This window comes from Leopardus geoffroyi, chromosome A2 (genome assembly GCF_018350155.1).
Source record: "Leopardus geoffroyi isolate Oge1 chromosome A2, O.geoffroyi_Oge1_pat1.0, whole genome shotgun sequence".
In the NCBI taxonomy this organism is placed as follows: Eukaryota; Metazoa; Chordata; class Mammalia; order Carnivora; family Felidae; genus Leopardus; species Leopardus geoffroyi.
This window is the reverse complement of record NC_059331.1, coordinates 77,376,826-77,438,534: the sequence shown is the minus strand read 5'-3', so window position 1 is coordinate 77,438,534 and position 61,709 is coordinate 77,376,826. Positions and strand designations below refer to the sequence as shown.

Sequence of the window (61,709 nt, the reverse complement as noted above, 5' to 3'; positions counted from 1 at the left end):
ACTTGATAGTGATACTAATAAAAACATTTGGATTTTCAAGCATTTTTTGTTTTGATTCATGCCCCTTCAGTTTTCTACCATTGAGGGGAAAAGTGCTAAGACAATTCCGAGGGCAAGATTTTAGTGTTAAAAGCTTAATTTTCCCATCTTCCTATCTTTAAGAATTAAGACTTTTAGGCAGTACAGAATCCCACAGCTGAAATGAACAATGCTAGGTCATGGGTTTAGGTCTCACACTTGGGCAGGACCATGTCTTAAAAAATTTGGTATTTTGAAATGTTAATCGATTCTGGTACTCCAAACACTCCGTTTCTATTCCAAGTAGTTGTAAGTACCAACTTCATGTTGCATTAAGCCCATTTCTATTAATCTTCCTTTAAAATTGTTCTCCTTTTGCCTTCAGAGTGAAAGATTCTGCTCCCTTTTACTTTTCTTCCCAAGTGTTAACTTTGAAAACTTAAAATCTTTTGTTTTAAAATTGGCACTTCAGTTACGTAAGTAATAAATCTCTTGGGGGAAGCGTAATACGTTAATGCTACGAATAAAGCTATAGATCCCCTTGCAATGAATATTTCCCTTCCAGAAATAAGTAGTTATAATTTTGGTGTATGTTATCAGTAATCAGTTACAGAGCTGATAACTAAGTAGGCTCCATGCTCTGGTAGCATCCTAATTCAAGGGAAATGGGAGTACTTCATGACCGATACCTCATAAACATGAGCACATACCATGTGGGATACAAATCATTCACTCATGCACTCATTCGTTCAGGTATGTGCCAGCATTCTAAGCACCTGGGGTTCACATGTCTTTAGAGATAGACGATCAACAAATTTCATTAAGTTACCTAACATGTTAGGAGTACGATAAAATCCTATGGCATGAAGGAAAAATAAGGATAATGGGGTGGAAGGAGGTTCGCAGTTTTAATTAGTGAGGTCTGGGTAGAATCCACTGAAGAGATGACATTTGACCCACGATTTGAAGTGGGTGAGAGTTAGCCATGTAGGTAACCGGGGGCAGACTTTTCTAAGCAGACATAGTCTGTAAATGTCTTAAAATGGGGGCTGCACCTGGCATATTTGGGGACCCGCAAGGAAATGGGAATGGAATGAGTGAGATGAGCAGGAAGAGGAGGTCAGAGGTAATAACAGAGGGAATGAGATCACAGGCTTTCTGGGCCATCGTAAACTTTGACCTTACTCTGATCTGGGAAGCCATCCTGGGATTCTGAGCAAAGGTGTGGAATGATCTGGCTCTTTTTAGGAGGATTATTCTGGCTGTGTGTTTGGAACAGATGAAGAAGGTAAAGATAGACCAGTCAGAGGGCTTTAATAATTTACACAAGAGATGATGGTGGTACTTGTGGAAGGACAAATATGTAAGATAATAAATATATATTATAATGTAATAAATTTATGTATATCAATTAAGCACTTACTATATGTGAGATACGGGTATCCACTGATGAACAAAATAGATATGGTCACTGACCTATAGAAGCTTACATTTTAACTCTTCTAGGAATCGTTCTTGGTAGTCATTCCTAAATTTTCCTCAAAAAAACTTCTTAAATTCTTTTCCAAAGGATAGTGGCCAGAAGAAAAGGGAATTACATTGGAAAATGGATTACAAAAGTACACATACATGTACAGCCATAATGCGAGCGAAATATTAAGTTTATTTGATTCTGGACATTCCTGTTTCCTAAAAGCTCTTCTGGGTACATTTTCAACGTGCAGTACTGAATTACCGGCTTTGAAACAAATCTGTAGAACACAGCTATATTGTTCCTGAGTTTAGTCCTGCCTTAGGCTAGATCGGTGTTTAGACAGGTGTTCATTTGTTTTGTGAGGTAATATTTCCTAATGATTAAGAGCCTGGCTCTGGAGTTGGGCCGTCTAGACTGAATTCGGGCTCTCCCACCTGCAACTACATAACGGACTAATAACTTACCCTCCTTGGACCTTGATTTATTTTGTTTTTCCCCAAAATGGGGTTAAACCTAGTGCCTACCTTATGCGGTCTATTTGGAGAATTAAAGGAATTGATTCTAGATATATTTTAAGGGTAGAGACAGTCGAATATCCTGACAGATTTTTCAACCTGAGCAGCTAGAAGGATGGAGTTGGCGTTAGCCGGGGTGGAAAAGATGCTGGGAAAGCAGATTAGGGGGAGAAGCTCAGTAGATCAGTTTTGACATCCAGAGAAGATGGCAGAAAATGAATTAAAGGTTCCTGTTGTCTGTCCTTTATGCAGTGTAAAGCCAAGCTTGCCTTTAAAACCTCTCATTTGCATCTCTAAGTGGTAAGCTACTGCATTTAGATAAGAATGTGTATCAAATACTTAAATAGTTATTGGCAAAAAATTTTGAGGATAAACTGGCACGTTATTAGCTTCAAGCTTCCTTAATTTCAGTAATGTATCTGTCTCTTCCCAAGCTGTTCTGTCTCCTGGTCGCAGTTCTGGGTATCTTCTCCCCTTCAGTCTTGCTCTGATTTATGTCACTTTTGTTTTTATCTTCCAACATGATCTCTTGGCCTCTTCCTAAATCAGGGATCAGATTTTTGTACCAATTTCCAATAATTGCTTTTAGGCAGGCAAGTAGAGGCCGAGTGCCACGTATACCCAGAGCATATCCACCTTAGAGGCCTAGGGAGAAAAAACATTTAAGGGTGGGGATAAGGGAACCTCTAAGATGTTAAGGTTGAATAGGCTGAAATGGGGGCACCATGCTTGGAGTGCTCCATGGCTCTTTGGTTAGCGAGAAGGGTGTAAAGAGTACCTTTACTTGAGAAGATGCAGACATCAGCCACGATCCCGTGTGGGGCTTTGGCCCCACCCCCAAATGATGGATGAAATGGGCTTATGTTTCCATTCCTATTCCCTGACTTCTACAGAGAAAGAGCTCTTAATGTGACATTCATGGAGTATCCTATATAAACACATCATATATAAATCATGTCTAAAATGTGTGTGTGTTTCCCTAAAGTCTGCAGGGCGCAGGAAGCTCTATAAGGTATGCATGACTCAGAAATTTAAGAAACGTGCCTTCAAAGAGTGCTTACGTTCCAGTTTTTAAGACTAGCTATGTAAATAAACTTTGTTTTACCTTACTGTAATTGGTTTAAGTCTAATAGACAAGCCCTTTCAGTAAAGACAGTAATAAAGAGTGGGAGGGAGCTTTGACAATAAACCTTCAGAGGCGAGATCTAGAACAATTGGGATTTCCCCACTGACAAAGTTATTTTTTACAAAGTTACAAAATTATCTGTTACATAAAATAAATACAAATTTGTACCGAGAACAATGCCAGCAAAACAGAGAAGCGCGCATGCGGAATCTTCTTCTCTAGCCAAAATGAGCTGTAGAGTGATTATTCTGCCCTGTGTGTTACAAATAATGACCAGCAGTGAAGAAAAAGTCAAACTGGGTCCTACCATCTTTTCTTTTCTCTAAGACTGGAAAGAACTGTTTACCCATCATGTTTTCTGTTCGTTTTTCACCTTCTTGCCTTTTCATTTTATATCTTCATTAGCTTATACAATTTGCATACTACGAGGTGGAAGAAAAGGACTTGCCTCCAAAGCTTAGTATAGTTACAGATATGACATTAGAAGGATTGTGTCAAAGTCTGGATAGGAGGTTGTTGAATGCGTTAAAAAGCTATAGTGATAATCACAAACTCTGGGCAAAGTTAAGGATCACTGCAGAGGTTTTAGACAATTCTCACGTGGCAGGTTTCCAGCCAGACCTCTACCAAGGGGACCCACAACAAGCATATTCCAGAAAGCTAACAAATTTAACAAAACAAGACATACCCACTGTACACTGGAATTTTTTTAAATGGAGATATATCAGTATGAACTGTATACAGTTCTGTATAAACTGTATACAGCATGAACTGTATATAGTATGAATTTATACAATATGAACTGTATAAATTATGAGATTCAAAGCAGTGGTGTAAATACAGTGCAAAACATATGCATGAAGGTATAGTGACCTGGAGGGAAATCTGTCAGTGCTATAAAAATACATATAAACAAAAAATTGTCTTCCTTTGAGAAATCTACAAGATAAAAAATTGAGAGTATTTACAAAATTTTATACTAGATAGGTGAAAAATATATGATGATAGAACAATCTCGTTCCAAAGTCTGAAACATAATTCTGCTGAGTAAAAATATTCCTCATACAATGTATGAACTTATCAATAACTTTCTGGGTATAAGGTTGTTCTTTATGTGACAGTCAGATGAGGCTCCTTCCGAGTTATGTGTTGATTAGAATTTTGTTTCAACTGGTACCTGGAAGAAGATAGAAAGTTCTTGTTTTAAAAGATTTGTTAATTTCTATCCCTTTCAATAATCCTATCTTGTATTTACAGTCCATTTTATTAAAATTAAGACCTAGAATTTATCAGTCATTGACAAATTTTTCATCTTGATTTTTTAAAATTTAAAATGTTTTTATTTATTTTTGAAAGAGAGAGACAGAGTGTGATTGGGGGAGGTGGAAAGAGAGAGGGAGACACAGAATCTGAAGCAGGCTCCAGGCTCCGAACTGTCAGTACAGAGCCCGATGTGGGGCTTGAACCCATGAACTGTGAGATCATGACCTGAGCTGAAGTAGGACACTTAACCGACTGAGCTACCCAGGTGCCCCTCGTCTTGAATTTTAATAATCATGTACCTTCCATTGCAACTTGGTTCATATAGACCCATGGGATACCATGTTGTGATATTAAGTGTATCTTCCAAAGGCCTGATTTAACTTAATCATCAATATAATGGTTGTAGCAATATATTTCCTTCACAACTGTTTCAGAGGCCATACAAGCTCCAAGGGGCTATGTGTACTGGCTTTCAGCTTTTCTGTGAATCACCACTGATGACCTTATTTATCTTCCTCTAAGTGATGAGGTAGGGAATTGGTGTTAAATTTTTTGTTAGTTTTAATATGGGAAACAGGTACAGGATGGTACTGACCACATTCTGCTAGACAGTTAGTTCTGGAGCTTTGATCAGATTGCAGGTTGGAGCGCCTGGGTGGCTCAGTCAGTTAAGCAGCCAACTTTGGCTCAGGTCATAATCCCATGGTTTGTGACGTTGAGCCCCTCCCCAGACTCTGTGCTGACAGCTCGGAGCCTGGAGCCTGCTTCAGATTCTGTCCCCCCCACCACCCCACCCTCTCTGGCTCTCACTCTCTGTCCCTCCCCTGCTCGCACTGTCTCTCTCTGTCTCTTAAAACTGAATAAATGGAAAAAAAAAATTAAGATAAATAAGTAAATAAAAAGTAGAACTTGGTAACAATTCTGAATCCAGCCATTGGGGAGAGGATTTCTAGTAAGGCTCTCCTTGTAGGGGGCTCAGGCAAAGTGCCACATGTGGATTTCTCTAGAATGCAGCCATGAGAAACATGGCTGGTTAGAAACATGACTGGTGCTCTTGGACGCTGGGCTCTGGGCTCTCACTGAGACCTATCTAGCTCCTGGGATGGCTTTTTCATAGAACCTTTTTCTATTTGACATAATTTTTTTTTTTTTTTTTTTTTTTTTTTTTTTTTTTTGAGAGAGAGAGAAAGCACACATGTGAGTAGGGGAGGGGAAAAGAGAGTCTGAAGCAGACTTCATGCTGTCAGCACAGAGCCTGAAGTGGGGCTCAATTTCATGAACCACGAAGTCATGACCTGAACCAAAATCGAGATTTGGATGCTTACCCCACTGAGCCACCCAGGCGCCCCTATTTGACATAACTTTTAATAATGGCCTCGGGTTATCTTATACAATATACTTCTTCATTTCTAATGTAAATTCCTTTTTTTCTTTTCTTCTTAATCCTTTGTTCAAATGAGAGAAACACCACCAGCCATCTCCCATACTTGAAGAGAATCATTAGATTCTTTCTTAGGACCCTAATTCCATTAGTCTTTCACCAAACGATAGAGCCAGTATGGCCTGGTGAGTAGAGCCCAGGTCTTGGCATCAGACAGATTTTGGTTCAAATCCTGTTGCTGTCACTTTGGTGTGTGACCTTAAGCAAATTAGTTAAGCTCTCTGAGCCCTTCCTAATTTTCTCATTTATGAAATGAAGATGTCTTCTTTGCGTATTGTTGTAAGATATGAGATATTGAATGTAAACTGCCAGGTACCTGACCTGGAGCAGATACCCATTTTGACTTGTGATTCTGGTTTTACCAAACTGGAGACATTTCCTTAAAGGACTGAATATTCTAGAAATGAACGTTCTAAAATGAAATAGAACTATTCAGTTAAGTGACTTGACAAATCTTTCTAATAAGGAAGGAGAGGAACCTCACTTTCATTGCTGCACTGGGCCCTATGCTAGGGACTTCCTGGGTGCATCTGGGAGTCAGGAAGTGGGTATTGGCTTCTCAGCACCCTCACTAATTCATCTGTAAGTGGAAACAGCATCCCTTTCTCTGCCCCAAGCCTAGAATAAGATTTTAGTTGTAAGTACTTTAAAAACAAAGAGATCTCTCTCTATATGATCAATATTGCACTAAAAGAGATCTAATATCATTATTTTCTATCCTTTTTTTGTCCTGAGTTTATTCCTACCCACCCCCCCAGCCCCCCGCCAGGTCCCTGTGAAAACTGGCATTGTTTCCATTTTCTAGGGAAGAAGCACAGGGGCTCAAACTAGTGCCGGACTTTCTGCAGCATGCTGGAAGAGGCCTTACTGCTTTTCAGCTTTGCTGTTGTGTCGTCCAGACAAAGCTACACTTGTTGAAGAATCTTACCCGACATTCTCGATTACGTAATCCTCCATTTGTATTTATGGTAAAATCAAATTTCGGTTGTTTTTCCTGAGAAAACCAGAATGGAATTATGGATTAGGAACATTTTTTTTTTTTTTTAAGGTCGAAAAAGAAAGGCAAATGTAATCACAGATGGTTTTTATACAAACAAGGAAACCACCAGAGGGCTGGTACCTGACTGGAATTAAACTTTGAAGCACTGTAATCCTTCTTCATCAGAATGTGCAAAACAGCATCATGGATTGTTAAGAAGAAGATGGAGTCCTTGACTTCATCATCAAAAAATTCACACTGTACAAGCTTCTCGATGAAATCATCTAAAGAGAGGAAAGGAAGAATCACAGGAAGAAGCACCTGTGTGGCCACGGGCTTCTTCCTGAGACGGCAGATTTGAACTTCCATTCGCCAAGGTGCAGTTCATTTGTATTCGGTTAGGTGTTTGGGGATTGCAATGGTGTGATACCAGTGTGCCGTTGGTTTAGTGTTTTCTGGAACAAAAGGATACTTTTTAAATTATTTATTTATTTACTTATAGTTTTATTTTTGAGAGAGAGAAAGGGAGAGAGAGAGAGGGAGACACAGAATCCGGAACAGGCTCTAGGCTCTGAGCGGTCAGCACAGAGCCCAACGTGGGGCTCGAACTCACAGACCGTGAGATCTTGACCCGAGCCGAAGTTGGATGCTTAACTCACTGAGCCACCCAGGCGCCCCGAAAGGATACCTTTCTGGTAAAAGTATACATTGAATGCCCCATTGTCAAAAGAATGAAGGAAAAGATCGAAATGAGGAAGGCTTTTAGTACTTCTCAGAAGAAAAGCAATCTGTTTTTGCTCTAGTTGGGAGCCTAGTGGATTCTCTCCCTGGCTAATGACGAGAACAGTGAGTGTGGCTTATAAAAAATTGGGGTTCTACCAAAATAGAACATATGCTCATAGACCAGTGACATGCTTTTGTTCTGGATTGCTGGACCTGTTACTTACCATAGTCTGTTTCCTTAAAGCTGCTGTGTTCCATCAGAAAACACCTTCCGTGGCACCCTGCATTAACTCTCGAGTTATCTTTGAGAAACCCCCTTCCCGTAGGCACTAACCAGCACTTGTTTGTACAGATCCCTCAACCAAAGGTTACCTCATGTGAACTATGTGCAGAGCCCTGGCTGGGTAATGGGGAGGATGAAGAGATAAATTAGACAGACATATGAAACTCACCATCGAGGAAGATAGAACTTGTATATACACCTATAGTAATGAACGGAAAAGTGATGTGGAAGAATAAAGACAGGAAGCGATCAGAGTTTTTTCTTGAACGTTTTCTTGGTTCTTCAAATCATGACCCGCGCATAGTAGGTCCCTGGGGTTTTGTTGAACGAGCAAGACAGGTACAGAAAACGTGCTATGGAAATTCAGAGAGAGGAAAGATGGTTTCTTCTTGATGGGCGTCTGGGAAAACCTGACAGAGCAGGTACCATTGCCAAGAATGCCCAGGGTTTGGAGAAAGATGGAGGAGGGAAGCTACAAAGGCGTGGAGGTGGGCAAGTCTGTTCACAAGCAAGCTTCTGACACTGGCAAGACTTCGTAGTGCCTGCAGGGGGAGGAGACAGGAGCCCAGTGTGGTCTCCAGAGCCTGGATGGGACTGTGTGGTGCGCAACGGGCAGGAAGGTGATGATTTTAGTTCAGGGCTAAGAGAGGGATGCCAGGCAGCTGAGGCAGCAGGACAAGACACTGTCAAAGAGATCTGTGATGATGGGGAAGGAGTATAATTGTTTAGTAGATTAAAGGGTTACTGAGCTCAATGGAGTATTTTTAATTATAAGCAAGCCTCGAAACTAGAACATATCTATAGATTTTACGGGCAGGAGCCAGTAGAGAGGAAAAACAAAAGATGCCAATTTCATGCCTCCCTCCGGACCCGGGCACTTGTCCCCTCTCCTTAAAATGCTTTCCCCCAAACTACTGTATTATGGGCTGAGGAATCAGGGGAGGGGAGGAAGAGAGAAAGCAAGCCTGCTTTCTCAGGAAGATGAGGGTTAAAAGTGGTTGTATCTTCACTCTTCTGCTGCCTATTGAAATAGGCCTCACCTTGTAAAGTGGATTTAATTACATATCAATACATCTAAAATATGAAGAGGCTATTTCTGTGGGGATTTCTGTTGGTTTGGCTACACATTGGATTTCCTTCTTGATCTATAAACAAGCTCTACACTTTGGAGAGGCTGTCTACCTTGACAGTTCGCCATGAGCCTGAAGTGATTGTCAGAACAAAAAAACCAAACAACTTACCGTCACTTCCAACAATATACACATCTACGTTGATCCTGATAAATTCTTGCAAAAGCTGTTAGAAAGAAAATAGATCTTCCTTAGGGAACAGCGTTACTTGCGAGAAATATAAAGAAAACTCTCATAATTATACCTTATGGGTGATGTGTTGCTTAAAGAACCTTTTACATTTTGAAAAGCGACGATAGCGTAAAGAGAAACTAAAGTTAAAAACGAGACTCTGACAGAAGGAAATAAAACCGAAGGAAGGAACTCTCCTCCTCAGGGACAAGTTAAAAATCACCATTCTTGCGGGGAAGGACAACAGGGAAATCTTCTGCTTCAACTCACAAGATGAACTCTGATTTAACTTGAAAGCTGTTTCTTTTATGGGATGACCTTGGCCAGAGTTTTCTAGCTACCCAGAATTAGAAAAAACCAAAGCCCTAATGACATCATTGTCCCTGCCCACAGTGACTAGATGTATCTAACACCAATGAATCGTTATATTTTCCAGGTCTCTAGGCTAAGAATAAATACCAGTAGTGATGTAAGGTCATATAAAGGTAAGAAAAGTCGCTTGTACTATCGATCAGTTTAGATGATCAATAAATTATTGTCATCATCAGTGAACACCGAACTTCTACTAGGTTCTGAGTTAACAATTAGGGCTTTAAAAAATCACAACACAGAGTCCCTGTTCTTTCTGCTAAACTGCTGGGATTGTGTGTGTGTGTGTGTGTGTGTGTGTGTGGTTTCTCCTTGAAAGCTAAAACAAGCAAACACAAAAACGGAGAAAGAAAATAAAAGGCAAGCAGTTGTGAGAGTTCTGTGATGTTAAGATTTTTTTTTTTTCAAGCTTGAGGGAAACAAAATTGATTCCGTTTTCTAATTTTGTATCCAGTTCACCCATGTTTAATAGATCTTATCTTAGCTCAGCTTTTATGTAGGCAGATTTCTGGGAAAAAAACAAGAAAAAGAGTGGTAAATGTGGAATTTCTTAAATTTTCTTTACTTCTGTTTGTGCATCTCCTTTGGAAACTAATTTATTTTGAAATGCTGACAGAACCATGGAAAGAGAACAGAGTACAACTGGAAGGTTCCAGTCCTATTTTTAAATCACTTGTGACATCATTTCTTTCACATAGCTACTTTTTTGGCGGAGCGGTGGGGGCGGCGGGGAGCAGATTTTATACAGCCAACTCAAGTTTCTTCGGTGTATAATGGGTAAAGACAAAAACGAAAGGATCCACGAGTCCACTTTGGTCCAAGACCTTCTCAAATATTCTGTATTTCAGGACAACTTAGATCCAGTGCCCACAAGGGTCGGAAGGTCCTGCAGAACTAGAATTTGGTAGGAGTGTCTACTGACAATTTCAGCATACATTAGACATGTAGGTGTGGTTGTCTTCAAAATTATATGCCACTCTCCTGGGAAATGCTGTTTGAAAGACTTCGCTAAACATGCCCCACCCCACTCCCTCTCTCTCCATGGAATATCCTGAGATGTAAATCCTGACGATTTACTTCTACTTAAGTGTGTATTATCTAGAGGAGCATCTTTCTACAAATAGAACTTTTTACCTTTGGTTACTGACTTTTTTTTTCCCATTTTTAAAGAAGTTTTTTTTTGATGTTTATTTATTTTTGAAAGAGAGAAAGAGACAGAGTGCAGGTGGGGGAGAGGCAGAGAGAGAGAGAGAGAGAGAGAGAGAGAGAGAGAATCCGAAGCAGGCTCCAGGCTCTGAGCTGTCAGCACAGAGCCCAAAAAAATCACAAGCCGTGAGATGATCTCGCGGCTCGTGAGTTCCAGCCCCGAAATCGGCCACTTAACTGACTGAGTCCCCCAGGTGCCAGTGATTGGTTGTTTTTATTAGGAAAAAAGAAATTACCGTTTTGAGACCTCTCATTGAAGAAATGTCAAGAAATGACACAGCTGAAAAGTCGAGAATGAGGCTATGCAGGCTGATTTTAGGGACCATAGTGTTGAGCGGAAGGTCGGCATTCCAGTCTATCTCGAAAGGCAGGTCAGTGGTATTGATCGGTTGATCCAGTCCTTCTATCTGATTGTTGTCCAGCTCTTCGTCGGAGTCTTTAAAGCCATCATTGGTACATATAATTCCTTTCTGCGAGAGAAGACAATAATATGCATGATAACTCTGACCAAGAAAAACAGTGCATATGTCAAAAATAACCAGTGGGTTTCTGAGGCACAGATTCAAAGTTAGGTCAAGCAATGACCTTTTCTCTGGAGAATAAACACTTTCCCAGGAAAACAACAGTTTTAAGGAGACCCTCAAAGAAGCCATTTAAAGATATGACATCAATTGACACATGACAGACCTTGTTACTTAGCATTTCATTTAAAGAAATGGAGCCAACACCTTGAACTACTACGTTTTATATACCTTCAGCTATTACAACACCCAGAAGTGTGGTCAAGAAACTTACTGGTTTCATTTCCAGGAAGTAGATCTGATTCTCACGGGACTAAGGAAGCCCTTAGGAGAATTAAGGAGGCCTAGAAGGTTTTTGAGAAAATGCTCTAATTTGGTCAAATTGTCAGGTGTATACATACACAGTCAATGCTGGGCTAAGGTTCTGTTGGTTCCAGGAATCAGTGCATAGCTGAAATGATAACCCACGTGCTGTTAAATATAAAAAAAAAATACTTTTTCCCATAAAAAAAAAGACATTTACTGGTGTTACTTGCAGCAAGCCTTTTTTCTGCAGTTTTCGGATTTTCTTCAAAGCTTTGTTGCGCTTGCGTAGAATTCGTAGTGGATTAAAGCCAACCTGAAAAATCCATTGCTATGTTACAAGAGTGTTGGATATTATACTGCTGAATATTATAGCGCAGAATTCTAATAACTGTAAGTGGGATGGGTTGGGGTTGGGGCACGTAATAAAGATACTTGTAATAAAATTTAAAAATTGTTCAAAAGACGTCGGTGATGACATTGTGTCCGACTCTGGTCTGCTCAGGCTGTGTGCTGTTATCGACATGCAAAAACCTCTGTGCCGCCCCGGGTTTGTTATAAATTATCCATCAGTAGGTCTAAACTCTATTTAAATCTCTGTGTGTGTGTTTGGCTTATGCAACCCTTAGGGGATTTTATTTACTTTCTGTTTGTTGGATATGGTGACACTTAATTAGTACTCTGCTTCTATGTAATTTTGATTCTATTAAACTTTATATGATTGTATTTTACGATATCTATCATTTTATGATTTTATAATTTTAGCATTAGATCTGAGGGCAACCTTCGTTTCCTCCTTTTCAAAGTAAATGTGTTCTGTGGCAATATTTAGCTCCAGAGTCATAGGGAAGAAGAATCACATTATGTGGCAATATTTAGCTCCAGAGTCATAGGGAAGAAGAATCACATTATGTAATAAAAAAAATCCTTGACAAAAAAAATGTAATTAGATGGAAGATAAGATTAAGTGAAAAGGACGATATAAAAAGCCATATGAGCAATATAATAGCATCTTTGAAAAAAAATAGCTGGGCAGGAAAATATTTGATGCACGCCAAATGAATAATAATAGGGCTTAAGGCAGAAGCTCTATGCAAAGTACAGAGCAGACCAAAAGGCAGGTTAGAGAATAAGTGCTGATCTTTTGTTTCTTAACCTTAAAGGCTGCTTCTCTGTCACCTTCTCTTCAGCCCATCAGGGACATTCAGCTGTCCTTTGGTGTTAAATATTCATGTAAGTTACGTTTACTCGTTTCCATTTAGATCATAAATATTCACTTGCTATCCTGAATATCTCCAATGACAGTCAAATAATAAGTACTCTCTAGTTTCTGAAGTCGGTGCCTAAGGAAAATCTGTAGGTTACTATCCACGAAAACCCAGCAACCCCAAATCCTGTGATACGTCCTTTCATTCTATGGCAAAATTGGATAAAAGTTGGCTCTGTATTGAATCTCATCCAAAGGGCCTTACTTCCCAACATATGCCTGGGCCCCTTACAAGGTAGTTTCACCTGCTCTGGAACATGGGACAGAAAAATACTAACCCAATCTGGCGTCAACATATGTGAAATCATTCACCCTCTGTTGGCAGAACAAACATTTCACTCCTAGATATTCAGTGGAGTTACAAAAAGTATATATATATATGTAACAACTTCAAACCTTACAGCATCGATAAGTTTCTGCTTAAAGAAATGAATGTTTGCAAAGTAGATGGGAGATGGACACCTGAAGATCTTCACCCCTTCTGGTTCATACATCTGTAAGGCAGAGAAGTACTATGAGATGATGCCCATTGGATTCATATTGATATCTTTCATCAAGTCAAAGTCAAAAATGAATCTTCCTTACGTCAGAGTAATCTTTTTTATTCTTATAGACGTTGCTCCTTCCAACATTCGCCAGTGTGCTGCATTTTGGACTGTAGGGGAAAATCAACACCAAGTGAATTACTCGTGCGTGTTTGTTAACACGGACCTTTCCCAGCCTATCAAAGATGGCTCACTTTCAAAATTTAAAAGGCTGGGGATTCATCATGCCGTTAGGCACCCTGGAGGGCAAACAACTCGTTGCCCTCCCATGCCTCCTAGAACAGGGCCTCCCACTTACCACCTCCCACTCTACAAAGTGCTTCCATATGCTTTTGCTGTTTGGATCCCGAATATCACAGTTATTCAGTGAAACAGACAGATGGGGTTACCCATTTGTAGTGATAAGGACGTGGTAAAGCATAATGTTTTGCCTGTGACCGCTTGGTTTGTCTCTATGATTGATGGGTCCCCAAGAAATGAGTGAAAACATAAATGAATAAGAGAGTGCAGGAACATTTCAACATAAACGTATTCCATCAGTCAGGTATTAACGTTAACTATACCACCTTCTGTTCTAGAACTCTTAAAGCAACCAAGAAGCCTGTTTCTCTGTCACACCATGTCACCTAACACAGGCTGAGTGACCACGTGGTGGTGACACTGTATGGCAGAGATGTAAGAATCAGGAAGATGTTTGGACTGGACGTTAAGAATCAAGAATGCTAACTAGCTTTTGTGTCCTTTTCAGACAAGAGGCGACTTGGAGAAGTTCTCTAGTCCGGCTCCCTGTTTTTCAGGTGGGAGCTCAATCTAGCAACCCCTAAAGAGGAACAGCCCTCCACTAGACGTGGAGAATCCCACAGTCTTTGTGGGAACACATTTCCATGTCCAGCAAGGCTAGGGCAAAGACATCAAACCTGCTCAGAGGATAATGACTTTCGGTTTACAGCTGGGCAAACAGGCTCCAAGATTTATATGATTTCTTTGAATTTGTGGCAAAGCCATTGGCCCACCAACAGCTGGTGGGACCTGGGCTGACGTTCTGGGGTCACCTTGAGGCGAGTGACGTGAGGAAAAACAGACTGGCCCATCTTGATAGATAAGCATGCCTGTTAACCAAACTACATTCCCCTTAATCAGTGACAAGTATTTTTCCCCTTCCAAGGGCAGGTTGAAGTCTGCACGGATGCAGAGCACGACAAACACTCACAACTGGGTCCTGAACACAATGGTCAGGAGCTGGAATGCCACGCTGGCCGCCAGGCCCAACCCGAGTCCCAGGACAATGGCAAAGATGAAGGTCATGATCCATATCAGCTGTAAAGAGAAGACAACGTATGCAGCACAATTTAGTCCGACTCAAGTCCAGCGTCTCAGGTCCTGAGCTCTGAGAAAGCATGAGCTTCTAAAGTCAAAGCAGAGGCTGGACATGTACAGGACAAGGGACCTGCCTCGAGAGGTCATTTCTGTGGGTTCATTCGGAGCCGCAGAAACGCATGCAAATATTTTTACAAGTCCAAAGACACTGGGTCCATTTCTCATCCCATTCCTGAGCCAGTTAAGGAAAGGACTGAGCCTCACACCGTGGAAACAGGACCTGTTGGTTACAGTCAGCAAACTAATGGGCAGCAAATTAATTTCTTACTTGTGGCCTGCTGTTTTAATCAATGGCTACTATCTGTACAAGAATCATAGCTTGCCCAAAGGGTGTTAAGATCCCCAACAATTATCTATCAGGAACTAAAGTAAACCAAGTGTAGCTGATTACTTTATTCCTGTTAAGTACCGTAGGAGATGTAAGCAACCTTTTTATGCCCCAGACTTTGATCCTGATAAAATTATGGACTCTGCTTCTCCTCCTCGCAAGGCATGCCAAGTGCGAGGGGAGCCTTTCTAGAGTATTTCCAAGAGGAATGTTCAGAATTTAAATTCCTCCCAGATCCTCTGGAAACGAACGTGTGATCTAATGAAGAACAGGAGTAGTAGTGTTTCGTGGGCATTTCCTACTTGCAAGTGGCTCGTTCTTTTAAATTAAAATCCCTGAGGATGATCGTTAGCGTATGCAGTTTAAAAGCAGCAAGTGAAATAAGCTCAGATATTTGAACAGACGTAGGCAAACAACATTGCACTTAGCTTACACTACGAACACGCACTTCCCATCAGCATCAGGACGGCGTCCCGATTCCTCCCTCTTTCAAATGTCGTTGCCTCTACTCACACAATCGTATTTATCCTTTTGCCACAGTCTTGGTATTTCTGTGAACTGCATCAGCATTCCCTTCAGGTTCCCAAGTGCTAACGCTGCCAGGACAGACTGCAAAAAAAAAAACATTGAACAGCAGATGTACTGAAAGATAATCAAAGAAGCCATGCAAAGCAAAGGTGAAGGCTGTAGATAAGTTGTGTCCTTTAAAGGGCCTCGAAGCCTATCACAGAACACACCCTTTTCCGGTATACAGTGCCATCAAGATGCACCAGGTCTGAGACTCTGACCTGTTCCCAGTCATGGCTTTGTCTCCACCATGGTGTCGGCTGCAGGCTATGGATGGGATGAAAGCACTTACTAGCCTGTCCTTTGGGACAGAGCCAGGCAGCTCTTAAGACCTACACCTTGAAAAATTTTTCCCAAAGATAACCTGTTTGGTGATGGGGAGGCAGGTTGCTTTTTGTTAAAAACCAAAAATAAAAAACCTTGGGAAGCTTGGCACACCTGGAATCGTAATTCAAGCCTTTGATGATGATCAGCATTCAACCATTTGTTAAGAGGAAGCTGAGGTTAGCCGAGATTTGAGGCACCCTCTCTGGCACAGCATGAGTCATGTCTGTCTTGTTCCCTGCTATATCCCCGGGACCGCCAGGACTGGTAAACAAATGCATATAGGATGGGTTTTGATACTTATTCGGTGAGTGAGTGGATATGCTAATGAATTAATATTTCCCAATATTAGCCAGCCCTAACCACTCATTAACACGGCCTCTTTTAAGAAACCCTGATGTTGATACAACTTGATTAGGAGATTCACGAAGAATGATCTGGGTGGGAAACTCGCCTCTAACCCCAGCAACACTTGGGGCTTCTGCTTCTCCACGTGCCAAAATGAAATCATTTGTCTTGCAGGAATTAGGATAGTTCTGGTAGAAAAAAAAAAAATGCGGACTAGGCAACTATGCTCTCTTCCTTATTTGGATTTTAACACAATGGTAGGAACATGCTCCCAACCCCCACCCCCCACCCCCAATTCAAGCTGTTCGTTCTGAATGGACGATGGCATTTGTGTATCGAGCGCTGTTATGCCGTCACGGCGCAGTGCGTGAAGAAGACCCCGACAGCTTTTATTTTCCCATCTCAAAGATAGTTTGGTCTGGGTGTTTTTTGATTTTTACAAGTAACATTCAGAACTTAATATCTAACCGGTTAATTTTACTCACTGTGAGAACAGAGGCCATTGTTTAGGGCACTAAATAATGGCCTTGGTGGCATGAAAGGGAAATTGCCAGTTAAAAAAATGGCGAAAACCGAATAGAGCCTGTAATCTAGTTAGCAGTATGGTTTTGTACTGGTTTTGGTAATGTACTGTGGCTACATAAGATGTCACCACCGTGGTGGCCGGGCGAGGGGTCTGCCGGACTCTGTACAATGTGCTCTCCCCCCTCACCTGGTCAGTATTCCACAGAGAAACAATTTTTGAAAAATTTTCATTGAGATCCCTACACAACAGAGCCCTTTCAAAAAATAAAGATTACAGAGCACTGAGAAGCCATAGAAAGGAAAAGGGGGATAATCTTAGAGGGAACCAGGCATCCATACTGCAGTTGATATAAAGCATTAAACACGGATGAAAGGCTTCGAAGTCCGCTGATCCTTAATCAGCACTCAAGAGACATTTATCATTAGCTACTGGCATATTTCCTATGACACGGAGAAGCAAGCCAGCTGTTCCAAGCAAACAGATGTTGCACGCACAATGGCAGAACGTGTCACATGGATCCTTTGTAGCAGGGCCTTTGATTCAGGCCCTCGGTGTGCTTTATTCATGAGAGAGAGAGGATTTTAAATGGCAATTACTTCTTGAGGTTCTCTATCTCGATGTGCGTGAGGTAGAGCCCAAGCGTATCCACGGGGAAAGCACAGTAAGGCAGAATTCTCAGTGGGGAGGGGGGCTGTATGCGCACTTGTTTCTATTGAGATCTACATTCTTCTATTTCTTTGAGGGACTTCTTGATTCCTTTGGAAATCAGTTAGCTCGTGGAGAAGGCACCTTTTCGGCCAATAGTACTCTGCAATGTTTGAAGGCAGATTTGGCCAGTGGGGCTCTTTGGCACAACCACACTGTTCGTCCAGAAACCTGGGACCATCGTCACTTTCCAGCCACCGACCAACAAGGAAAAAGGCCTAGATACCAACCAATAAACACTGGGGGCCCGTGTCCTACCTCTATGCCCTTTGTAGTCAGAAGTGTAATATAATGTTTATAGAGTAACAACAATACGACGGTAATAATATCAATAATAATGGCTGCCATTTGTTACCTGCTTGCCCCGTGCCAGGCCCCGGGCTAAGTCCTTAATGTACAATATTTCATTTCGTTTTCACAGTGACTCTGTGACGTGGGTACTGTTTCCCTCCCTATTTTACAAACGGAGCACTTGAGGTTCAGAGAGGTTAAGTAACTTGCCCCAAAGCACACAGAGAATAAGTGCCAGGGCCGGGATGAGAAAAGTAGGCCTACAGGACTTGAGCGCCAGGGCTCCGTGGAGCACCTCAAAATTATATTACCACCACGAAGAGCAACGCATTTACCATTGTCGGTCTCCTAGAGATCCTCTGTTTCCCAGGGCCTGCTGCTGTTTTTAAAAATCTGGGTGCTGTCGCAGGTTGCAAAGCACGAACCTAAACCCTCAAAGATGACAGCAGAGATGGACGAAGGAGCACGAGGGTGAGGATGGGAGGCCTGTGTGTGGCGCTCGCTTCCATCCCGCAGTCACCCGGCGCCACGCCGGGCTTGGAGTCCAGACTAACTTCGGGAGTTGCAGGGCGGATCCCTAAGGACGGGTTGTGTGGCTGGTAGCACCACTCCCGGAAGCTGATAGCGGCCCCAGCTACCTCGGCCTTTAGGAAGATCTTCACTCCCGTCAATGCACATGGAGGCTGCGGTGCCAGCGTGTCTTCCCGTCCAAACATTAGTTATATTCGGGGCTACGGACACGCCGGAGGGTAGAGTAGATAAGGTAGCTGGGGCATTTTGCATTCCTAACATTCATAAAATGCCGCCAGTGGAAAAAAAATAAGTATTTTTGGCCCAGGAGTATTGATTAGGAAGAGTGCTTGAGAGTCTGCAGCGAGCTCATTTTCCCATTCAGTTTGTGCTTCCAGAGTTGAAGAACCAGGATCTTGGATTCCTCCCACAAAGCGGAGAGACAGAGAGAGAGAGTACCCAAAGGCAGACAGGTGTTACCTTTTGTAGTGGCTCCAGAAGAAATCCAATGGATACAATGACAATCAGAACGATGATAGCAGAGAGAAGCCCAGCAATCTGTTAACGACAAAAAGATGCTCATCATGGAATTGCCTTCTCCCCTGGCTTGGATTTCCCCGGCACAATCGCCAGGGGGGCCCTGGCAGCAAAGACCCTGAAATACCTGTGTTTTGCCTCCAGTGCTCTCCTGAACCCCCGATCTGGAGAGGGCAGTACTTGCGGCAAAGCCTTTGAATGATCCACTGAATATGTTACTCAATCCCAAGGCTATTAACTCCTGGCAGGAGAATGAAGAGGAGAATCTTTTTTAGAGGTGGCACCGTCGAATATTACTTAGAGTGGCCAAAGGACCCCCAGCATAGGTTGTAAACTTACCTGATTGCCATCAATCGGGTAATCATACTTGAGGGAATAGATGCTGGCCACTGAGAAGGCCACCACAAAGCCAACGATCGCGATGCCGAAGCTATCCCCGATGGTCTCTTGGAAAATCTGCATGTTGGGTGCGCTGGGGGACTGAAATCTGAAAAGGAAATTGAGCTGAGTTTGAATGTCACCAACCTACTAATAAACCTTCAGTGGCATCCATTTGCCCTCAGGAAAAGCCCGAATTCTTTAGCAAGGCCCCCATCCCTCCTTCCCCCCCCCAACTCCTGCTCAATCGCTATCATTTCCCAGAATTTATTCTCCAGCAATACCAAGCTTTTTTGTTTGTTTCTCAAAGGCATCACCTGTACTCTTAACTTGGAAGCTTCGAATTTGCTGTTCCTTCTGCCCATACCATTCCCCTCATCCCCCTCCCTCCCTCCTTCCAGAATGTCCTCTCTCACCACCAAGGTCAGGGTTAGTTGACATTCTCTTGGCTTCTCCAGCTCTGGATGCTTCCCTTCCTTATCCCTCCCTCCCACCGCCCCCCCCCCTCCAAACTCCCTACCCCGACACAAAGCAGGGACTATGACTACTTCATTATTCTATCACCAGGACTGAGCATTCTTCATGGCGTACATCATGGCGTACGTCAATAATCGTCTGGCAAATCAATGAATGAATGCAGTCCAGGCTGACTTTTGTCTCACTGTGGAGTGTGGCCAGCAAGAATTTAGCACCACCACAAACTTTGGAATCTGTTATCTTACTGTTGAAAAGCAATGCTGCCTGATTTTGATACAAGAATGTCAATCCAGTCCCATGATAACGGTGCATCTGATATTTTGCTAGTATAGCCACGCCATAAGGTACACTTGTATCCCTCTAAGCTTCATGCAACATGTCTTAGATCCCACTGGTATTGTTACGCTGGATTGAAGAGCATCACCCGTAATCCCTCCAACAGTCATCCATGGATGAAGGTCTTTGAACAAACACAGTTCAAGACAAGGGAAGCGAGAAAATCTCCCCTCCATTGATAGCAATACCTTTCATGAAAAGCTGTTCGCAAACACATGGGCCTCGGACTCTGCCCTAGGTTCCACAGAACCGCTAGAGCCAGCTATAGCCCCGATGGAGAAGGGCATTTATAGTGACGTAGTGGTCAGGAAAACGTTCAACTCAGAGAAGAGCCGTCTGTGTTTGTACCTCATGAATTTAGAGCAGTTCAGTGATACTTACTAATTGTATTATAAAAGGTACAAGTATCTCCAAGTCAACGCCAATTTACTGACATGCTCAACTCCTGTCAACATCTGTTTCTGATCTAAATCTTAATGAAAGTAGGTTTATTGGATCCACTGGACAATTTCCTACTTGCTGTTCATATTTTGTGAGTATCTATGCTAATATACTTTCAACCTTAATCTTTAAAGAAAATTTTTTATGTTTATTCATTTATTTTTTAAGAGACAGAGTACAAGCGGGGGAGAGGAGAGAGAGAGAGAGAGAGAGAGAGAGAGAGACAGAATCCGAAGCAGGCTCCCGGCTCTGACCTGGCAGCACAGAGACTGACGCGGGGCTCGAACTCACGAGCCATGAGATCATGGCCATGAGATGAGCCGAAGTTGGATGCTCAACCAACTGAACCACCCAGGTGCCCCAGCTTTAATCTTGAAGAAGTACCATGACCACAAATTCTGCAGCTACCATGAATCAGAAAGTTAGCTTGGAATATTGTTTTCTACAAAACAAACCCCAAATCCATGATACAATGAAGATTTGCATTTTATACCAAAATAACCAGAGGTCTGCTATTATTCTTGTGTCCTGGCCTCTAAATACCTTAGACAGAGTGGTGTGGTGGAGATTTACAGTCTGAAAACTTGGGTTCAGTTCCTGGCTCTGCTACGTACCCTTGCCTGAGCCAGTTTCCTCGTTTGTAAAGGGAAGATAATAATGCTTGTTTTATTTACTTCATAATTTGGGGGGGGGGTCAGATAAAATAATGAATACTGTTAGAACTATTAGAATACTAATAGAACATGAATACTATTTACACACTGTAAGGTACGAAGTGCCTGTTAGCTACTATTATAAGATCCCTCTGGAATCAGAATATGTCCTCTGTGTCTCCTTTACTGCTTCGATGATCACTTTCTTTCAGTCAGTGGGTGTGACTTCACAAAATCATTTCTGGGGTGTCATACTTATTAACAGCAGCTGAGCAATAATTAATAATCATTGTTTTCCAGGTGTATTCTTTTTGCAGTCATCGGAAATTTAAAATGCCCACTCGGGGTCCTGGATGGCTTAGTCCGTCGAGCTTTTTGACCCTTGATCCCAGGGTTATGGGGTCAAGCCCTGAGTTGGACTCTGCACTGAGCATGGAGTCTGCTTTAAGATTCTCTCTCTCTCTATCACTCACTCTGCCCCCTCCTCTGCTCACGCATGCGCTCTTTCTCTTAGAAAAATGAATTAAAAAAATTAAATGCCCACTCAATTATCACCCAGAAAAGAATGGAGTGTAAAGAGCCCAGTACCTAATTTAAGTGCTAAATTAGCAACAGTTAGTAGTCATGCAGTGTGACCGCTTACTCTAGGCCAGGCACTTAGGCATGTCACATGTATTAATTAACACACTTAATCCTTACAAGAAGCCAATGTGAGAGCTACTATTTTTAGCCCTGTGTTTTCAGCCAAGGACACTGAGGCATAAAGTTTAGTTATTTGCCCAAGATCAAAAAATAACTCAAGTAAATCCGAGGCACTCTGCCTCGAGAACAGCCGAGCTTGCCTGGTAGGCTACACTGTCTCCCTAAATGTGAGTTATTCCTTCCCCCACCCCACAAACACTGTGGAGAGAGGTCCACCGACATTCAAGGTTTATTCACTAAGTCTCTAAGACTGTAACTAAGTGTTCTTTTTTTTTTTAACATTTGTTTATTTTTGAGACAGAGAGAGACAGAGCATGAATGGGGGAGGGGCAGAGAGAGAGGGAGACACAGAATCAGAAGCAGGCTCCAGGCTCTGAGCCATCAGCGCAGAACCTGACTCGGGGCTCGAACTCACGGACCGTGAGATCGTGACCTGAGCTGAAGTCGGACGCCCAACCGACTGAGCCACCCAGGCGCCCCTGTAACTAAGTGTTCTTAAGTTTATCTTTTATTTCCCAAATCCTTATGAAAAGATCCTCTTTAATTTTTCTATTTTAATTTTATTTTAATTTTATTCTATTCTAATTTTAATCTATCATCTATCTACCTACCTACCTATCATCTATTATCTATCATCTATCTATCTGTCATCTAGCTAGCTAGCTGTCATCTGTCTATGTAATTCATGTCTTCTAAAACTTTTAAATAAAGTATAACCACTTGCAAGTTGCAGAGTGAAGAGAAACCCTAGAAATGGTCTTTCAGTTTCAGACTAATTCCTGCTTAAAAATCTTTTAAATTAAAAGTGGTGTTTGAAATTCATTAAGTGTAACAGATGACTCTCCGGTGATAAAAATATTTTTGCTTTAAAATACACATACTTGCTTTTTTTTTTTTTAAAAATGGTTATTTTAAAGTCCACAAAGCATATGAATGCTGATTCCTGGAATTCTCAAAAACTCTTTAGGCATGGGGAGGGAGGGAAGTCTTTTTTTTTTTTTTTTTTAAACAGGAACACAATTTGTCCTTGGGAAGCAAATCGAAAGACATTGAGGCTATGGTCAGAGGGCAGAGAGAAGAAAGCCCAAAACTGGATCCCTCTTCTCAATCCGATAAATGCAATGCAATCAATACATTTTCAATGTCCCGGCATGAACTGGACCTCCCGTCCTGATCTGCAGCATTAACTGTTGCTCTGGCCTTGTTTTGAATTTGATCACGAGGAAGGACAGAGTGTGCCCTATCTGGATTGCTCAAGCAGTGTGCCACAGGTATTCCTTCTGTGTCTCTTTTGAACTGTTGGAACTTGGCCCCAGTAACCTCAAACAAAACACTACATATTGTTTATAGTAATTTATGGACAAGGAAATCTGGCTTCATTTGTTTCCTTTTTTGGGAGGAAAAGCAGGTTTGATTTTCCTATTTTTTTACTTTGCTCTACTTTTACCTGCGTGTGAATCCCTGCTCATCTGGCGTGTGCATTCTTCCACGAGGACAGACTTTCTGACATTAAGAACTGCAGAGCCTCTGCGGCTCCTTCCTAGAAGGAGAGTATCGTGCCTTCCTCATCCTCCCAAGAGGTAGGGAGGGTTCTGAGCTGGATTAGTGCATTTCAGCTTGCAGCCCTCTGCAGCTACTGCCCACTCTCTAATCAGTGCTTGGAGACTGATCATAAAAGACACACTTACCCTCTTTTCATCTCCCCAACCACAGCCACCTCAAACCTGTTTTTGAAGTCAAAGCCATAGGACACACCTGTTGCGATCACAGTCTGCAAAGTTGCAAATTGCCCAAGTTAGAAATATGAGATAATGACTAACAGTCTGCTTAGATAAGAATCTCAAGCCCAGGCTTTGCTACTTTTTACAAAAGTCCTGAAGCAATTCTAATGTGTCACCAGAGTTAAGAACCACAGCTCTGATTCCCGTGGGTCTGTCACCCTCTCCGAGACCTTGCTCTCTGAGCCGGCCACGTCTTACATGGAGAGAATGAACACAAAATCATAAAAGGAAGTCATTTAATTCTGCATGAAGAGAACGCCATACTAAAGATTACACCCAGAAAATGCAGAGATGGCATCTGTCCCACTAACACCTCCTGATCTGCAAATGGCAAAGGGCTTTCAACAGAGCAACAGGAGACTAATGAATTCTGGAGGAAAGTCTGAAGATGATCAGTTACCATGATGAGTTCAATTGGGATGGGCACCGGAAGTTTGGCTTTGTAGCGCTGATTTATTTCTTTAACCACAAATACAATCAGCAGAATAATCAAGGATGTCACAAGGTCTGCAATATTAGTCTTCTCTATTTGTGTGAATATGGAATTCAGTACCTAAAATCATAAAAGCGAAAGACAGCCAAGTGCTATACTTTTTCCTTCTTTTTAAAAATCTTTTTTATTCTTACTTTTTTGTGAACTTTTTAAAAATTTGAGTGCAGTGGACACACGATGTTAGTTTCAGGTGTACAATACAGTGATTCGGCCTCTCCAGACGTTATGCTGTGCACGTCACAGGCATAGCTCCCATCTGTCACCATGCAACTCTATTACAAGATCACTGACTGCATTCCTATGCTGTGCCTTTATTTCCGTGATACATTCATTTTATAACTCGACTGTATCTCCCTCTCCCCTTTACCAACTCCACCCAAACCCCCAGCCCCACCCCTCTGGCAACCATCAATTTCTTCTTTGTCTTTATAGGTCTGATCCTGCTTTTTGTTTGTTCATTGGTGTTGCTTCCCCCCGGCCAAGTTATATTAATGTACAATGTGGATGCAACATTTGATTATTTCCAAACAGATTTACAAGAAACATTGAGGCAAAAAGGCAGACATAGATGGCATAGCAGTCCTCTGTTCTGCTCATGTTAACCATGAATCAGTAATTGTAGCTACCAGCATGGAGGTAGGAGAAAGGTAGGTTAGCATAGTATTGGCACCACACTGGTTTAGGGATGCTTTTGGCATTTTTGCTGGGAAGCTCTTTGGCCGGTGTCCAAAATTTTCACATTTTCACAACTGGTCTCTCTGCTTTTCGGTCTCATTGGCCATTATTCCACAATCATCATCATTGCTCTATCCAGGGAATAACCTCTGGTCCCCAAAAGTTTTCTTAGCATGTGTCTCCTTAATTCCTGGCCTTTTTTTTTTTTTTTTTTTAAAGGTCAAAGCCCTTCACATTTCTTGGTTTACTGTCTGTGTCACTTTTGGGAATTCGTTTCCTAGCTATTTTGTGCACTGTGCATAATCTTAATTTTTTTTTTAGTTTTATTCATTTATTTTGAGAGGCAGAGAGAGAGTTTGTGTGTGTGCACATGAGCAGGGGAGGGACAGAGAGAGAGAGGGAGAGACAGAGAATTCCAAGCAGGCTTCTCATTGTCAGCCTGCCTTGGGGCTTGAACTCACGAACTGTGAGGTCATGATCTGAGCCAAAATGAAGAGCCACTTAACCGACTGAGCCACCCAAGAGCCCCTGCATAATCTTAATTTTTGAGGCCACTTGGATTCCATATCCATGGGATCCATATAGCTCAAGCAGGCCCAAAATAGATCTCAAATTGTTCCTCGAACATTCCACTTCTAGAATAGCTCTCGATGGGAGTGAGAGAGTGTTGGCTCCAATATGGAGCAAATTCTGTCTCAACTCCCAATAACTAATAAGCCCAACTAATAAGCCCAAAGTTAATCAAAGCAAGGACATAACAAAGATCAGAGTGGAAATAAATGAAATAGAACTAAAAGGACAATAGAAAAGATCGATGTAACCAAAAGCTGATTTTTTGGAAAAGATAAATAAAACAGGCAAGCATTTAGTTAGACCCGGCAAGACAAAAAGAGAGAACTTAAATAAAATCAGAAAGGCTAAGAGGCACCTGAGTGGCACAGTCAGTTAAGTGTCCAACTCTTGATTTCTGCTCAGGTCATGATCTATGGTCATGAGATAGAGCCCTATGTGGGGTTCCACCTTGAGCTGGGAGCCTGCTTAAGATTCTCTCTCTCTCCCTATTTCTCTGCCCCTCCTCTGCTCTCTCTCTCTCAAAAAAATAAAATAAAATAAATTGGGCTTTAAATAATCAGAAGCACTAAGGACACAGTCATTCTACAGTACATCCTCAGGTAGAAGAAAGAGCGACTGCCCTATTTACACATTGGCTAATGTCCTTTTGCTTTATAAACAGGGATGCATCAAAGAGTCAGAAGAACCTCAATTTTAAAAGAACAAGACCTGCCTTTGAGAAACAGCGAAACGTTAACGTTCAATTAGCACATTTCTTTCAAAATAAAATTTGGAGGAAAGTTTTAAATCTTGGGACAAAATAGGAAAGCCTTTAATAAGGCACTTCAAGTTTTTCTTTTAAAAATTTTTTTTTTTTTTTTCAACGTTTATTTATTTTTGGGACAGAGAGAGACAGAGCATGAACGGGGGAGGGGCAGAGAGAGAGGGAGACACAGAATCGGAAACAGGCTCCAGGCTCTGAGCCATCAGCCCAGAGCCTGACGCGGGGCTCGAACTCACAGACCGCGAGATCGTGACCTGGCTGAAGTCGGACGCTTAACCGACTGCGCCACCCAGGCGCCCCAAGTTTTTCTTTTAAATAATACTTAAGAGTCAAATCTCAGAGCACTGGTACTTAATTTCCTTTGTTCACGTTGACCGGATGGTAGACGTAGTTGGTATTCAGTGTTCTCCCCTTTGCCACTAATTTTTTCCTAATGTGACTAAATCTCACCACCCGTTGACTTCTTGGAAGTTGTAGGCAAGCCCCACGATGAAGGCATTACCGGAAAGTTCTCCCAGACACATGATAGTAAATTTCACAGACTTCGATACTTTTTAGGCCAAAGGACTACTCACTTTGAAAATTGAAAATGGATCAGTGTGTGCAGGAACATTCAGCTGAAGCATAAACTTGAGCTGAGAAACCAAAACGTGCACGGCAGCAGCTGTGGTGAAGCCACTGATTAGGGACTCTGATAGATAGATCACCACGAACCCAATCTGCAGAACTCCCATGAGCAACTGGGAAGAGAGGGGAAAGGCCTTTGTTAGTGTAGATTACCGACACAGCTCAACAAACTAAAGCACCAGCCGCTGAAATGATTCAAAATGTAAAGGTTCAGCCTGTATGCCTGTGTCTTGAAGCAGGTGTCCTTGTCTCCTGGAACACCTCGGGTTCAGGGTGCCTCCCTCCCCTTCCTTCCCGTATCCTACCCGCAAGGTAGATCATGACATAGTGTTCACATAGCGTGTGAGTCTAGTATACCCCAAGAAGTAGCAGGCTTATTCCTCCCCGCTCCACTTTTTAAGATGCCGTACCTTTAGAAGACTCACCCAACATACCTTCCATAGCAAAAGCTTATCTAGAATCAGCCCTCATAAATTTTCCCATGTAATTTTAAGTGACTTTCTAGCTGCTATGGCATTCATGGGTGAGCATCCATTCATGTTCCTTCCAACAAGTTACTTTCATAGGAAGGACACAACTGTGTATTAAACCTCAGAAGTGCTCGCTTTTAACCAGGGGCCACAGTTGTTAATTCCCCCAAAGCATCAGTATTTTGCAGTAATATGAATGGACAGATTCTCCTTCCTTTGGATATCTGGATGGCCTTTCCATTCGCATCTTGGAATGCAGCCGGATCTGTGAGCACGCAAATGCACTAGATGCAGAAACGTTATTTAAAAGAACCGGCCGTGTTGTCTGTCAGTTGGACACACTGCTGATGTCCTTGTTTAAATTGACTTTTTTTTTTTCTTTAAAGAATGGCCTTAGCCAATAATATCACTAATCATCAACGTAGGCAACATCTTGAGGAACCCATGACATTTTCACTATTCCCTAGCAATGGTGTCAGGGGCATGAATGAGGCTTTAGCCCCTCCATAATCCTCTATAGCTTTCCAGAAAGTCTGGTGTGGACAGTTCAAAGTGCTAAACCCCAACCCTTCCAGCTAGATTACAGTCCCTGAGGAATTAGAACGAGAAAAGTTCCAAAGATGCCAGTGTCACTATTACTTGCATATAGTTATATTTAGTGACTATATTAATTTCAGGTATTTTACTGCATTAAGCATTTCTCTCCTTGCCACTGGTGCCTCCCTGTTTCCGCCTTTCCTTCTCTCTAGACCCACATTCACTCATCTTTGCAAGGTGGATCTTCTCTTCTGCTTCTGGTTGGGGGGAGGGACCCTTCTTATTTCCCGAAAGAGGGATACAGTCCAAAGGGAAGAGTGGAGGGGTGGCAGGAAGGAGAAAGAAAGGAAAGCTGTGCACCAGGGAGGGCAAGCAGAATGGGGAGGGCAGATCACACGAGAAAGTGCTCACCTGAATGATTCCAGAAAGGATTGTAACCGTGGCAGCCACCATCACCTTATACTCATCTGCTGATGAATCATTACTCATCGAGCTATTAGAGAGTTCCAGAGCAGCTGTACTCTCCGACGGGGTTAATCTCACAACTACTGCTCCCACCATCATACTCAGAACTGGAAACGGACCTAATTAGCAGAGGATGCATTGTAGTCAATATACGCCTCCCTAAGGCACAATTATCTTTCAACCATAATGTAGCGGATAAAAAGACCGCTCTCTGTAGCTCTGGCCTCCTTCCCCAGCCTCCAGTCCCAATTCTTACAAGAAACCATGACTGTCGTCCTGGGTTATGCACAATTTGAAATTAATCCAGTGCGTGGCTAATGGAGTCAACAAAGAAAAAGCAGTGTGAGCATTAAGTAGCCGAAGAATTCACTTACCCACAGATATGTGTTTAGAAGTGCCCAAGAAAAAGTAGATTATAACTGGGAAAAAGGCTGCATACAGTCCGTAGCTTGGGGGAATGGTGACCAGCAGAGCAAATGCTAAACCTGTAAATACACAAGCATCAGGGTCTTTACTTCATGCAAGGGGAATCATAGAAGTCTTCATTAAGTCCTTCAAGTGTTTCAGACTGAACCTTAAAAATAAGTTACTTGATTAGCTCAAAGTGATTGAAGATGTAAACGTAGGAGCTCAAACTATAATACTCTTAGAAGAAAATATAGGCGTAAGTCTTCTTAACCTTGGATGAGGCAATGGTTTTCTCATAAATGACACCTACAGCGTGAGCAACAAATTGAAAACAGATAAAATTGAGCTCTGTCAAAATTAAATGTGTGCTTCAAAGGATACCATCAAGAAAGTGAAATGACAATCCACAGAATGGGAGAAATTATTTGCAAACCATATCTTGGATAAAAGTCTAGTATCCAGAATATATAAATAGCTCTTGCAACTCAACAATACAAAAAATAACCTAATTTTAAAATGTGCAGAAGATTCATTTCTCCACGGATATACAAATTGCCAGTAAGCCCGTGTAAAGATGTTCGACATCATTAGCCGTCAGGGAAATCAAAATCAAAAGTAAATGAGATACCATTTCAGACTCACTCGGGTAGCTAAAACAAGAAAGGCAGATACTAGCTAGTGTCCACAAGGCTGTGGAGAAATTTGAACCCTTGTATGTGGCTAGTGGGTTACCATGTGGCAGCAATTACTCTCCTAGGGATACACCGAAAAGAATTGACCACAGGTTCACACAAAAACTGGCACACAACTGTTCATAACAACATTATTCATAATAGCCAAAAAATGAAAACAACCCAAATGTCCATCAACTGATGAATGGATAAACAAATGTGGTATACCCATACCATAGGATGACAGTCATCATGGAAAGAGGGGAATTACCCTCACATGCTACCACCTGGATGAACCTTGAAAACATTGTGTTAAGTGGAAGAAGCCAGATACAAAAAATTCTCTGACTCTGTTTATATGAAATGCCCAGAATCGGCAAATCAATAGAGACTGAAAGTTGTTACCGGGGAGTTGGATGGATGGATGGATGGATGGAAAGTGACTACTAATGGACAAGAAGGCTTGGGGATGGTGCTGGTGATAAAAACGTCCTGGAATTGCATAATGATGATGGTTGCACAACCTTGTGAATATACACAAAGAACACTGAATTTTATACATTAAAAGGATGACTTTTATGATATATGAACTACGTGTCAATGTTACTTTATTTTTTGTAAATGTTTTTATTCACCGTTGAAAGAGAGAGAGAGTGAGGGAGAGAGAGAGAGAGAGAGAGAGAGAGAGACAGAGCGTGAGCAGGGGTGGGGCAGAGAGAGAGGGAGACACAGAATCCGAAGCAGGCTCCAGGCTCCAAGCGGTCAGCAACACAGCCCAATGTGGGGCTTGAACTCACGAACCATGAGGTCATGACATGAGCCAAGTTGGACACTTAAGCGACTGAGCCACCCAGGCACCCCAATTACATCTCAATTTTATTTTTTAATCTTTTTTTATTTTTATTTTTTACATTTTATTTATTTTTGAGAGACAGAGCACGAGCAGGGGAGGGGCAGAGAGAGAGGGAGACATAGAATCCAAAGCAGGCTCCGGGCTCTGGGCTGTCAGCACAGAGCCTGATGCAGGGCTTGAACTCACAAACCGTGAGATCATGACCTGAGCCGAAGTCAGACACTTAACCAACTGAGGCACCCAGGTGCCCCACATCTCAATTTAAAAAAGTTACCTTGCAGTACAGCTACCAGCCCTGTGCTGATTCCGGAAACAATGTCACTGAGTAGCCATTCCTTTATCCGGTAGGCTGGTAACCAAGATGCTATGGGGAACAAAGACAGGGCGATTCTCTTGGCCTTTTGTGTGGAACAGCTGAAAACATTGAAAACCATACTCAGTTAATTATTATCAAATTTTAACATTGGGACCTAATTGTAGAGGAAAATTGATAAAGGTGATACCATATTCAAGAATGAACGACCACGTTCACTACCTTTCCCACTAACATTTGCCTGCTTATCCATATGGACTGCCTCCTGGTCACTACCAAAGGATTTTCTTCCTTTCTTTCCTTCTTTCCTTTTCTTTCTTTCTTTCTTTCTTTCTTTCTTTCTTTCTTTCTTTCTTTCCTTCTTTCTTTCTTTCTCCCTCTCTTTCTTTCTTCCTTCCATCTTTCCTTCCTTCCTTCCTTCTTTCCTTCCTCCCTCCCTCCCTCCCTCCCTCCCTCTCTCTCTTTCTTTCTTTCTCTCTTTCTTTCAAAACATGCTGATTCTCTTTGGCCATAATAGAGCTTATGTGTCATCCTCAGCTTGGATTTTACAACGTTTCAGTGGAGAATTTTCCTCCGCCCTCATTTATTAGTCCTCTGATAGGGAAGTTGGGGTTGAGAGCTGAGACAATGTTCATTTTAGAGATTCCCTTTCCAGCTCTGACAGGGAGTAGGAGGTTTGGACACCAAAGATAAAAAGACTCTGGAGGCTATGGGCTAAAGCCAGAAAGGAGAGCTTGAGAAGTTAAGGAGAAGGTGTCTCACTTATTCCTCATACCAGTACCTTAAAAAGTATCTTACCTACAACACACTTTGAGATGATCCAGAAAGGTCTTGTGATGCCTCTGCTTCTTCTTATGTTCTTCCCCAAAAGCATTCGCAGAATACACTGGCCTGGCTACAATGTACTGATTCCCAATGGGTTCGATCATTTTGCTTGCTCTGACGACTGTGGTAAGTGGGAGACCTTTGGAACTGTGTGGCAAACTGTTCTTGCCTTCAGCAGGTTCAAATGCCTGAAACCAAACAGGGCTTGCTTCTTAAATAACTCGGAGATAATGTGATGCAATTTACAGATGAGTGATCTGCGAACTGAATGTTACCACCTTTTGAGATCAAAAGAGACAGGATTAAGGGACCTAGATTGTGTTTTGCGACAGTGATATCACTTTTTACTCCAGTGAGCTGGACACAGCTCCTTTGGGTAAGTAAACAAGGGCTTTTATTATTTATTTTTAAAAGATCACCAAAAAGCAATAAAAATGGACTCAGTTTACTAATCAGTGAGTGCATTTTTTTTTTTTTTTTTTTTTTTTATTTGTTAGGTGTGATCTTATCAAGAAGAGGAATTTAATTTTTTTTCCTTAGGAACGTTTCCAAGGTTGTGGCATTGGAGTCCTGGGACAGCTGAGATTTAAAGCCTATTCATTGCCCCTTACCTTCCTGTCAAGGCTATTCCATTTTATACATCTGAATTTTTGTAATACCTATGAAATGCTTGAACTTTGGGAAATTCAAGGATATTGTCCATTTATTTTTCTATTGTTTCTAGGAGAGTTTTTCCAACATGTAGCTGAGGAAACTATTGCACAAAGCAAGTATTACTTGCTTACTTCGTTGACCAGTGAGATCGTTTTAAGAGATTTTGGCCAACTTTGTCAACCTCTCTGAGCCTCATCTATATCACTGAGCTTATAATACTCAAGGTTCAGGGCGCCTGGGTGGCTCAGCCAGTTAAACGTCTGACTTCAGCTCAGGTCATGATCTCACGGTTCGTGGGTTTGAGACCCGAGTTGGGCTCTGTGATGACAGCCAGGAGCCTGCTTTGGATTTTGTGTCTCCCTCTCTCTCTCTGCCCCTCCCCAGCTTCCACTCTGTCTCTCTCTCTCTCAAAAATAAGTACATTAGAAGTTTTTTAAAAATAATACTCAAGGGGCGCCTGGGTGGCTCAGTCGGTTGGGCGGCCGACTTCGGCTCAGGTCATGATCTCGCGGTCCGTGAGTTCGAGCCCCGCGTCGGGCTCTGTGCTGACAGCTCAGAGCCTGGAGCCCGTTTCGGATTCTGTGTCTCCCTCTCGCTGACCCTCCCCTGTTCATGCTCTGTCTCTCTCTGTCTCAAAAATAAATAAAACGTTTTAAAAAATTTAAAAAAAAAATAATAATACTCAAGTTTCAAGGTAACTCTGAAGATTATATGGGAATGTTTTTACAGCATCTGGAGCATCTGGCATGGCGCCTGGCACACTACAGACTTTCGCTAAGTGATAGTTCACATCCTAGCTATTTGCATTTTCTGCCTAAGATGTTTGTATTTTTCATTGTTGTTGTTGTTCTTATCTCAATCGATTTTGCAAAATCTTTTTAATGCACCTGACCTATTTGGCCCTCACTCTCCTTTAAGGCTCTTCTTGTTCTTATTGTCCTCTTCCTACTAATGAGAAAATAATAGCACGCTCCTCACCACAAAAATCCAAGTACTCTTCCTCGGGTAAGAGAGCTAGCGGAGGGTCAAAAACACAGCTTCCGTTTTCAGATTTCTTTGCTGTGTCTTCTACAGCATGTGCGGCTTCTCTATTGTCCAACGTGCAGGTGAGTGAGGACCTTTCCAACTACCATTAGCATTTTCCCCTGTAACCTTGTTTCTGTGTCACTACCCACAATCCCCAGAATTTTGTTCCCTGACCTCAATCACAGTTATTAATTGAATCATTTCAAACTAGATCGTACCTTGTGGCATGGAGCTCTCTCACTGCTCAAGGGATTTCCAGCGTGTTTGCGGAGCTCAAGTGACAACCGGGAATCAGACGGGGCCGCAATTTCCGTTCCACCTGTCTTGCCTTTGACCACCCATTTCTCTCCCCCATCCTATTCCCTAGTGTCCTCTAAAGTCCTCTCTACTGATCTTCTCTGACCACTGTGGAGTGCTTCTGCCTCATCTTCTGGCTTGACCTCCAGAATTTGGGGTGTTTTTGAGCTTTGTTGTGACTGTTAGACCTCCTCTGTTCTTCTTTCTGAGACTTCTCCCCTCCAAACGAGCTGCTTGTTTTCCTGGCCTCTTCTCTATCCGCCCCCCTCCACCCCATCCCCCCACCCCAGGCCCCAAGTGTCAAATCTCACCAATTACACACTACTCCTCATTGTCAGAAGAATGTTCAAGAAGTGGGATTGGCTCACTTATTGCTATGCATGGCACGGATTTTTGTCCTTCTGTGCCAATTACCGACAATACAGCTGGGGCGTTAACACTTCACAGCTAATCCCCGTCAATGACTCTTGACACCTTAGATCTCTTGCAAACGCTGTCTGGAGTGTCTTTCAAGGACAGCTTTCATCCTGTGAGGTATCCCACCTAGCCACCCTTAGGATGGAGAAGACGCCAGCACCGTGCCCTTATTTCATATGTCAGATGCTGCCGTGGACAGAAAAGAGAGATTCCACTGTTTTGTCACTTTACTCCTATCTTCACCAAGTTGTCCAGAAAAAGTCATCAACTCTTTCTTAAGAAAGTACTTCTTTTTCTTCCTTTTGCTTCTGTATGTTTTTTCTCTGCTAAGACACGGTTTGATTTTTTTTTTTTTTCCAGTTACATCGATGGTGGAAATAACTTCGTTTCTCTTTGCTTCCTTGCCAGAGGATGACCATGGCTGGTTCTTGAGTGGATTCCGTCATACCTCCAGCTGGATCAAGGGCCTGGACCCCGCCATCCTGCCCCACATTGGAAAGTTCCTCCTCACCCCAAGCACCTACTACGAGAGGAAGCGCTCAAGGGTAGGCATCAGGGCAGCTAAAGAAATCTTTCCAGAATTTAGAGAAAGAGACCTTGAGGGTCACATTCCAGTCTTGTGGTTTGTTCTTTTGCTGCCATCCTTGCTTCCAAAGCTGCTGCCTCCTGGTCCACACGTAGCACACAATGTGAGCCACTGAATCAACCACCGTGATGGCAATTCTGCCCGGAGAAGGTCCAGATAGTTATAAATTACTGTCATTCTCCGTTTCATCGTTTCTGGGATTCTTTAGGATGACCTACATTAGTTAGGAATTTGAAAACAATTTTCTTAACTTTTTGTTTGTTTGTTTGTTTGTTTACCTGAACAAATTACCTTGCCTCGGAAATTCTTGGAAAAAAATTTTTCTTCGTTCCTAGAATTACAATTCCGGGCTCGTCTCCAGGATTACCCCCATATTAATATATGCCTTTTCATGTTCTGATTTATCGTCATGCCTCACATTTCTCTCTGGGTTTCCTAGGGTGTCAGTGGCTTTTAGGGGATTGAAATTTTTTCTTAGGCATCTTTCCTCCTAATAATTTTAGAACTCAAAGCCTTGTTTGTACACATTTCCACTTTTATTTCCTTTCCAATGATGTGTTATTTAAAATTTTTTGGCCTTTGTGACATACATGTCATATACGTAGACTCACATATATGCATATGTATAGACCTACGTGGTTCTGAGGCTCAGTCATACACACTCGTCTTTCTCGGCTTTTTTTTTTTTTTTTTTCCTGAGCAGGAATTTAATCCTGGATTTGATTTCTGAGGTTCAGTTTTTTTAATTGAACTATTCTGGTTTATGAATAACTTTTTGATATTTCTAGTGATTAAGGATGATCATGTGCATTACCCCCCCAACCCCACCCTGCACCCAGTTCCGCCCATCTCCACCCTGCAGCCAGGCACTGAGTGTCACCGCCTGCCTTCCAGTTACCGAGCACCTCCGCACTGCCTGCCCCCTCCGCTGAGAGATGTCTAATGGCCTTGACTTTTCCACTCCTCAGCATTTATCTATCCAAGTGTTCTAGTCTCTCCGAGCGCTGCCCTTTCTGCTAGGAAACAGCTCATTTGAACCCAGATGCTCCTAAAACAGTGCTAGTATTTCTCTTTAATTGGTGGTGATTTGTTTTTTAAATTTTTTTTAACGTTTATTTATTTTTGAGACAGAGAGAGACAGAGCATGAACAGGGGAGGGGCAGAGAGAGAGGGAGACACAGAATCTGAAACAGGCTCCAGGCTCTGAGCTGTCCGCACAGAGCCCGATGTGGGGCTCGAACTCACGCACCGTCAGATCATGACCTGAGCCGAAGTCGGACACTCAACCGACTGAGCCACCCAGGCGCCCCTAATTGGTGGTGATTTGAAAGCAGGAGGCAGGCAGGTATGCAGAGTATTTGCCAGTCCCCCCGCCCCCACCTCCCCCAGTCATGGTAGTTACCCGTACCACTATTGCCCAGGGTGGATGCTCAATGATCCCATCCTTCAGTAGGATCTCTGGGTACCCCTGCGCCAGTCAGGAAAAACCAGGGGAAGCAGCCCTGTTTCATGAATTGCCCCTTGGACAATGGGAAATACAGTGGTGTCTTGAGAGCTATACTTATGGGAGGAGGGAGATATAGAAGAACAGGCAGAATAATTGATTCAGTGAGCAACTTAGGAGGAGCCGCAATCTACAGCTGAAGACGAACCAGAAATCAAGGGTGCCTAAAGCCCCCATTCTGGCTGGTGTCAAACCAGATGGAATCAGGGAGAGGGTGGCACTGGAACTGGAGAAGGCCAGATGGTGATTAGGAGTAACTGGGCTGGGGGTGGTGGGTGGGAGGGCGGATCCGTGCTGAGAGGAGAGGTCAGAAGGGGTCATGGGCTGGGGCAGGCAATAATTTCTGGTTCAATGCTGTGACTCCTGTGTATTTCAGTCACTTTTGAAACACGGCAGGGTAATTAATTAAGCTATATTATAAATCTGAATCTAGAACTATTTCATTAGGAGAAACAGATGGGTCCATTATCACTTAGAACGTGAAAAACACTCCTGTTTTCCCCTATGTCTTAGTGATGATCTTTCGAAAGCTATCAGCATCTCACAGACACTTCCAGATTGTTTTTGAGGCCAGAGTTTTTCCCTGCAGAGAGGAGATAAAGTGACATAGAAAGCAATTAGGGGTGATGGATCACCGTGAGGGTACCAAGGATGTGGAGCAGTTTCCCCAGAGAGTCCCAAGCAAGGCAAGATGCCCAAAAGAAAAGATTTTGGAATTTTGGTTTTTTGTTTTTTGTTTTTTGCCAAAATAATATGGATAATTCATACACCTCTTGCTCACTCATAGTGAGTCTTGCATTGCTGACTCAAGAAATTTGTTTCTGTGACTTAATTTATAATGGTCTTTCGGTTTTTCTATTTTTATTTTTTAAAGTTTATTTGTTTAAGTAATCTCTACACCCAACATGGGGCTCAAACTCGTGACCCCAAGGTCAAGAGTACCATGCTTTCCCGACTAAGCCAGCCAGCCACCCCTACAGTGGCCTTTTAACATCTTCTAGGAACCTAACTTTAGCTTCATATTAGTTCAGGCACTAAACATTATTATTATTATTAACAATCATTTTTAGTCACAATTATTATTATTGGCCATCCTGCTGAAAATGAAGTCAAACCCAAGGCAGATAGGAGGTGCAGTAGGAGACAGTGAGATTTGGCAGCTAAATACACCTGGCTTCGCCGCTGCTTAACCCTGTTGCTAGGGGCAAGCCCTCCAAGCTTCTGTTTACCTAGTGGTGGAAGAGGACGCCATTACCTTCCCTGTAGGGCTGTCGTCAGGATTGCAAGTAGGGCTGTTGTCAACACACTTCTTAGCTTTAATTGCATCGTTAATGGCCTCACGACAGAGTTTATATTGACTGGGTAAACAAGTTGTCAATTGGGTTTAACAAAAGTCTACCAGAACCTGTCTGAAAACGTTAGCGCTACCAACTTTTCTATGACTTCATGTCTGCTTTGCATTTATCCAGAGTGACCAGTTGTCCATTCTCACTGGTTTTATGTTAACATATTTGAAAGCACGCGCCGATCTAAGCTTCATAGCATGGTGTGCAAGGCCCTTTACGTATTGGCTCTGGCCTATCTCACTGGGTTCTCAACTTCTCCTCCTCCTCCCATATTTACCATACCTTCCGTGCCTTCATGCATGTCGTTTCTTTTATGTGTGTTCTTCTCTTCCAACCCCTTGTGAATTCCTACTCATCCTTAAAAATAGTCAGCTGTCCCTGAACATTGATTCGTCCCTTCACTTCCCTCAGCGAGCATTTATCGGCCTATTGTTTGTCAGGAACTCTGTCCCTAACGTAGTTGTGTAAGATAAGAAGATGTGGAAAGGCCTTCATGGAATCCCTGAGAAAGAGTTAATCATTTCCTTCTTGTACATACCTCGTATGTATTGCTCTACCATAGTGTTCTACACTGTCATGATTTGTTTACAAGTTTCTCTCCCTAGTTAGCCTCATTTTCCCGGCGGCAGGGCCTAAATCTTACTCATTTTTTCCCTTTGCATAGATTATAACATAGAGTAATTGCCCCAAAAGGTTTGTTTACATAAACTAGACTGGGGACAAAAGATAAAGAAATGGTAAATGACTGTAATGGTAAACTCCAAAGTTTATATGCATTTACAGGGGGAATGCCCAGAACGATTGGCACGGATAATAAGTTGTAAGAAGAAGGGCCATGAATGTGGGTTGGAATTGAGGAAGGTTTCATGAAGGAACTGTGGGTCTTGAGTTAAACCTGAAAGAACAGATAAGTTCGGGAGAGATGATGGGAAAGCAACAGGATGTGAGCAAACCATGTTCAAAGGATAGCGACCCAAAAACTGAAACAGAAGAACTTCTTGGTTGGCCATACAACTAAGTTGTTAGAGAAATGTTAAAATATGCCACAGCAAGGAGTTTCAGACCCAGCAGGTGAGAGAAGAATGAAGAGAATCCCTGCACTTTCTATAAAGGCTTTAGTTTTTCCAAGCACTTTTACTTTTTGCCCTTGAATGTTTATCCTAAGAAGTAGGCACAGAAGGTAGACATTGTTATTGCCAATTCACAGGTGGAGAAATTGAGATCTGAGGAGATACCTGACTTTCCCAAGTCTCACAGCTAGTAAGTGACAGAGCCAGGACAAGAAGTCAGGGCTTGTGAGTGATTCTCTCAGAAACACACCCCCTCCTGCCATGTTGCCGTGGGGCGCCCAATTGCCCTAACTCCGAAGAGAGACAAGGCCAGAGAACAGAGTTCCAGGTGGGGACCTTGAGCCGAGAGCCCCTCCCCCCATGTCTCTACTCTCAGTATCACATGCACAAAATACGGGCCATTCTCACTTTGTGAACCGTTTTGTGTCTTGGTTGAATACGAGCTATTTAGTAGATACTGATACATTGGTCAATTTATGTACATACTCATTTATTTATCCAGATGGAAGAGGCTAGGTATGTATTTACTCGCTGTAAAAGACTTGTTTCTGAAATCAAATAGTTGTCTCCTAAATTCTCAATAGGGACCATCTTTTTGTGGCTAACTTTCACTACATTGTTTCTCTGAATGACAATAATTTCACTTGGGAAAAGAGAATTATTTAGTCACATGATTTAATACTTAGTCTCTCACTTGCATATTTAAAGGCTGTTCGGTTACCTTTTCTTGGCATTTTAAAGAAAGAAAGAAATTTTATCTCATTAGGGCTGGTAATCCATAGGATAAGTACCCATGCACAGTTCATTACTCATGGCATATGGCGTTCTACTACTTTCCAGTGACAATTTCCTTCTCTCTCTCTCTCTCTCTCTCTCTCCCTTTTTTTCTCTCTCTCTCCTACTTGCTTCATTCCCTTTTCTCCTCCCTCTGCTTCCTTTCTTGGACTTTCTGGGGGTGTCTAGCAGATAAATCCCTCACCTCTGGACCAAAGGGTCTTTCTCAACACCTTCTAACAGCTGATTCTATCTCCTAGAAAAACCGTTCCTAAAAGCTTGCTTTCTTTCCCAAACTTCAGAATAGATGATTTACCTATAAAGTCAGATTTGGGTCTGGAGTTAAAAGAATTATGTGAATAATTAAGGCAAAAACCTCTACTATTGTTGAAAAGGCTATTTAAAGCTTAACAATGCAGACAACGATTTATTTGGTTAAATCAAAGTCTACTCAAATATTTACTTCACAACGCTAGAGCTCTGGGCATACATTTTAAACCTATTGTTAGTGGAATCATTCGTTCCTGCTCATGCAACCCTAACTTCTAAATAGGTTTCGACCAGAAGACATACCATATTCAAGAAATAGCAGACCAGTTGGAGTAAAATGATCGTAAGTTTGGTTCCTACCTGGGACACACTCAGTGAGTCACTTCAGCGACAGCAGAAAATTTCTGAGATAAGTTGTCAGGTTCTCAGAAGTGTCCATCCACTTAGGTCTATAGGCTCTGAATGCATCCATATGTGTGGAGATGTCTATATGTAGGTTATGTAAGGCAGTGGGGAAATTACCGTTCTGTCAGCTTTAATAATTAACTTTCATTAACTTTTACAACAATGGAAAGACTCCAATGTGGTCTTGACCTTTGAGACTCCGATCAGCAGAAGGGATGGTGACAACGGTTTCCTCAAGTTCCTTGTGAGATTATACCACTCACTGCACTCTGTGTGCGTGTGTGTGTGTGTGTGTGTGCATGAGAGAGTGAGAGAGAGAGAGAGAGTTTTATTGGTTTGCAGAAATTTACACAGAGAGGTGCACATGTAAGTTAAAAACAAATCTCTGCAAGTGTTACCTCCTTGACATTTGACCTGTCAGTCTAGAAGGGAGGTCCTAGTGACTTTCAAATTTCTAACCCCAGCCCTCCAGACCCACATATTTAACTGCCTACTCATCATCTCCACTTGGATGCCCCGTAGGCATGTCAAACTTGACACATCCAAACCTGAACACTTGATTTTTTTCTCCCCAATCCGCTTCATCTCTAATCTTCCCCCTCCCAGTAAAGAGCACCCCCTGAACTCACGTCAGAAACCTGTTGCAAACACTCTTCTCTTGCACTCTCCCCACCCCCAGCCAATCTATCATCATCAAGGCCTGATGAATCGACTTCCAATATGTATCCCAGAGCTATCATTTTCCATCTCCACATGTCTCCCTAACCTGTGCCACCACCCTCTCTTGCTAGAGCCCCACGCTGCCCTAGCTTCCTCTCGGTCCTCTCAAGTCTCTTTGCCACCCATAGTTGTGATCTCTTTCTGCTAGACTCTTCGAGGAGCTAATAATTATCCTTAAGATGAAAGGCCTCCAAAGTCTTGCATGATACCTCCCCTGCTCACCTCTCCAACGTCATCTGGTCCTGCTCTCTCCATTGTTTTCTCCACTCCAGCCACAGTGGCGTCTTTTAGTCCCCTGAATTTTCCACCTCCTTCTAGACATTGTTTCCTTTGCTTAAACGCTCTTCTTCCCTGCCTCTCTGGCTTTACCTAGCTTCAGTTTCTCAGAGAGAGCCCATTTGATCCCGGAATCTAAAGCAGCTACTCTAGTGGTATTGTTCCGTAGCTTCCTGTACTTTTCTAACATAGCATCATAATTTTAAGATAAATGTTTTTGCGACTTCTTGTAATGGTTGCCCCCCTCATTACAAAGAAAGCTCCATACAAGCAGGGACCTTGGACTGTCTTATTCACTACTGTGAATAAGTAGCTAGAATAAACCTATCACAGAACTGGTGGAATGACAGTTAAATGGATGAATTATATTCCACACAACACAATTCCAAAAGAATTTGGACGAGTCACTAGAGTTTGTTCTAAATTAATGTCACCTGTATTTTTTAAAATCTTTTTAATGTTTATTTATTTTTGAGAGAGAGACAGAATGTGAGCGGGGGTGGGGCAGAGAGAGAGGGACACGCAGAACTTGAGGCAGGCTCCAGGCTCTGAGCTGTCAGCACAGAGCCCAACGCGGGGCTCGAACCCACAAACCGTGCGATCATGACCTGAGCTGAAGTCGGACGCCCAACTGACTGAGCCACGCAGGCGCCCCAATGTAACCTGTATTTTTAAACTTGGCTCAACCAGATACTAACTGTGTAATTGAGTTAGATATGGCATCATTTAGAGCATATAATAGTGCTTTTGAACTATTGTGCATTGATCAAACTGTGTTCTTAGGTTTGGTTGCTAAAAGAATTAGAAAATAGTGCATGTAAAGATAGATTCTCAGAACCATGAATCATACTAAAAATGATTTATTTTGGAACAAACAATAGTTTGGTGAGGGTGACAGGATACAAGTTGAACAAAGATGAATCAAAAGCATTCCTACATACTAACAATAACTAAACAGAAAATGTAAAGAAAGAAAGGTGTCATCGGTAACAGCAACAAAAGCTATTAGGACAGGTAGGAATAAATTTTACCCAAAGACACATAAGACTTTTATAGAGAAAATTGCAAAACATTACTAGGGACCAAAGGAAACTTGAGAAAAATGTACAGCCATCTATCTTCATGAAGGCAAAGGCTCAATATCAAAGATAAATTAACCTATTACAAATTACTCTGTTACATTAAATGTTACTGCAATACCAGTCTAAAAGTTTTCCCCCCATAGAACTTGAGGAACTTGTCCTGAAACTTGTATGGAAGCAAAAAAGGGCCAAGAGAGTCAAAACTATTCTGGTGAGGAAAAAATGGGAAGACTCGCTCTGTCAGGTATAAAGACGTATTACAAAGCTTTGTTAATTCACTCTCTCGTTGTGCTATGGGACACAAATGGAATAGAATGGAAGGCCAGAAACATATATTAAAACTTAATATACGATGGAGGCTGCATTATAGCAGAGAAGAGGTGAACTGCTCCAGGATGGTTATCTACGTACAACAAGTACAATTTAGACCCCAAGTTCACAACATACACACAAAAAAGTTTTTACGTTGACGAAAGACCTAAATGTAAAAAGCAAAATTTTTAAACTTTCAGAAAAAAAAAAAAAAGAATACCATCGAAACCTTGGGATGACGTATTTTCTTAAACAAGTCACAAAACTGTGCACATCGTAAAGGAATTTGCTATCAATAAACCCTACTCTGTTTGAATTAAAAATGAAATTCCCTGTAACAAAAGTGAAGACAAGCTGTTAGACTGGACAAGATATTTGCCCCAGTTAAGTCTTCAGAAAGATTCATGTCCAGAATATACAAAGAACTTCTACGAGTCAACAAGACAAGAGGCAAAATCTCCATATGAACTGTCAATTTCCGGGGAACCTGAACTGCCAGTTAATAGATGAAAAGATGTTCACCAGTAATCTGGAAAAGTAAATCAAAACCACGGTGAGGTACATCTCACACCTTTCATTCGGAGGGGTGGAACTGGATTTGGTGGAGCCTGAAGTTTATATAATTTGTGGAGTTCATTTTAAGAAAAAGAATACAAAATTACAAATACGAAATGAGCTGCAGCGCTTTAAAGGGCCCCAGGAAAATGAAGGGCTCTGAAAGTTGAGCTCCATTTACTTCGTGGTAAATCTCTTTTGCCTGCAATGCCTGAAAATGCCAAGGGTACCAGGATGTGGAACAATAGGAACTCTTACACTGTTGTTGTGAGTATAAACCGGGGCAATCACTTTAGAGAGCAGTTTGGCACTGTCTTGTCCAGTTGAGGACACACCTATTCTGAGACTTGGCGGTTCTCTGAAGTACATATCCTTCAGAAATGTTGCCAAATGTTGGGAAATGTTCATAGCAGCAATGTTTTAATGGTGGTGGGGTGGATATCCTAAGTGTCCAATTATAAGACGATGGATAAAGAAATTATTCTTTGTTCATAAAATGGAATTGCATACAGTGATGAAAATTAATGTATTAGAGCTGCACATAACACGAATTCATCTGGTAAGCAGAAATCGAGTGAAAAATATTATGAAGTAAGTGCAACATGATTCTGTTCGTATGAAGCTAAAAAAAAACATGAAAAATACATACGATTCAGAGACACATAGCAACTGTCTAAAAGCAAGCAATGGAATGATAAGAAATTAAGGAGAGAGGTTACTCTTGTGGTGAGTCGGAGGAAATTTACCAGGGAAGACCTACTGACAGGGCTTCAACTGCATCTGTAACATTGTTAACATTTCTTTTTCCTACTGCAGGTTTCTTTTGTGTTAAAATTTGAGGTATGAGTTTCCTAGGGTGATCATAACAAAGTACCATCAACTAAGTGGCTTGAAACAACAGAAATTTATTCTCCCACAGGTTTCGGAGGCCAGAAATCCAAAAGCAAGGTGTCACAGGGCTCGGTCCCCTGAGAGACCCTGGGTGGAATCCTTCCTTGCCTCCTCCTAGCTTCTGGGGGTGGCCACAAGCCTGTGTTCTGTGGCTGGCAGCTGCGCAGTCCTGATTCCTGCCTCTGGCAGCAATTGGTGCTCTCACTGTGTCTCTGACTTCCCTTCTTTTTATAAGGAGACTAGTCATTTTAGATTAAGGGCCCATCCTACTTCAGTATGACCTCATTTTCACTAATGACAGTGGCCCTATTTCCAAATAAGGTCATTCTGAAGTACCTAGTTAGGACTTTAACATATCTTTGGGGGGGGGGGGACAATTCAAGCCACTCAAGGTGTAATTTACATGCAGCGAAATATACAAATCTTAAAGGTATGTTTTGTGAGTTTTGACAAATACCCACTTGTATTAGGTTCTATTGATCCTGTAACAAATAACCACAAATTTAGTAGCTTAAGACAGCACAAATTTATTATCTTATAGTTCTGTAGAACTCACTGGACTAAAATCAAGGTGTTGATTGAGCTGTGTTCCTTTCCGTGGGCTCTAGAGGAGAATCTACCTCCTTGCCTTTTCTAGTTTCTACAGACATTCCACATACTTTGGATCTTAACCCCTTCCTCCATATTCAAAGCCAGCAGTGTTAACATTTCTTTGTCCTTACTTTTGTTGCCATTTTCTCTTTCTGACTATAGGTGGGAAAGATTCTCTACTTTTAAGGACTCATATGATTAGATTGAGCCCACTCAAATAGTGTCCTCATCTCAAGGCCCTTAACATCAATCATATTCCCAAAGTCCTTTGTGCCACTTAAGATAACATGTTCACAGGTTTGGAGCATTAGGATATGGATGTCCTTGGGGGCCATATTCTGCCTGCCATCCCATGTAACACCCATGCCATCAAAGTATGGAACATTTCAGTTCCCCAGAAAATGTCTTCATGCCTCTTCTCAGTCAATCTCAGCCACCCCCAGAGGCAACCTCTGTTCTGATTTCTATCGCCTTTGATTAGTTTGGTCTGTTCTAGAACTTCATGTAAATGGGGCATACAGTATGTTCTCTTTTCTGTGTAGTTTCTGTCTCACCGCATAATATTAAAAAAATTTTTTTTTAATGTTCATTTATTTTTGAGAGAGAGAGAGAGTGCAAGCAGGGGAGGGGTAGAGAGAGAGGGAGACACAGAATCCCAAGCAGGCTCCAGGCTGTGAGCTGTCAGCACAGAGCCCAACGTGGGGCTCGAACCCACGAACCCTGAGATCATGACCAGAGCTGAAGTCAGACGCTCAACGGACCGAGCCACCCAGGTGCCCCTCACTGTGTAATATTTTTGAGGTTCACCTATGTTGCTACACGTATTAGCTGCCCATTTTTAAATTGTTGAATAGTATTCCACTGGATGAATGCACCAAAATTTGTTTGTACATTCTCTTGTTGACGGACATTTGGGTTGTTTCCAATCTGGGGTGATTATAAACTTTCTTGTACAAGTCTTTTTTGGACACGTGTTTTAATTTCTATTGTATAATGACTTAGAAGCATTGCTGGGTCATGGCATAGGAATATATTAACTTTACGTGAAACTACCAACTTGTTTTACAAAAGTAGTTTTACCAGTTTAACTTCCCACCGTCCATGTATGACAATTCCAGTTACTCCTCATCTTCACCAACATTTCGTATTATTGATCTGTGCAATTTTAGCCATTAGATGAGTGCCTGTTTTATTCCTTTTTTTTTTTTAAAGCAAAATGTTTTTCTTCAAACAACAAAATAAGAAATATTCCTCAAAAGGTTAGCTCAAGTTTCAAGGGTGTAAAGCTTTGGGAGGATACGTTAGCTAACTATTTTTAATGCCATTGTATGATTATAACTTAGGAGCACTCTTAAAAAATTAGCAGCTATGGAGCCTTAACATAACAAATGTTACTGATTTACACATATCCTAGGAAATAAATCTTTTCTTCATAATCTTTTCATCATCACAATTGACATGATGCCTTGAATTAAATACTTCTCTTGGATTTTCAACATTTTCCCATTTCCTGAACATGGAATAAATAAATAAATAAATAAATAAACATGTGTCTTATTTATTTATCTTTCTATCCCTGGCACAGTGTTGGAAATATCACCGGTGCTCTAAAAGGCTTTTGAGTGACTATCACAAATAAATACGCATATTGATTTAAAGCATGAATATGAAAGACCAGCATTATCTATCTCTCTTTTAATAGAAAACAGACTTTCAAATTTGCACTAAAATCATAATTTGATACCAGCTGAAAATTTGGGTTGAGATAAATCCTTTTTATCCCATTCTTCATTTATGGTGGAAGAATCTGCTTAATTGAAGAAGAAAATGAGCACTTATAAAAAAGAGAAGTCGAAGACATTTGATGTTCATGTTCTAAACCACGAAGTTTCCATCCACAAAGTTGTTTCAGATGTGGTATCACGTGACTCATAACACTTTCGAGATGGGTGTTTTTATTTTAGTAGCCTGGTATCACCCTCTTCTACAACATGGCGTGGCCTACGAAATGTACTGAATTCTACTAGAAGAGCCTCCGGATAAAATTTTCATGAATCAAACCCAAGTTGAATGTAACAGAAATGCCTGTCTGGGTTAGAATTCAGAAACCCCATTAGCGCTCCGTAAAAACATGTGTGTGAGTGTGCAAGTGTGAATTTTTCAGTGGCCATAGTTCTCATCAGATTCCCAAAAGCCAAGAAATATGAAAATTATAGAGGAGAACTAATAGATTTAATACCGCGGCTACACTGACGTGTCAAACATATCCGTTTGTATATAACGATTAGTGGACTCATTTAAATATTTATTCATTTAAATAACTCATTTAATAACTGTATTAAATAACTATTTAAGTAACCTGATTTTTCTTCAGAGTTGACCATTTAAGTGTTTGGCTGAGTACATGAAAACAAATTTCCTGGCAAAATGAAGGTGCATCCCCAGATGTCATTGACAAAATGGGCAGAAATTATACCAGGAGGCAAATCTCTCAGTCGGGAAGAGAACTAGAAAACTTCAACTCTCCTAGATTAACTGTTAGGTCTTGACTTTCAGTCATTACTGATTTTTCTAATAGAGCCCAGGGTGTTTTTTCACAGATTCAATTTGCCCATGCAGAGCATCTTTCTCTGTTTCCTTCAGGATTTAGGCAATAAGACAGTTATTTGTTTGTTAATTTGTAAAGACAGACCCCCAAACGATTCCTATCCATCAAAGAAAATAATTCCCAGTTTAATATGAATCTCTATTAATACCTCTTAGTGTCAAAATCAGGCACTGGATGGAAACTCGAATTTCAGAATGGAGAAAAAAGATTCCAACAAACCAGCAATCAGCGATCGGAAGCAAATCAGGAGTGTGCGGGTGGCTAAGTTGGTTAAGCAACTGGATGGATTTAGGCTCAGGTCATGATCTCACGATCTCACAGTTGTGAGATCGGCCTTGAGCTTGGCGTGGAGCCTGCTTAAGATTCTCTCTCTTCCTCTGCACCTGCCCTCATGGGCCCATGTACTCAAAAGAGAGCCCATGCTCTCTCTAAAAAAAAAAAAAAAAAAGAAGAAGAAGAAGAAGAAGAGAAAGAAGCAAATTAAACCTTTTGATGTCTTTTATTTTGGTTCAGTTTGAGACTTGGTTTAGAAAAAAGCACACTGGGAAGAGGAGAAGCAATCCCGTAGAGCACAGTCGGGTGGAAGCCTTTAGATCAGAGTGACCTCGTGGAGGCCAAGTCATCCTGGGTGAATCCAGGGGTGGGCGTGGTGCACAGAGGGAGTGGGAGGTGATGCCGAAACATTTGCAGGAAGTACATTTTGTCCAAACTTGAAGACGGTCACCTGGGGCTCACAACTCTGATTCCAAGCTTAAGTCACATTTCCTTTATTGTTTATTGTCACTCCAGTTTGTTTTATTATGTGTGGTGGTGTGATAAGACTTCTTAATAGCAATATTGGAATGAAGGATTACCTTTTATATGTTTGAAGATAATATTATAACCTTCTGACCTCACCATTCCGGGCTCCCCTCCCATCCCCCATCTTCATTGCAGAGGTGGGACTCCCAGTACAACAATGGGCGTTATTGCCAACATTCCTTAACGGTTTGGAAGGAAGCCAACTTCATCTTGGGAGGGTTGTAAAAGAGTTGGCAGGGTTTCGCACCAGCTTCATCATGGTAGAATTTTCTAGTAAACAGTAAAGGTTTCCAACAAGAAACAGTAAGAGTCACCAAGACTCCGGACATCTGGACACTCATAAGACTGAATGGATCTATTTTTATTTTATGCCAAAACAAAGGGGTCCTTTTTGGTCATTTTCTTAGTTCCTGATGTCACATGTTACACTTTTTGCTTATTTTCTGGAATTCTTATCCTTTTGTCCATGATCGTAAATTCTCTTTATTCTTCTATCTCTGAGAGCAGTCACCTTCTGGCTTGTTCTTCTATCGGCCATCACCTCTGGTTGCCTGGGCTTTGTTTTGTTCCTCCACTTTTTTTTTTTTTAATGTTTATTTATTTTTGAAAGAGAGAGACAGAGAGACAGAGTGTGAGTGAGGGAGGGGCAGAGAGAGACGGAGACACAGAATCCGAAACAGGCTCCGGGCTCTGAGCTGTCAGCACAGAGTCCGATGCGGGGCTCAAATTCACAAACCATGAGATCATGACCTGAGCTGAAGTCAGATGCTTAACCGACTGAGCCACCCAGGTGCCCCTGTTCGTCTGCTTTTCTAACTCTACATTCACTCTTTTAGAGGAATTCATTCTCTTTACAGTCATGGTTCCAAAATCAGCATCTATCTCTCTCTCTACTCATTCAGGTGTAAATCTCATTCTTCTAGTTGCCTACAAGAATGTTCCCTTTAAGCCACGCTGCAGCTTCTCAAACTAAGAACATCTAAAATTACTGTTACTTTGGGTCCATACTAGCACAGTTCAGGGTACTCCTCAAGCAAAGTTTTCCTACAGTCAAGCCCTTTTCCTTCCCACCCCTGAGTCCTTTCTGTAAATTCTCATTGAGTATTTGTTGAGTAAAAAACAGCAGGTAAGTGGATGAAGCCCCAAATTTGCTACTCAGTCCTCAAGAATTTGCATCAAGATCTCTCTCTATCAAAGTATTTCATTTTCTTTTCTACTTTTCCTTAATTTGACTCAAATCAATCCATTTGTCTATTGTCCTTTCCATGTTCACTTTCTACTTTCACAAGTTACGCATGCACATTGTAAAAAAAAAAAAAATAGAGAAAGAGAGTTACATCGTATGGAAATACAGAGAATAAAAATGAACATCCCCTTCCACCACTTCAACTGTGTTTTTCAACAAACAAAGCTAATCAAGAGAGAGCATAGAATTTTCCATTATATCAATAGATTTAGATAAGAAGAGAAATTATAATAATCTTTTACCTTCCGTATCTGTTTAAATAGCACTGACCTTTGAAGATTTTTAAAGGATTTGGTGGGTGCAAGACAAAAATTCTATTTTTCCTCTGGATGTGCTCATAGGACAGGTAGACATTGCTACCTCTGCAAATGCCGAACAGAAGAACTGGAAGCAAATAGTGGCTAAAATAAGCAAAGCAGATAAGCCTTGTATAGGAGTTTCCCAGAAGAACCAACCACGGCTGGGTAAAAGCAGATACCATCCGGTGTAACCAGGTACTTATGCCCTCGGGTTCTGTCTTCTTTCTTCTTCCCCTCCTCCCCCTCTGCTAGTGTGTGAGGCAGAGCGGTGGGCTCACCTCCCCTCACTTGACATAGATCATTTCCCAGGAACCATCTGTCTCCTGAGCCCCAGGCACAACCATTCCTAGGAGTGCTCAACAGTGCCCTCCGAGCCTCACTGATCATCTTGACAAAATTCTTCATAGGCCCTCTCAAATAAATATCATCTGTACAGTTTATTTTTTGGACTGCGTTGGCCTTTGATTTATGTACACATTGAAAAATGTATTGAAAAGTGTATTATTGAATAGTACACAGGCATATAATTTAGAATTGATCAGATGTGAATGCTGTGGTCATTTCTAAAAATATATGTATAGATAGATAGCATCAGGCATTTGGTTACAAACAAACATAACTCTGCTACTGAAGCATTGTTCTTATGAGGAAATCAGATTTGATGGACAATCTTTTGATTTATTAGATCTTTTTGAGGAATGCAACCCATTGTAATTTTAAGAACTGCTTGTCCTAGTGTTATTACTATTTATAATCACTGGATATTTGTTGAATTCATTATGAAGAGATTGAATAGGCAAGTATAGCCAGCTTTATCGCATTCTTTACCATGTAATCGAAATTGTAGAAATAGAGGGAAAGAACATATAAATCATGGGCACTTGGGTATGAAAGGGAAGAAAAATTGACTCCCTTTATTGAAAAGGGAGGAGTTTTCTTGACAAATTCACTAATGCTAATTACAGTTAGTGCTGTTTTGCTCTATCTCCAAAAAAATTAAAAACAGGATTCCGATCGACTTTTCTCTTTTGTGCCAGTAAACATTAAAAAATATTTTATCGTGGGGTGCCTGGGTGGTTCAGTCGGTTGCGTGTCTGAGCGTCCAACTCTTGATTTCAGCTCAGGTCATGATCTCACGGTTGGTGGGATCGAGCCCTGCATCTGGGCTCTGTGCAGAGAGGGGAGCCCGCTTGGGATTCTCTCTCTCTCTCCCTCTCTCTCTGCCCCTCCCTTGCTTGTGCTCTCTCTCTTTTTCTCTAAATAAATAAATAAACTAAAAAAGATTTTTTTTACCGCCACACTCTATGATGGAAGCTAACCTAGCAAGGAAAGGCAGCCAAGATCAGAGGACAGGCTATTATCTTTAGAGACATAATCGTTAGCTCAAAGTTCATTACCTTACATTTAATTTAAGTGAGTTATCAGCCCCCAAATGTTATCTTCTACTTCAAACATTTATAGAGCCCTGAAAAATCTTCAAATTGTGTTAAGTCCCATTGGCTTGTCTTTCACTCTTCGAAACAATGTTGTCATAAATAAACTTTTGACCATCTAGTCCCTCTTCTTGATATTAAGGTATTTGGTGAGACCAGACTCAGCAATTAAGGCTCAGACCCCTTGGTTAACCCTTTCCTGTCTGCAGATATTCATTTTTGTCTTTATCCTTTCTTTCCTGTTAGTTTGAGGTAACTCATTTCCTCATATTCAAGTTCTTAGATATTTCCCCCCTGTGTTTATAAAAGGAAAAGTTTGACACCCAAGAGTATGAATTGGGCATTCCCATATCTATTGTGAGTTTCAGGGTGTGCATTGCAAAATCTCCAGTTCTTGCAACAAAAATCAGCATCTTCTTGCTCTTGATGTAATTTTCTAACAAGTTTGCTGCGATTTGTCTTTTATCATCCATCTATTCATCCATCCATCCAGCTTATTTTACAGCATTAGGAAAAAATATTGTTTAAAATTCAAATTAAATTATATAAATGATTGCCTTCCTTCCTCTTCTCCTCTTCCTCCTCCTCTTCCTCCTCCCCTTCTTCCCCTTCCCCTTCTTCTTCTTCTTCTTCTTCTTCTTCTTTTCCTTCTTCATTTTCTTCTTCTCCTTCTCCTTCCTCTTCTAGGAAAATCTAAAGGATTCGTGATACATGAATTTCCTTGATTAAAATTCATGGCCCTTACAGGGCCAGGGAATGATTTTGCTTCTATTTTTCTTGCTGAGAGGATTTCAGATGTGGTGGTGAGTTATTTTGGACCATGTGGATATAGGCAACAGCTCTAGGGAAGTAGAACAAGGTAGAAGAGCCAAGGTTTCTGACACCCTAAAGACTCTCTGACAGCCCCCATAAGATATCTTTGATTTTGTGTTGAACAATATTATCTTCTATTACAGTCTTACAGCTTGTCCAGGTAAAGAAGTTAGACTCTTGAATCCATACTTCTCAAGGCTTCTCAAAAAAGTTTTTTTACTGTTGGGTTTTTAGCTAATAAGGAAGCTTTGTCACAACTAAAATTAGTATTAAAACTAATGGCCATTCTCCACCCCACTCCCAATTTTTTGCAATGATTCCAATTTTAAATCATCTGTGTCACTGTCCCTTTAGTGCATATGAACTTGTAAAACTCTGTATTCCCACTTTTTTGTTGGGAAAATACTATATTGTTACTGAAGTAGATAGCTTTTGGATGCAAATAACCCTAAAATAAATCCCCAAATCAGATAGGTTTCAACATAAAGAAAAAGTAATGGCTCATGCTATTGAAAAGCTCAGAGGTAGGCTGCAGGTAAAGTTTGGTCTGGTTTCATTTCTTTGAGAATTTCTTGGCTGTGCTGTCGTTGGTAATTTCCATCATCAGGTTGGATTTTCCTTGGGAGAATGGATGTAGAGACTATCCAATTCCAGTGGTGTTTTTAGCTGGATCCCTGATGGCCCAGCTATCTTTCCAAGTGCCCTTGCAGCTGGTGTAACCACATGATCAGATCTGGCCAACTAGGTAAGGGCAGAAGGGTTGGAAACAGTTTTTAAGCCTGACTTTTAGAGATAGAGTCCTCCTTCCACCTTTTTCTTCTTCTCATTGGATTTTGGATGTGGCAATGAGTCATCTTGAATCATGTAGATGAAGGCAACACTTTTGAAGACAAACCACCTTGAATCCTACAGATTAAGGTGGAATAAGAGGAAACAATTCTGAATCCCTGACCCTGTGGAACCACCATGCCAGCCTTGAATTACTTATGCCTCAACTGTAAAATGGGGGAGAAAATACTCCTATTTTGTTTAAACAGGTTTGAATCTCTGTAGAACCGCCAAGAAGGACCCTTGGGGTCTCTGAGACCCTTTTAGTAGATCCCTGAGGTCAAGTCTATTATTATAATAATACGGTTGTAAGCTGAATAATGGTCCCTTAAAGATATCCACATTCTAATTCTTGGAACCAGTGAACACATTACTTGAAATGCAAAAGGGACTTTGCAAATGTGATTAAGGATCTTGAGATGGGAGTTTACTTTCGATTATCTGGGTGGCCCAGTGTCATCACAGGGACCTTATAAGGTGGAGATAGGACAGCTGAGTCAGAGAAGCAGCTAATGATGCTGCTTTGCTGTTTTTAAATTTTTATTTAAATGCTAGTTAACAAACAGTGCAGTATTGGTTTCAGGAGTAGAATTCAGCGATTCATCACTTACATACAACACCTGGTGCTCATGACAAGTGCCTCCTTAATACTCACCACGCATCTAGCCCACCTCCCATCCACCCATAGCCCTCACTTTGTTCTCCATCTTTAAGCGTCTCTTATGGTTTCTTTTCCTCTCTCTTTTATCCCCCTTCCCATATGTTCATCTGTTTTGTTTGTTAAATTCCACATATGGATGAAAAGATATGGTGTTTGTCTTTCTCTAACTGACGTATTTTGCTTGGCATAATACACTGTAACTCCATCCATGTTGTTGCAAGATTTTATTCATTTCAATGATTGAGTAATATTCCATTGTATATATGTCACATCTTCTTTATGGATGGACATTTGGACTCTCTCCATATTTTGGCTATTATTGTAATGCTGCTATAAACATCAGGGTGCATGTACTCCTTTGAAACTGTATTTTTGTATCCTTTCAGCAAATACCTACTAGTGCAGTTGCTGAATCATAGGGTAGTTCTATTTTTAACTTTTTGAGGAACTTCCATACTGTTCTCCAGAGCAGCTGCACCAGTTTGCTTTCCCACCAACAGTGCAAGAGGGTTTCCCTTTCTCCACATCCTCGCCAACACCTGTGTCTTCTTGTGTTGCTAATTTTAGTCATTCTGACAGATGTGAGGCGGTATCTCATCATGGTTTTGATTTGTATTTCCCTGATACTGAGTGATGTTGAGCATTTCCTCATGTGTCGGTTGGCCATCTGGATGTCTTCTCTGGAGAAGTGTCTATTCATGTCTTTTGCCCATTTCTTTACTGGATTATTTGTTTTTTGGGTGTTGAGTTTCTTAAGTTCTTTATAGATTTTGAATATTAACCATTTATAAGATACGTTATTTGCAACTCTCTTCTCCCATTCCATAGGCTACCTTTTAGTTTTGTTGTTTGTTTCCTTTGCTGTGCAGAAGATTTTTATCTTGATGAAGTCCCAATAGTTCATTTTTGCTTTTGTTTCCCTTGCCTCCAGTGATGTGTCTAGTAAGAAGGTGCTCTGGCTGAGGTCAAAGAAGTTGCTGCCTGCATTCCCCTCTAGGATTTTGATGGTTTCCTGTCTCACGTTTAAGTCTTTCATCCATTTTGAGTTTATTTTTGTGTATGGTGTAAGAAAGTGGTCCAAGTTCATTCTTCAGCATGTTGTTGTCCAGTTTTCCCAACACCATTTATTAAAGAGACTTTTTTCCATTGGATATTCTTTCCTGCTTTGTCAAAGATTAGTTGACCATATAGTTGTGGGTCCATTTCTGCATTTTCTGTCCTGTTCCGTTGATCTATGTGTCTGTTTTTGTGCCAGTACCAGACTGTCTTGATGACTACAGCTTTGTAATATAGTTAGAAATCTGGAATTGTGATGCCTCCAGCTTTGGGTTGCTTTGACTATCTGGGGTCTTTTGTGGTTCCATACAGGTTTTAGGATTGTTTGTTCTAGCTTTGTGAATAATGCTGGTGGTGTTTTGATAGAGATTGCATTAAATGTGTAGATTGCTTTGGGTAATATAGACATTTTAACAGTGTTTTTTTCTTCCAATCCATGAGCATGGAATGTTTTTCCATTTCTTTGTGTCCTCTTCAAGTTCTTTCATAAACGTTCTATAGTTTTCAGACTACAGATCTTTCACTTTTCTTGTTAGGTTTATTCCTACATATCTCATTGTGTTTGGTGCATTTGCAAGTGGGATTGATTCCTTGATTTCTTTTTCTGTGACTTAATTTTTGGTGTATAGAAATGCAACAAATTTCTGTACATTGATTTTATATTCTGCAACCTTGCCGAATTGATGTATTAGTTCTAGAAATTTTTTGATGGAGTCTTTTGGGTTTCCTACATGGAGTATCATGTAGTCTGCAAATAGTGAAAGTTTGACTTCTTCCTTGCCGAACTGGATGCCTTTTATCTCTTTTTGTTGTCTGATTGCTGAGGCTAAGACTTCCAGTACTATGTTAAATGTAATGGTGAGAGAGGACAACCCTGTCTTATTCCTAACCATAGAGGAAAAGCTTTTCCCCATTGAGGATGATATTAGCTGTGGGTCTTTCATATATGGCCTTTCTGGCGTTGAGGTATGTTCCATGTCTCCCTACTTTGTTGAGGGTTTTTAATCAAAAATGGATGCTCTATTTTGTCAACTGGTTTTTCTGCATCTATTGACAGGATTATATGATTCTTATCCTTGCTTTTATTAACGTGGTGTATCATGGTGATTAGTTTGTGAATATTGAACCGTCCCTGCAGCCCAGGAATAAATCTCACTTGATCATGGTGAATAATTCTTTTAATGTATGGTTGGCTTCAATTTGCTGGTGTCTTATTGAGAATTTTTGCTTCCATGTTCACCAGGGATATTGGCCTATAATTCTCCTTTTTAGTGGGATCTTTGTCTGGTTTTGGAATCAAGGTGACTGGCCTTGTAGAAGGAGTTTGCAGTTGTCCTTCCATTTCTATTTTTTTTGAACAGTTTGAGAAGAATAGGTATTAACTCCTCTTTAAATGTCCGTAGAATTCCCCTGGGAAGCCTTCTGGCCCTGGACTTTTGTTTGTTGGGAGATTTAAAACAAGCTTTTTAAAAAATATATTTACTTTTGAGAGACAGCAACAGAACATGAGTGGGGGAAACACAGAGACAGAGAAGGAGACACAGAATCCAAAGCATGGCTCCAGGCTCCGCACTGTCAGCTCAGAACCCGATGCAGGGCTTGAACCCACAAACCCTGAGATCATGACCTGAGCTGAAGTCGGACACTCACCTGACTGAGCCATCCAGGTGCCCCGTTGGGAGATTTTTGATTACTGATTCCGTTTCTTTGCTGGTTATGTGTCTGTTCAAATTTTCCTATTTTTTCCTGTTTCAGTTTTGGTAGTTTATATGTTTCCAGGAATTTGTCCATTGCTTCCAGCTTGCCCATTTTATTGGCATATAATTGCTCATAATATTCTCTCATTATTGTTTGTATTTCTGCAGTGTTGGCTGTGATCTCTCTTCTTTCATTCGTGATTTTATTTATTTATCACAACAGCTTGAGCACATCAAACATGAGAATCCTGTTGTCTTTTACTAAGCTAGATATTAAGAAGTTTGCAAAAATATAAAAACCAATACCGCTTCTCTCAGTAATTTTTGTTTTGTTTGGGAAATTTTAGTTATTTTTCATTTAAAATACTTCTTTATATTAACCTATGAGAGGTCTCTTTGTTTTCATTTTAAATGAGTTAATAAATAGTTTTTAAATTCTCAGTTTTAATTTCTAGTACAGTAAATACTGATAAATATAACCCGCATAAATGAAAGCTATTTCTGGTTTTCAATAATTTTTAAAGATGCAAAACGATCTTAGATCAGGAAATCTGAGAACCGTTAATACACCCTAAATCACATTGTACCAATATTGACTGTTGCAATTTCAGGTCACAAATCCACTCCCTACGCTCTACAAAAGAAAGAGAGGGCTTTCCTCCCCAAACATCAAATAGATGCGCCAGCTTGCACTCTGATTGAACCAAACTTAGGATCTCTGCCCACTCTTGTACCAATCACTGGGACAAGGGGAGGGATGACTCTGATTCAGTACTCAGGGCCCAAGCCCGGAGCTGGGGTTGGGCTCGATCCCACTTACACTGTGTGGCTGCTACATCGTCGGAGAAAGGGACATACAGATGCCGGGGCGTCAGCCAACAATAGTTACTGTACAAAATAGTAATAATGATGATTGTAAACACACAGCATTTCTTGTCAGGCTGTTCTAAGTCCTCAGTTAATTCTCACAGCCACTGAATGAGAAAGGTATTATTATTTATTGTAATATGGGATATACCCTCTGCCACCACGTCAGCTCAGAAATATGCTTGAGGAGGGGCACCTGGGTGGCTCAGTCGGTTGAGTGGCCAACCTTGGCTCAGGTCACGATCTTGCGGTTCGTGGGTTTGAGCCCCGCGTGGGGCTTCTGTGGTGACAGCTCAGAGCCAGGAGCCTGCTTCGGATTCTGTGTCTCCCTCTCTCTCTCTCTGCCCCTCCCCCTGTTCACACTCCATCTCTCTCTCAAAAATAAACGAACATTAAAAAATAAATAAAAAATGAAAAAAAGAAACATGCTTGAGGAGTGTTCAAACGCTTGACTTTCCTAAGATTTTGACCGAAGCTTAACCGTTAACGAAAGGCCAGGAGTAGAGTGCGAGAGTTTACGGCAGAGGCTTTGGGATAGGACCGATGTTCTCACACTGTGCTCAGATTTTGACTGAGAAAATACTAGTGTTTTTAATCTATAACCTGTAGGATATCCTTTATAACTCCCCTGCCCCATGGTATTTGTTAGTGGGGGAAGAGTTATATTTTACTCTGCTTAAATAGGATAATTGAAGTCAACAATGTGAACAGTCTCTTTTGAGTTAAATATTCTGTTTCTTTTGGGACCGTGCTCAAGTTTGTCAGCCTCTGGCCCCCTCTTTCAGAAAGTGCTAAGTGTTTTGGGGAAAGGGTGGGAGGAGTGTGATTGGAGCCTCTGTGGTGGAGGACTGTAAGAGCCTCAGAACCACATCCTGGACTGGCCTTGGCTGAGGGTGATTGGACCGGCCCCTAGGTATTCTGTGGGTGTCTGCGGCTGAAGTGGGACGGTGGTCTTCTCATTGGTTTGGTTAAGTCCCCCTTCTCTTCACGAACACCTCACCCCCATCTTGGTCTTTTTGCTTTTTTAATGTTTTAATTTATTTTTGAAGGAGAGAAAGACAGAATTCGAGTTGGGGAGGGGCAGAGAGAGAGGGAGACACAGAATCCGAAGCAGGCTCCAGGCTCTGAGCTGTCAGCACAGAGCCCAACGCGGGGCTCGAACCCACGAACTGCCAGATCATGACCTGAGCCTAAGCCGGATGCTTAACTGACTGAGCCACCCAGGTGCCCCCCACCTTGGTCTGTAGTCGGCCTGAGGACACGATGGACATGATCGCTGTTGGCAAAGTCCTCAACCAGACTCTAAACTCATGTTCCTGCCCTCCGACCCCAAATATCCCACATGGGAGCAGAAGTCCTTAGGAGAACTGAAGGGAGGCCCATTCTGAATTTACTCCAACATGGCTGCCTCCACGTTGGTGCAGGGCAGTTCATGAGGTGGTTCCTTCCCAGAGTCCTTGGCGGAAAGCAGAGCAGAAGCCCCTCAAATTTAGGCTTTCTCTTCACCTTATCTTCTACTACTATTCTCTCAAGAACATTAACACACAGAAGGAAGATTGGGACGCATGTGTCTCCCTGCCTCTCTGATTCCACTCTTCTCTCCATAGACCATTGAGAGGAGAAAGAGCAGGCTTTTCTCTATAGAGACCTCTCCTTCGTGAAAGTCTGTGATCAAGTCCTCCAGTCATGGTTCTTGATGTGGTGAAGGAGGACCTAGGAGAATTTAGAAAAATCCTTTTCTCTATTGACAAAACCCAACTTTCAAACCTGTTGTCTTGCTAAGGAATTGAAAATCTGATTTTGGATGTTAGAAGCTGAATATTCTCTCTCTCTCTCTCTCTCTCTCTCTGTCTCTGTCTCGTGTGCATGCACGTTCTCACTCTCTCTCTGCATTCCTGTTATAATAATCCCAAACTCATACTCCTACCACTCCTGGGTATGCCTTGGGCGCTCTGGATGGAAGATTGTATACATCTGAGAGAAAAGAATACAACATGAAAATATGTATGTGGGGGGAAAAGGTACAGCCATACACCTGGTAAGTTTACCCCAAGACATGGACAAACCCAGATTGGATCCTGGGTCCGCTACCCATTACTTGTGTACCTCTGGGCAGGTTAACACCTCTAAATTTTGGCTTCTTCGTCTGTTATTCAGAGAAAACAATAGTATCTACTTCATAGATTGGTTGTTAAGGTAAAATGAGGTAAGCTACATAAAGCACTTAGCAGAGTTCCTGCCACCCAGTAGGTGTTCCATAAATGACAATTATATATTTATTGTGAGCACATATGTTTTTGACATGCCTGCCAATCCCATTTACATACTCACTTGGTTTAGCACTTGCCCTGTGAACAGACATGCTCATGTGGCTCAAGCTACACCTTGTTCTCAAATTAGCCGTGTTAGTCTATGTTCAGGATGAAGTGGACCTCAGTTCGTACTGTGAGAAAATGTTACTCAGTGACTGGTTAAACCGCTTTGTTAGCACTTTGCTTTTCGGTCAGTTCTTTCCAATTCTTACAGACCGTGAAAAATGAGACCTCTGAGTCTACAGGGACATCTTTACCAGGTGGAAAAGTGGTCACTCCCCTTCTTGAGTGATGGAAAAGTGAGACTGGAAAGAAAGGAAGGAAGGAAAGGAGAGAGGAAAAGAGGGAGGGAGGAAAGGGGGAAGCAAGAGAGGGAGTCCCAAGCAGCATCATTATAATCTTTTTTTTAACTAAAAAAATTTTTGTCGATGTTTATTCACTTTTGAGAGACAGAGCACAAGTGGGGGAGGGGCAGAGAAGAGAGAGAGGGAGACACAGAATCCAAAGATGGCTCCAGGCTCTGAGCTGTCAGCACAGAGCCTGAGGCAGGGCTCGAACCCACGAACTGCGAGATCATGACCTCAGCTGATGTTGGACGCTTAACCGACTGAGCCACCCAGGCGCCCCTATTATAATCTTTGATACTAATTTGGCTGACCAGTAGAAGACTGCTGTCACCCTTAAGTAGAAACATCCTACACATAATGGGAAGGCAGTCTAGTTATTGTGGGAGTCTTTAATGGACAATTCAGATTTTCACATACTTTATTCAATTAACAGATTCCCTAAGCTTCTGTAAAACAGGCATGAAATTACGATTCTGCGACTAATATGGACCTGTTCTGTAGCTCACAGAAAAGTGTTTTAGACGCACAATGCATACCTATAAAGAGACAATGTAGGCAATCACCTATATCAGCATTTGGCACACTTTTTCTGTAAAAGGATAGATGGTTAATATTTTAGGCTTCGTGGGTGATCTGGACTCTACTGCAAATGCTCAGCCCTGCTGTTGTAGCTGAAAGCAGATATAGATGGTACGCAAATGAATGAGCATGGCTGTGTCCCACTAAAACTATCTATGAATACAAACATTGGAGTTTCATATAATTTTCACTAGTCGTGAAGTACATTTCTCCTCTGATTTTTTTTTTCAACTAGTTAAAAATGTGGGCAAAAAGGCAGTGGGCTACATTTAGCCCCAGGTCTGTAGTTTGCTGACCCCTGATATACAATGTCATTTTGGAAACACTTGGGGCTCTTTCTTGGGGCTCTTTCTTGGAAACACGAGGGCTCTTTCTACTTGCTTCCACCAAAACCCTGCAAGTCCACAGTGGGTATTTGAATCCTTTAGCACAGGGTTTCTTATTTTTGTTTTTGTTTTCAGGAGATACAAATTCCCAATTGCCAAGTGCAATGGTTCCACTTAGCAGCCTTTACAGTTGCATTGTAATAAAGTTCTGATTCTTGGTCAACTGTAGTGGGCACAATATAGGAAGACTGTTACATGTTCTCAGGAGGAAAGAGGAGCTATCGGAGTGTGGGTAAGAGGATAAGCAGGGCTAAGGGGAAGCTTCGGATGGCGTGAAAGCCCCCCCTTGTTCAACATTTGGCCCATAATCATGGCGGCTTGAACAGACTTTAGAGAAGGAATTGATCGAGTGTGGAAGGCCTGAAGGTGATGTCAATAATGATCCTTTGAAGAGAAAATCTAGGCTATCGGCATCAACTTCACAGGGCTTTGAGAAAGCCAGTCTAAAGACATGTTGGACAACACCTGCCAGTGCCTGCTTCCCAATGGACTTTCTCCACGTGGGCATTGTCTTTTGACAGAAGCAGAAAACTCCAGTTAGGAAGCCATGGACAACACCTGCCAGTGCTAACTTCCCAATTGACTTTCTCCACGTGGACACTGTATTTTGATAGAAGCAGAAAACTCCAGTTAGGAAGCCATGGATGGAAAAGATAACAGGGTTACCTTCCCCAATTGGTCAGATGAAGGGCTTGCCCTCAGTCACAAAATTCTCTAATGCACCCACCCGCGCATTATTTCACTAGACTTGTTCTTTCCGGCATGGGAGCTACTAGCCAGGTGAGGCTACTGGGCACTTAAAATGTGTCTAAATTGGTAAGTGCTGTCAGGTATAAAAGACACATTGGATTTTAAAGACTGAAGAGAAAAAAATGTGAGCTATCTCACGGATAATTGTAAAATATGGATTTTATGTTGAAATGACCCCGAATACACGGGGTTAAATAAAATGCATTAAAATTAATTGCACCTGTTTCTTTTTACTTTCTAAACTATGGTGATTAGAAAATAAAGTTACACATGTGGTTTGCATTGGGTTTCTGTTGGAGGGTGCTGAACCAGACTTTGGTAGCAGAGTGCCATGAAAAAGTACTGGAGGGAAGTCAGAGGCCTGGGTCTTACTCTTCCCTTTGTTTCTTACTTGTTTTATGACTTTGGGTAAGTCACCTGTTTTAAAAAAAAATTTTTTTTAACCCTTATTTTTGAGAGACAGAGCACGAACGGGGGAGGAACAGAGAGAAGGAAACAGAATCTGAAGCAGCTCCAGGCTCTGAGCTGTCAGCACAGAGCCTGACACGGGGCTCAAACTCATGAACCACAAGATCATGACCTGAGCTGAAGTCAGACACTTAACCGACTGAGCCACCCAGGCGCCCAGACTGGTAAGTCACCTATTTTAATCTTCATAATCTGAGCATGGAACTAGATGATCCCGAAAGCCTCATCTAGATGGAAAAAAAAATTATTCGGGCTAAGAGTATTCTTATCGTCTCTCTCTAGAGAAGCCTTTGCATCCAAACGAGGAGCAGCAGTAGTAGAATTAACTACAACTAATCTCAAACATCATTATTATTTTTATTATTTCACATAATGGAAAGCTAACATTCTTCTTCTACTTATCTCCTGGGCTTTAAAGATAAAACTATGAACCATTTGGGGCGCCTGGGTGGCGCAGTCGGTTAAGCGTCCGACTTCAGCCAGGTCACGATCTC

The 61,709-nt window shown here is 41.6% G+C and overlaps 1 protein-coding gene across 3 annotated transcripts; it reads right to left on the bottom strand.

Moving 5' to 3' along the window:
• Nucleotides 1–1,661: 1,661 nt before the first annotated feature.
• Nucleotides 1,662–49,165, bottom strand: SLC26A3 (solute carrier family 26 member 3). 3 transcript variants are annotated; one of them, XM_045494439.1, is made up of 21 exons: nt 48,990–49,165; nt 31,262–31,476; nt 30,425–30,564; nt 28,593–28,703; nt 28,165–28,337; nt 26,695–26,859; nt 24,016–24,168; nt 23,523–23,605; nt 19,187–19,334; nt 18,975–19,088; nt 18,791–18,868; nt 15,553–15,648; nt 14,545–14,651; nt 13,375–13,444; nt 13,191–13,283; nt 11,743–11,838; nt 10,935–11,168; nt 9,064–9,118; nt 6,958–7,100; nt 6,770–6,831; nt 1,662–4,314 (listed from the first exon to the last, which is right to left on the bottom strand). In XM_045494439.1, exons 2-21 carry the CDS (start codon nt 31,390–31,392, stop codon nt 4,287–4,289), a joined length of 2,280 nt encoding a protein of 759 aa, XP_045350395.1. In that variant the 5' UTR covers nt 31,393–31,476; nt 48,990–49,165; the 3' UTR covers nt 1,662–4,286. The 3 variants fall into 3 exon arrangements, with proteins under 3 accessions (XP_045350395.1, XP_045350394.1, XP_045350393.1); XM_045494438.1 differs by lacking the exon at nt 48,990–49,165 and adding an exon at nt 39,593–39,724 and having other exon boundaries at nt 1,662–4,310; nt 6,766–6,831; XM_045494437.1 differs by lacking the exon at nt 48,990–49,165 and adding an exon at nt 39,593–39,724.
• Nucleotides 49,166–61,709: the final 12,544 nt, after the last annotated feature.

Excerpts from the sequence above, each read along its gene's own strand:
- SLC26A3 (XM_045494439.1), bottom strand. The coding sequence starts at position 31,392 with ATGATCGAACCCATTGGGAATCAGTACATTGTAGCCAGGCCAGTGTAT. Across the intron at positions 13,445-14,544 it reads ATTGTGTTCAGGACCCAGTT|TCCAAAATGCAGCACACTGG; the intron begins GTGAGTGTTTGT and ends TTTCCCCTACAG. Across the intron at positions 11,839-13,190 it reads AGCAGAAACTTATCGATGCT|GTTGGCTTTAATCCACTACG; the intron begins GTAAGGTTTGAA and ends TGGATTTTTCAG.